At 38.7% G+C, this 72,089-nt stretch overlaps 2 protein-coding genes across 2 annotated transcripts; one reads left to right on the forward strand and one right to left on the reverse strand.

The window, feature by feature from the left end:
- Window positions 1–1,393: 1,393 nt before the first annotated feature.
- On the forward strand, window positions 1,394–2,631 carry LOC119812782 (26S proteasome non-ATPase regulatory subunit 4-like). The gene has a single exon (XM_038327702.1). It carries the CDS (start codon window positions 1,420–1,422, stop codon window positions 2,551–2,553), a length of 1,134 nt encoding a protein of 377 aa, XP_038183630.1. The 5' UTR covers window positions 1,394–1,419; the 3' UTR covers window positions 2,554–2,631.
- Window positions 2,632–10,955: 8,324 nt separating this feature from the next.
- Tex15 (testis expressed 15, meiosis and synapsis associated) lies at window positions 10,956–40,825 on the reverse strand. The gene is made up of 9 exons (XM_038325520.1): window positions 40,690–40,825; window positions 35,566–35,731; window positions 30,272–30,509; window positions 28,447–28,593; window positions 27,808–27,970; window positions 19,183–26,126; window positions 17,191–17,240; window positions 14,256–15,460; window positions 10,956–10,999 (listed from the first exon to the last, which is right to left on the reverse strand). Exons 1-9 carry the CDS (start codon window positions 40,823–40,825, stop codon window positions 10,956–10,958), a joined length of 9,093 nt encoding a protein of 3,030 aa, XP_038181448.1.
- Window positions 40,826–72,089: the final 31,264 nt, after the last annotated feature.

Below are 72,089 nucleotides of genomic sequence, written 5' to 3' on the forward strand. Positions count from 1 at the left end.
ACACAAAATACTAGAAGGGCACCCTCATATGTAAAAGAAACACTTCTAAAGCTTAAATCATATATTAAACCCCACATACCAATAGTGGGAGAATTCAACACTTCCCTCTCACCTGGACAGGTCAGTCAAACAAAAAATGAACAGAGAAATAAGAGAACTAATAGATTTTATGATCAAATGGACTTAACAGACATCTATAGAATATTCCATCCAAACATAAAATATACCTTCTTCTCAGCACCTCATGCAACCTCAAAAATTGACCACATACTCAGTAACAAAATAAACCTCAACAAATACAAAAAAAATTGGAATAACCCAATGTACCTTATCAGATCACCATGTTTTAAAACTAGTAGTCAACAGCAATACTAATCCCAAAAAACCCACAAACACATGAAAATTAAACAATGCTCACCTGAATCATCAATGAGTCAAGGAAGAAATAAAGGGGGGAATTAAAGACTTCCTAAAATTCAATGAAAACGACCATACAACATACCCATACAATGAAAGCAGTGTTAAGAGGCAAGGTCATAGCACTAACGCCTACATAAAGAAGCTGGAAAAATCCCACACTAGCAAATTAACAGAATATTTGAAAAACATTAGAATAAAAAGCAAGCTCACCTAGAAAAACTAGGCAGCAGGAAATAATTAAATTGAGAGCTAAAATCAGCAAAATAGAAACAAAAACAAATACAAAAAAATCAATGAGAAAGAGTTGGTTCTTCAAGAAAAATCAACAAAACAGACAAACCTTTATCCAAACTAACCAAGGCAGAGAGAGAATATCCAAATTAACAAAATCAGAAATGAAAAGGGGGACATAACAACAGACACAGAGAAAACACAGAGGATCATCAGGTCATATTTTGAAAACCTGTACTCCACAAAATTATAAAACTTAAAGGAAATGGACAATTTTTCTGGATAAATATCACTTATCAAAATTAAATCAAGATCAGATAAGCAAATTAAGCAGACCTACAACTGCAGTAGGTCTGATATAGAAACAGTCATCAAAAGTCTCCCAACCAAAAAAAGCCCAGGACCAGATGGTTTCAGCTCAGAATTCTACAAGACTCTCAAAGAAGAACTAATACCAATACTCCTCAAGTTTTTCCACACAATCAAAGCAGAAGGAACATTGCCAAACTCTTTTTATGAGGCTATAATTACCCTGATACCCAAACCACAGAAAGACAATACTAAGAAAGAGAATTACAGACCAATTTCACTCATGAACATTGATGCAAAAATACTAAATAAAATACTGGCAAACCAAATCCAAGAACACATCAGAGCCATCATCCACCATGATCAAGACTGCTTCACTCCACAGATGCAGGGATGGATCAACATACAAAAATCTGTCAACAGAGACCAGGAGCCGGTCCGCAGAGGGAAGGTGGCAAGATGGTGTTGGAGAGCACTATGGTTTGCGTGGACAACAGTGAGTACATGCGGAATGGAGACTTCCTTCCCACCCGGCTGCAGGCCCAACAGGATGCCGTCAACATCGTGTGTCACTCAAAGACTCGAAGCAATCCTGAGAATAACGTGGGCCTCATCACCCTGGCCAATGACTGTGAAGTGCTGACCACACTCACGCCCGACACTGGCCGCATCCTCTCCAAGCTCCACACTGTCCAGCCCAAGGGCAAGATCACCTTCTGCACTGGCATTCGTGTGGCCCATCTGGCCCTGAAGCACCGGCAGGGCAAGAATCACAAGATGCGCATCATCGCCTTCGTGGGGAGCCCCGTGGAGGACCTTGAGAAGGACCTGGTAAAACTAGCCAAACGCCTCAAGAAAGAAAAAGTGAATGTTGACATCATCAATTTTGGGGAAGAGGAGGTGAACACAGAGAAGCTGACGGCCTTTGTAAACACGCTGAATGGCAAGGACGGAACCGGATCACACCTGGTGACAGTGCCCCCTGGGCCCAGCTTGGCTGATGCCCTCATCAGTTCTCCTATTCTAGCTGGTGAAGGCGGTGCCATGCTGGGGCTCGGTGCCAGTGACTTCGAGTTTGGAGTAGACCCCAATGCTGATCCTGAGTTGGCCCTAGCTCTTCGTGTTTCTATGGAAGAGCAGCGGCAACGGCAGGAGGAAGAGGCACGGCGGGCTGCTGCAGCCTCTGCCGCCGAGGCTGGAATTGCAACGTCTGGGACTGAAGACTCCGACGATGCCCTCCTGAAGATGACCATCAACCAGCAGGAGTTTGGCCGTGCTGGGCTTCCTGACCTAAGCAGCATGACTGAGGAGGAGCAGATTGCCTATGCCATGCAGATGTCGCTGCAGGGAGCAGAGTTCGGACAAGCAGAGTCAGCTGACGTCGATGCCAGCTCAGCCATGGACACCTCTGAGCCTGTGAAGGAGGAGGACGACTACGATGTGATGCAAGACCCAGAGTTCCTTCAGAGTGTCCTGGAGAACCTTCCCGGTGTGGATCCCAATAACGAAGCCATTCGGAATGCAATGGGCTCTCTAGCCTCCCAGGCCACCAAGGATGGCAAGAAGGACAAGAAAGAGGAAGAGAAGAAGTGAGACTGGAGGGAGGGCTGGCTGAGTCTGCCCAGGGGACTGTGAAGACGGGGTTGGCTATAGATGTAGATGTGCTGTCTGCAGACTTTACAACCTGAATAAAGCTTGGCAAGTTTTTCCCTTTGCTTCAAAAAAAAAAAAAAATCTGTCAACATAATCCACCATATAAACAAGCTGAAAAATAAAAACCACATGATCATCTAATTAGATGCTGAAAAAGCTTTTAACAAAATACAACATCCCTTCATGATAAAGGTCTTGGAGAGAGTAGGGATACAAGGAACATACCTAAACATAATAAAGGCAATATACCGCAAGCCAACAGCCAACATCAAACTAAATGGAGAGAAACTCAGTGATCTCACTGAAATCAGGAACAAGACAAGGTTGTCCACTCTCTCCATATCTATTCAATATAGCTCTTGAGGTCCTAGCTAGAACAGTAAGACAACAAAAGGAGATCAAGGGGATACAAATTGGAAAAGAAGTCAAACTCTCACTGTTTGTTGATGATATGATAGTTACATAAGCGATCCTAAATATTCTACTAAGGAACCTCTACAACTCATAAACACTTTCAGCAATGTAGCAGGATACAAGATAACTAAAAAAAAAAAAAATCAGTAGCCCTCCTGTACACAGATGATAAAAGGGCAGGGAAGGAAATAAAAAGGCAGAGAATCAACACCCTTCACAATAGCCACAAATAGCATAAAATATCTCAGAGTAACTCTAACAAAACAAGTGGAAGACTTGTATGACAAGAACTTTAAATCTTTGAAGAAAGAAACCGAAGAAGACACCAGAAAGTGGAAAGATCTCCCATGTTCTTGGGTAGGTAGAAGTAACACAGTAAAAATGGCAATCTTACCAAAAGCAATATATAGATTCAATGTGATGCCCATCAAAATTCTTCACAATACTCAACTTCACATGGAAAAGCAAAAACCCAGGATAGCCAAAAAAAAAAAAAAAATCCTGTACAACAAAAGAACTTCTGGAGGCATCACAATCTGTGACTTCAAACTCTACTACAGAGCTATAGTACTGAAAACAGCCTGGTATTGGCATAAGAACAGACAGGAGGACCAATAGAAGACTCGGATATAAATGCACACATCTTCGAATACCTGATTTTTGACAAAGAAGCAAAAAATGTCAAATGGAAAAAAGAAAGCATATTTAACAAGTGGTGCTGGAATAACTGGATATCAACATGTAGAAGAATGAAAATAGACCCATATCACTATGCACAAAACTCAAGTCCAAATGGATCAAAGACCTCAAATAAAGCCAACCACACTGAATCTTATAGAAGAGAAAGTGGGAAATACACTTGAATACACTGACACAGGAGACCACTTCCTAAAGTGGTCTTCCAGCAGCACAGACACTGAGAGAAACAATTAATAAATGGGACCTCCTGAAACTGAGAAGCTTCTGTAAAGCAAAGGACACAGTCAACAAGACAAAATGACAGCCTACAGAATGGGAAAAGATCTTCACTAACCCCCACATCAGACCGAGGTCTGATCTCCAAACTATACAAAGAACTCAAGAAATTGGGTCACCAAAAGAACACATAATCCAATAAACAGAGAACTAAACAGAGAACTCTTAACAGAGGAATCTAAAATGGCTTAAAGACACTCAAGAAAATGATCAACATCCTTAGTTAACAGAGAAATGCAAATCAAAACAACTTTGAGATTCCATCTTACACCTGTAAGAATGGCCAAGATCAAAAACACTGATGACAACTTATGCTGGAGAGGTTGTGGGGAAAAGGGAACACTTCTGCATGGCTGGTGGGAATGCAAGCTGGTACAACCCCTTTGGATGTCAGTGTGGCGATTTCTCAGAAAATTAGGAAACAACCTTCCTCAAGACCCAGTAATACCACTTTTGGGTATATATCCAAAGGATGCTCAATTGTGTCACAAGGGCATGTGCTCAACTATGTTCATAGCAACTTTGTTTGTCATAGCCAGAACCTGGAAACAACCTAAATGCCCCTCAACTGAACAATGGATAAGGAAAATGTGGTAATTTACACAATGGAGTACTACACAGCAGAAAAAATGGCATCTTGAATTTTGCAAGAAAATGGATGGAGATAGAAAACATTATTTTGAGTGAGGCAACTCAGACACAGAAAGACAATTATCACATGTACTCACTCATAGGTGTTTTTTAAACATCAAGCAAAAAAAAAAAAAACCAGCCTATAAGCCACAATCCCAGAGAACTTAGACAACAATGAGGACACTAAGAGAGACTTACACAGATCTAATCTACATGGGAAGTAGAAAAAGAAAAGATCTCCTGAGTAAATTGGGAGCATGGGGACCTTGAGGGAGAGTTGAAGGGCGGAGGGGAAAGAGAGGGAGGGGAGCAGAGAAAAATGTAAAGCTCAATAAAAATCAATAAAAAATGTGTCTGGTGGTATGATGGTTAAGAGGTAAACAACTCCTTTCTGTTAGGATACTGCAAATCTTGTCAAAAGCTAATGACTGGGGAAATCATATACCTTAATGGGGAACTTACTAGTTTGCTAAATTGTTGTATTATCAAACCATCCTTTAAATACTTGTTTATACTGATAAGTTAGTGTTGCTCTTAACTTTAGTCAGAGAAGCTTCTTTTTGCAGTGTCTAGTAGTAATGTTGAGACTCGTAACTCATCAAAATTCTTAGTATAAGTAACTGAGTGCTCAGTTGTAGATAAACGTACATCAGCCTTAACCCTATCCAAGTCTCAGAGAACATCACAAAAGAGGGACTGGAAAGAATGAAGAGCTGGCAGGTTGGGAGAAGAGCTGTAGTATGCTGACTTCTAGACATAATGTGGCTTTCACACACAAACTCACAGCAGCTGTTGTTACTTGTGAAAGACTTTGCACAAGATTGAGCCAGTCAAAATTCCATATGGCATCAGGTGGGGGCCCTAAGGTTCCACCCTCAGCAGAGAAGTTGTTAGCTACAGCAGGAGAGTTACTCTCTTGGAAACATAGCTTACGGTTGGTCGTCCATAATCAGTGGATAGCTGCATACTGGGCCTATGGGTAGAACTAATGGAATTTGGAGTTATTATATACCAAAGGCGGGGAGGGGGGAGGAGAAAGACAAGAAAATGAGAGCAGTATGAGGCAGGGGGCAGTAAAAGGAATTGGAAAGCAGTAGTGGTGGGTGGATGACCCAAATATATTGTGTGACTGGAGAGATGGCCCAGCAGTGAAGAGCACTTGCTACTGTGCAGAGGACTTCTATTTGGTTACGAGAGCCACATGGTAGTGTGCAACCATCTGCAATTCCAGTTCCAAGGAACCTGACACCCTCTTCTAGTCACGTCAAAACACCAGTCATACATGTGGAGCAATACATACTTGAATGCAAAATACCCATATACATAAGTTTAAAATAAAAATCAGTTAACCAAAAATAAAAATACAATCTGGGGAAAGCTGAAAAGCACCGTGGGCTGATAATCTGAAGAATCAAAGAAACACCCAGAGAAGGGAACAGAGCCACCCACTACAGAGGGGCAAGGAGGGACCTTAATAGAGTCCAGACAAGAACCAACAAATCAGTCTTGTTAAGTTTCCTGTCCCACATCTCCACCTAGCTCCCACTTCCTTTCTACCCCATCGTTGTTTAACTTGTAAGGTTATTTTGGCAGGCCAGCTTGCTCTGCTCTTACCCTACATTACAAGTCTTTTCCTCCTCCTCCTTCAAGATTTACTTTTATTATCATTGGTGTTTTGCCTGCATGTATGTCTATGGGAGGGTGTCAGGTCCCCTGGAACAACTGTTAGCTACCATGTAGATGCTGGGAATTGAACCCAGGTCCTCTGGAAGAGCAGTCAGTGCTCTCAACCGCCGAGTCACCTCTCTAGCCCTTGCTTTTTCTTCTTCTAAAGAATGTCATCAGGCAGGAGAGATGGCTCAGAGGTTAAGATCATTGCCTGCTCTTCCAAAGTTCCTGAGTTCAATTCCCAGCAACCACATGGTGGCTCACAACCATCTGTAATGAGGTCTGGTGCCCTCTTCTGGCCTTAAGGCATACACAGACAGAATATTGTATACATAATAAATATTTTAAAAAAGAATATAATCTGTTCTGGTTTACGGACCAGATACAAACATTAGGTAAAATAAAGACTACTATACTATCCATAACTATAGAAATGTATAAAGGAAATAAAGTTGAAAATTAATAAATATATGTACCACCACTGACTGGCTATTCTTTCTCCTTCCTCTCTTCACTTCTTTTTTCTTGGAAACAGCCTCACTATGCAGCTGTGGCTGGCTTTAAACTCAGAGAGCTGTTGGCTTCTACTTCCTGACTGCTACACAGTCATTTTTGAGTATTTTTTTAAGTGAGATATACAAACAAAATATTTAGGATTAATTACCATCTTGAACACATTGTTTTCTACTTGGCTGTTTGGTGGCTACTACAGTAAGTTATGATGAAAATTTTTTTGATGTGGAATTCCCCTCTATATGCTGTGACTACCATTAATAAATAAACTGCTTTTGGCCTACAGCAGAACTATAGGGTAACAGAGCTAGGTGGGTTAAACGGAATGATCAAGAAAGGAAGTCAGAGAGAAGCCATGTAGCCTCCAATGGAGACAGACACCAGATGAAACTTTACCTGGTAAGCCACAGCCTTGTGGTCAGACACAGATTAACAGAAATGGGTTAAGTTAATATGTAAGAGTTAGCCAATAAGAAGCTAGAGATAATGGGCAAAGCAGTGATTTAATTAATAGTTTCTGTGTGGTTATTTCGGGTCTAACTGGCTGGGAACAAACAAGTAACCTCCTCCAATACTTTTTCATTATTGTATATATCTGGATCAAAACCCCACAAAGCACAATAAAATAGTTTCCACTTGTCTTATTTTTGACCTAAAAACTAGTGATAAAGACCACAAAATGAAGCTGATGGCTCAGTGGGTAAAAGCATTTGCTGGCAAGCCTGATGACTGAGTTTAAACACCCAGGACTCATGTGGTGGAAGAGACTAATTTGTTCTCTGATCTTTATTTATGTGCCTTGGCATATGTGAGTGTATACATACACACTTTAAGAACACACAAAAATGACTGTAGCACAAATAATAAAAATCTTGGGACAGATACTGGGGTTCAACCTTAAGAGTAGAAAAGCAAAGCAGTCAGGCCACTAGAGAGCTCATACCTCTAAGAACTCAGACTGAAAGAGAACAAGTTCCTGTCTAATCCCACCTTGTATTTCTCTCTAGTACTGGGATTAAAGGTGTGAGTCACTATTACCTGGATCTGTTTCTGCATTGATCCTGCGTAGCCCAAGGTGGCATTGAACTCAGAGATCCATCTGCCTCTGTCTCCCAAATCCTGGAATTAAAGGTGTGACACTACTGCCTGGCCTCTAGTGGCTTAGTTCTACCATCTGGTCTTCAAGTAAGCTTTATTTATAAAGCATAAACAAAATATCACTATAACTGCTATGGGATAATCCTTCTGTATGCCGTGAATATGTACTACTCTCATTAGATGACAAAAAAGCAGATTGGTCTCCTTAGGCAGGAAAACCAAAGTGAAAATGTTGGGGGAAAGATGGGCAGACAGTGAGTCAGCCAGCCGCTAAAAAAGCAAGATGTTAGCCCGGCTGTTAGCGCACGCCTTTAATCCCAGCACTTGGGAGGCAGAAGCAGGCGGATCTCTTTGAGTTTCAGAACAGCCTGGTCTACAAGAGCTAGTTCCAGGACAGGTTCCAAAGCTACAGAGAAACCCTGCCTTGAAAAAAAAAAAAGAAAAAAAGCAAGATGTTAGAGGACAGGTAAAGCCACAAGTCATGTGGCAATACATAAACAAAAATGATTTAATTTAAATGTAAGCGGTAGTTAGTGATAAGCCTGAGCTATTGGTCTCCTGAGTCACAGTCATGTGCCTTCCAGATAGTATGCTGTTGAAGATCAAACCCAGAGCTCTGTGTATGCCAGGAAAACACTACCAACTGAGCTATATACTGGGTCTTTCTTGTTGGACTTTCTTTGGACCATCAGCCCCTAAATTATGACAGAGATTTCTTATCAATTAGAAAAGCTTGGCCTTAGCTTAGGCTTGTTCCCAACTAGCTCTTCTAAATTAACCCATTCCTATTAATCTATGTTCTTCCACATGGCCTTTTACCTCTCCTCCATTTTGTCTGTCCAACTCCCTCCATGTCTGGCTGGTGAATCCCATATGCCTCGGATTCATCCCAAGTTCCTCTTTCCCTCAACGTCCCTTCTATTTCTTCCCGCCTAGCTATTGATCATTCAGCTCTGCATCTTAGGCAGTCAAGGCAAAACATAGACACATCTTCACACAGTATAAACAAATATTCCAAAACAGAGTTATATCCCTAGTCACATTTTGAGAAACTTAAATCATTAAACTTTCACAAAGACAGTACTAAATAAAAGAATCTACGAAGTGTTTAAAGAAGGAGTATTTGGAATAGTTAGCTTTTGGCTTACCAACAGCTTTGTTTTGGAGACAGGATTTAAAATACCCCAGGCTACTTTCAAAGGGTTAGCAGTGAAGGAAGATCTGGAACTCCTGATCCTCATACCTCCAACTCACAAGTGTTGGAGTGTTGTGATTACAAGGATTACCCTGGTAATAGAGGTATTTGTAATAACAGGACACTTTTTATCAAACTTAATTACACATATATTAGGAAAAGTCTCCACCATTCCTTTTTTTTTTTTTTTTTTGAGACAGGGTTTCTGTGTAACCCACCCTGGTTGCTCTGGAATTTGCTCTGTAGACCTGGCTGACCTCAAACTTATGGAGATACACCTTGGGATGTTCTCTATGCTGGGATTAAAGGCATGTGCCACCCCACCTGGTGAAAAAGTTTTTAAAGATTTATGTACTTGATGTATATGGGTGTTTTGTTTGTATGTACATTTGTACACCAGAAAAGGGCATTGGATCCCAAAGGACTACAATTATAGATGGCTTTGAGTCACCATGTTGGTGCTAGAAATTTAACTCAGATGTTTGGAAGAAGAGCCAGTGCTCTTACATCCCTCCAGTCCAAACAGTTACTTTTTGATTAACAGATAATATAATGACCTTAATTTAAGGTCCAGGAGTTCTGGTTTTGATACTGTTTTAAAATAAAAGAGCTATGAAGATGTACTTTATACTATGGCTATACTTGCTATCCTTTCAGATTCCTTAGTTCTTTCAGGGATGGTTCTGCCCAGACAGCATCCTTTTAGGTCTGCATGTTGACACAGCTTAAGTATTTTAACTTCCACTCTATTGGCTTAATGACAACCTAAAAGCTCATTCTGGGAGTCTCAGAAGGTGTTCTGAATGGAAAACTGAGTAGTCTATATTAAATAAAGCAGAAATAGATGATCTTTGGGGCTTGTCTAAGATAACAGAAAAAGTATTTTTTTAAACAAAAAGAAACATTGGAACTGCTATTTGCACTGGCTCAGAAAGTCTCTTGTACAGCAGGGCAAACAAACGGCTGAGAAAGGTTTACTCTATTGAAGGCTTTTCTTGATGGGAGATCAACACAGAAATGGTTGCTGAGCTTTGGTAAAGGTAATGTATGTGTACGCACTGCTCAATACTATTATATCCTATATCCTGTTTGGTACTAATGATTACTATGAAGAAAAACTTCACTTGTGTAGAATGTGAAAGATGAAAATAACTACAACATCAAAACCGGGCTTCTACAGAATTACTGAATCATAACAGTATGGGTTACGTTAAGTGTAAACATATGAAGTGTGAAAGAATTTAAAAAAGTATTTAAATATTCAAGAAATAATCTTGAGGAGAGGGCTTCTTGAAAAAATTCTCTCAATGCTAACCTCAACTTAAGCAACAGTGAAAACAGGAGCTATTTTTTGTGTTTATAACATTTTGAATAAAAATAATAGATGAAATTAAAGGAGCTCACATAAAGATTATAAGTTATATGAATAAAGCATAAAAAATTATCAAATAACTGATCTGATGATTGACTAATGTAATAAAAAATTTCCTCTTTTTAAGCCCAATAAAATAGTAAAACACAAAGTGTATTGAAAACAGAAACAAAGCCTGGTTTTAAAGATTTTCGCCATTGCTGCTTAATGCTGATAATATTGAATGTTGAAAGTTCCTTTATAACTGCACAGAACTTAATTTTGCTTAGTACAGATATTAAAAATTAATTTCCCATTATCTTATGTGATTCACTATTATAATTATACATTTTATAAAAGTTATCTTACATACCACATTTATATACATTTAAAATTACTAAATACTAAAGTAAGAAAACATACAGGTATAAAAAATAACATGTAGACAAAATACTTGGGAAAACTTAAATTGCATTTATTTCAATATGAAGAGATTTATTCATAATGCCTTGGTGGAAATGGGTTCTGCTGCCATGGAGCTGGAAGATAAAAACAAAACACAAAGATGTATATTAATGATACAGACTAATACTAAGCAGTAGAACAGTAGAAAGAAGCAGTATAGTACTAAGCAATAGTATAGTATACTACTATACTACTGACTTAAGGTAAAGCCAGAGAGGTTGAGATCAAATTGTACATCTGCAACTTATCAGTTATAGGATCTTGAAGTTATTTAAGGTTCTCTGGGTAATAGTTTCCTCATCTGTATCTCAGGTATTTGAGAGAATTAAACATAATAAAGGACACACTGTCTGGCACACACATTTCAAGTATTTTCCTTTAGTTCCATTTTCTGGTGTAATACACGAGCAGCCTAAGCAATAGGTGCTAAAAGGATTTTACATCTTTTAAGTATGAACACACTAACAGGTGTCTTCTGTTAACTTCCCCTAAAAACTAAAAGATGAGCTTGAAATACTACAATGCCTTTACTTTAAAGAGTAATTTCTCAATATTTTAATATTTGTTTTTCTTTTTCATTGGACCAAAGAAGCAGTAAGATTTCTGAGACACAGCTGGGCTTGATCCTGGAGTGACCTTTTCTTACTATCACAAATGGTATAACTATTAGTAACACAAGAATGCCCAAACTGTAACTGCCTTTCTACAATCAAGATTCTCCATTTCAGAAACTGAAGTGTCTAAATAATTTTCTTTTGAGACAGGGTTTCTCTGTATCCCTGGCTGTCCTGAAACTCACTCTGAAGATCAGGCTATCTTTAAATTCAGAGATCTGCCTTCCTCTGCTTCCTGGGATTAGAGGCGTGTGCCACCGCCACTACTACCATCACCTGCTTCAAGTGTCTAAGTTATAAATCTGCCACATCTGTTTGGTGTTTACCTAACAGCATCATCAATGGCACTTTCTCCCTTCCAGGCTTTCTTAGACAAATCATTTTGTCTGTTTGAACTCATCTGGCAGGGCAGGGAGGGAAGGAAAGATAAGGAACCTAAATTACACTACCACCTCAAGGATGCCTTTATCACACTAGAGAACAATGCAGACAGAGAAACCATCATGTAGGAGAGCAACCGCTTCAAAGAGACCTGCCTGTGGAGGCAGCAGCGGTGGGAGCTGAGGCTGGGAAACAGGACTTGAACAACTCTGTATTCCAAGAAAGAATTGGAATGATATTCTGAAGTAACTGAGGTAGAGTGTCTTCTTGTCTTTATCTTACTCTGACCTTGTATCCGTTCAGGCCTTGGCAACACATTTGGGACTTTTCCATCGCCCTGTATGTGGCCAAGATGCATATCCAGAACTAATGTGTTCTGTCAAAACAAATGCTAGAAGGGTCTCCTGACTTACCTCTGACAATGATGTCATTGTGGTTTTTGTCTGTATAAATGCTGTATTCCTGAACTTTAGTACTGGGAGGTCTTTAGGAAATTCTGCTATTGGTTGCCAGCTACAAGGACTCTAATTTGGACTTATATGTGTGGTTGTGTGTGACTTTCTCACCTGGGCTCTAATAATTCCATAGCTTAATGAATCAGTAATAATTCCAATGTAGTGGTGTTGATATGATCAGATTTCTTTTTCTTATTTAAGAGTGTCTCATGTGCACAGCTGACCAGAGCTAATGGGAAATCACTGATTCTGGACTGACAGCAAGAAAACCTGCAATAGGATAAAACCTTTAGGCTCTCTGAATATGTGGGTGACTGTTCTGAGACTTGGCCAGTCTGTGGAGCCACTGGCAATGGAACCAAAATTTATCCCTAATGCATGAACTGGCTTTTTTTGGGCCCATTCCATATGGAGAGATACTTTGCTCAGCCTTGATACAGGGGAGAGGGCCTTGGTCCTGCTTCAACTTGATATGCCAGAGTTTGTTGACTCACCATGGGAGGTCTTACCCTTTCTGAGGAGCAGATCAGGGCTTGGGTAGGAGAAAGGTCAGGGTGGGTAGTGGGAAGAGGGTAGGGAGGGGGAATTGTGGTTGGTATGTAAAATGAAAAAAAAAAAAACTTTTAAATTTAAGAGTGTCTCATGTGGTCAAGGCAGGCTTCAACTTCACTATATAGCCAAGTCTGACCTGGAACTCCTGACTACTCTGCCTCTACTTCCCAAGAATTTAAAATTTCTAAATTATAAATAGAATTATATTGGGCTTACATGTAGCTCAGGAAAGAGCACTTGCCAAGGATGTTTAAGGCCCTGGGTTCCCCATTAGCAGGACAAAAAAAAGTAAAAAGAAAAAACAGACCTATTCCAAACAGTACCTCCAAATAAGCTTTGACACCTATTAATTTTTATGATTAGTAAGGGTTTTAAACAACTGCTAAAAAGAAATTTGCTTGTGTTTTTCTATAATGATATTTTAAAGGACATTCCATCTCTGATGGGAGAGTATTTGGGTGCTTTTGTAAAACAAATTTGTTTTGATTCTGGCTAATTAGAAACATGTAAACAATACTTGCATTTTGAAGCACCAGCATTTCTCTGCTTCCTGCCTGTGTACACGATGACCAGCTTGCCGTATGCTCTTACTGCCAGGCCTTCCTTTTCTAATTGACTACATTCTATGAACTGCAAGACGAACTAAACTCTTCTCCCAACCTGTAGTTAATGTAATTTTGTTTTTACAAACACGTGCTTTAAAGAGAAGACAATCTAAGTTCAAGAGGCAAATGACAAAGTTCTTTTTAACCTAATACCTTCCGATTAATTACTTAATTCACTTATATGAAGGTATTAAAAAACGGAGAGAAAAGGTTGCTTTGAATAACTGATGTTTTTCCTTTTTTCAGCTTTGTTTTTTTACTCTTACCTACATTTATCAAAATGAAGTTTTGCAACATGAAATGCAGATTATGCAGGAAAGACTCACATAACCTATTACTAACGGCAAGTGGATAATTAAAATTTTGGAATATTTCATGTTTCTGCTCTTTATTCACATGTAACATTAGTTTTAAAATATTGTCATGTCATTAAAAACATGTATACTTCTTTAAAGGTTTCAGCATTTTATGATTTACTGCAATTAATTTAGCTGTTTCCTAAGGATGGTTACTGAAGTATGTGTTAGTGAAGTCAACAATTTCTCTTTTCTGGTTTCTGACTAGACTTATAACTTATGACAAAATTCAACTGTGCTCAAAATATGAGCAATTCTACAAGTCCACAAAGAAAATTGTTGTATGTACCATCATTTGTGAATTCCTTTACATAAATGTAAAGCCAAAAGTAAAACTATGAACCAAGCACCGAACCTTCCAACTCACCGTAAGTCCAAGACACATGTGGAAGTACACCAGGGTTAGGAGGATAAGGATGCGCAGCTTGTGGTACCAGCTGATGAGATGCAAACTGTGAATAAACTGGTTGTTGATAATTGTAAAAAACAGGCATGGGAGATGGAAAATAGCCATTTCCTGGGACACAGGCATTTGCTTGCGGTTGCATAGCAAAGTAACTAAAATGTTCGGCATATGAATGATTAAAATGCGTGTTCTGGACAGCACTTGCAACTGCAGTCATCATGGGAGGAGGAGCTGTCTCATATGTTGTCATCTCTTGGTATGTGTGAGTAACGGCAGTGCTGCTGCACTGATAAAAACGCCAGGCACAGTATGGGTATGAAGTTCCAAACGAATACTCAGGAGAATTATACACTGCAGTGCACGTGGACTGTGGAGCTGCACTCCAGGGCGTGTCAACTTTCTGAGTCGGGACTTCTGGGCTCTTCCCACCCTTTCCAGAGAGAGTGTGCCGTGCTGCTTCACTCACGCCAGCGGCCGAGCTCTCACATGAGCCAAACCGTGTGGTACTGGGATTTGGTGCATCTCTTATACACTTTTCTGGTGACTCAGTTTTTATAGGCTGTGTTTCATATACTTGCAGGACAGGAATTTTTTCCTGGATACACACAGGTTCTGGAGAGCTGGTACATGTACAATCTTTAATAGACAGATCTAGTATTTCACTATCTTCATGTTCAAAGACTGTATCACTCATTTCAAGATGGCTATGGATACCCCTCATGGGACTGGAAGTAGGCAATGATGCATTAGGCACAAGAGGGCTATCATTTCCTGCTCCTATATCTGAAGGACAGACCTGTCTGTGATCTGTAGGGTATTCATGCAACTTCTGTGCAGGTGTGCTGTCGGGTGAGAAAGTGGCATCTATATCATTTTGGTCACAAGTTACTAAAAGACGGTCTTCCTTATCATTTGTTTCAGCAGCACTAAAATTCACGTTTCTTTTCGTTATGCCATTTATGTTTTCATGCTGTTCAGTGAGATATTCTGAAACATCAGACGAACTATCTGTCAGTTCTATTTTGCTTTCTGACTTGGGTGTGCAAGTGTCTTGTACGTTCTTAGAAGGTGAAAGCAATCCAGGTGTTGAGCTTTGTCTTTTGACTGTCTCTGGAGATGCAGAGTCTCCTTTCAAACTGTCATCTTTGGGATGAGATTCTGTAGTCCTATTGAGTATAATATAAATTCAAGCAACTTTACAGATACAGTCATAACATTCTAATAGATACACACTTGAATTTTTATTGTATAAGAATCTATAGGATTGACATTTTATCATTTCACAGGGACCATATAGGTAAAATACCTTTCAGTTTTACTCGTTTGGTTTCAATTTAGATATGGTTCACACTTGAAGATGGTATACTCCACATTTCAAAACATCCCCAATATTGTATTAGATGGCTGATTTCAAATTTAAAAGCTTTTCAAAGTAGGAACCTACCACTCTTCAGTTGTTCAGTGCACTTTCTAGTTCATTTATGTTCGACCCACTGATTTCATTATGCCATCTCCTTTGGCGTTAATACACACAACACATCTCTTTTTCTTATTAAAACAAATATTTTTGCTTGTTCATCTTCTGAGAGTAAGAAAAACAGACCTGCAGTATTATTGGCAATTTAATATCCATTGCATTCTTACTAAGTTTAGTCTTAATTAGGCAATTACGGCACTATGAAGAACCAAAGTATGTTGAGAAAGGAAAAGTAGTGCTATTTCTCCAGAATTAAGAGGAATTCATCTTTGGCCTAGAGTCTCTATTCCCTTCTGAGAAAATCAACAGGCTCATGTTTTAAAGGGATTTTAATGACAACTTACATTGCCATCTAAAGCTATATAACGTGAGCAGGTAATGTGTCTCTAACACAGTGCCAGTGATGAGTTTCTGTGTAGACTGATAGCTGTCTAGATGGTCTGTCCCTTCAGAGGATATTCATTTCTATAAAGTTAGTCCTCTGTGTTAATCTTATAGCAGAATTAATTTTTTGTCAAGTTACAGTTTTAATTCTTTAAGTAGCAAATACTTAGCTATTAAACTGAAGATAATTACGCTGGAGTATGTTACTCTCTAGGCCTGTTTTATATGTCATTTTATAACACAGCTACATATGCTGTGAGAACAATTCTAGAAATGTATTATTTTAAAAGAAGAAAATAAAGAAATGGAGCTGTTTGTTTTTCCTTTTCTTATTTTGTTATTCATTATCTTTCTTTCACTAAATTGAAAAAATGGAGATAGTGAGAAATCCTAGATTCTACACAGGTAAATGAGGGATAACAATTAACCCCAGTTGCACTACTTAGCACAAAATGATAAAAGTGGAAGTGATGTAGTGAATTTTCTATAGTTAACTTATTCAGTTTAAAGAAATAGCCTTTGAGACAGTCTTCCTATTTTATTGTTAGAATATCCTTCTATAAAATAGAATGTTTGTATCATAAATGTCTGTAAAATATACACCATTTTAATTAATGTACCACTGGTGTAATATGGCAACTTCTCTTTAATCAATTTGAAATTTAGTTGGTATGTAAAATCCACAACTTAAAAATTAATCATTTACCCTATTATTTTATGTACTTCTAGAAAACAGTTGAAGCAATGCCTGTCAATCTGATTTCTGGATTTAAGAATTTCCAAGCCCCAGCAAACATCAATACTCTGTTCTCAGAACCTACTCACTCTTTCAATCACTACAAACAGCCATTCTACACGGCACTGTCTTCAATACTTTCGCAATGAAGTTCAAGCGCATCAGGCCTCACTGAATCTGAAACAAACTTCTGTCTGTCCCTTATCTTTTAAGCTACATGTATGACTCAGTATTTGTTTTGTATATTTGCTCATCTTTGTCCTTAGATTTTATGAAAAGAAGGTGGATGCAACTCCTACCTTGGATTCTCGGATACTGTCTTTTGTCTGCTTATACTTTTCATGGTAACCTATAAAAAATACAGAAATAAAATCCATGTTTTACATTAGTGATTACAAACTGCATTAAAACGTCAATCTATTTACCCATTTAAAAACTATTTAAAAAAGCTTAGCAGTTCACGTTTACAGCAACTGCTTTCAAAAATAAATCTGCAATATTCTTGCCTACATGCTTTAAAATTTAACACTAATCTTGTAGTCTATATATGACTGTTCTGTTTTGTGAGGCAGGACTTTACTATGTGGCTCATGGTGGTCCCATACTTGTGACCCCTCTTTGCCTACTTTCTGAGTGCTGTGATCAGATGCATTTGCCACCATGACCAATTTACTGTTCCCTTGTTAGGAAACAAGTCACTAAGCCTCACCATTTTTTCTTTAAAAGAAAAAATTCCATTACAATTTATGTGGTGTATAGACACGTGTATGGTGTTTGTAAGTGTGGAGGTCAGAGGACAGCTTGCAGGAGTCAGCTGTCTTATTTAGAGCACCAGGTGCAGGGCAGGTGCTTTTACCTGCTAAGCCATCTCCCCAGCTCATACACAGATTCTCTTTATTTTTAAAGTTTTTATCTTTTATGTATGGTGTTTTGCTTACATTCATGTTTATGTACCACATGTATGCAACTATCCATCAATTCCCTAAGGAGTTATAAGTCAAATACAGGATGAGTGCTCTTAATCTCCAAACCCAAAAGCCTTCAAATTTTGTGGTTTGAGCTATGGCACAACACTCTGTAAATGTTCACATCAGGAACCTTTTATTGCATGCAGAAATTAAAATTACTACAAAATTACCTTTGGTGCTATACATGAAAACACAAGACGAATTTTATATTTAAACACTGGTTCTATTACCAAGATATCTGACTATACATATATACAAATATAATCAAATCTGGAAAATGCCAAAATCTAAAACATTTTTGGGTCAGCTCTATCAACCAGCCTGCCTTTTTCATTCTTATGCTATAAACAGCACCATTTTCTAATCTCGGCTGATTTACTATTTCTAACTATACTCAGAATTTCATTACCTTTTAAATTACCAACAAAGCCAAACAAAACCCTAATTACCAACATATTCACATGATATTTACACGTTAAGGATAAAGTTCACATTTCTTAGGCCTGTATTTAGGATATGGAATATCCTCCCCACACCCTGTGCATGCACATGCGCAGCAAACTCCCCCTTAATCCGACTTTTGTTCTTCTCAGCCACCAATTTGGATTGGCTGGAATCAGTCCCATGGGTGTATTGCTTGCCTAGCATATACAAGGTCTAGGTTCAAACCTCAATATTATAAAAATTAACCAACACCCAGACCCCTTATCTTTAAATAAGCCAACCACAAAGCATATATCCTATGGTTTTTATTTCTATATATTATATAAATATTGATAAAAATGTATTCATATGAGATTTTTCTAACTCCTTGACATCACATATTAAAAAGTATACTGGGGAGTTGTAACACATGCTACAAAAGGCAGAGGCAGGTGGATCTCTGTGAGTTCGAGGCCAGCCTGATCTACAGAGTGAGTTTCAGGACAGCCAGGGCTGTTACCCAGAGAAACCCTGTCTTGACAAAAAACCAATTTTGCCCTATTTTTCTAACAGGTTAAATAGGTAAGTTTTTTTAGCCAGTTTTTAATGTTCAGGACATTGGCTAAAGAAACCACTCAATAAATAACTGGTAATTGGTATATCTCACATTCACAACAATAAACTCGCCCCTTACTAGGTATTGGAATTTATTCCTTCATGAAATACTTTCTAAATGACTAAACTGTTTGAACATTATGTATTTGCAAGTTATCTCAATTACATAATTTTGTAGAGAATATGAGTCATTTAATCTCAACTTTTGTATTCTAAGGCATATTTTTGGTTAGAGTAAGCTTGTTCTCAAGATTATTTTCAAGTTTGATTTTAAAACAGTTGTACCTTTTGCTTTTTATGATTGGAAACAGCACCAGTATTTCCTTTTCCCTGAGAGATTTCATGTTTGTCCGCAGTCATAGGTCGTTTTTTAGAGGAACTTGAAATGTTTCTTACTGTGTACTCTGCAGCAGAGGGTGTCTGCACAGAAACTCTGAGCTCACTGCTGGTCTCTTCAGGTTCTCTAATGGGAGTACCCACCCTTTCTTTTCTGTTTAAAGTGTTTCTTTTGTTACGCAGCATTTGGAAAAAGAGCAGACGTGTGGACAACTTAGTATCCTTGGCACTTATCCTCTTCATATGTTCAATTGTTTTCATAACTTTTATAATATGGACCATTTTTCCAAAATCTTTTTGAGGGACAGACATTATATTTTTGAGTAATATAAAAAGCTGGTTGTAGTTATGTTCTAATTCTGTCACAGTATTTCCATAGTTTACAGACGCAGTATGTGGTACCACGTCAATATATGTAGAAACGGAATACTCTGAAGTATTTAGAAGCCTTTTAATTCCTGAGAGTTCCTTAAGTTCTCTGGAGAATAAACGCAGAGCATAGGAACAATTAACAGCTTCGCTGGAGTCACAGACAACACCTAGCTCTTCCTTAAGGTGAGAAATAGCACTTTCTATCACTTTCCAAAGGCAATCTGTTCGGTTGTTATCAAGTGAAAAGGAAGCCATTTCTTCTTGACAGCCAACAAGCTCAGGAAGAAGAGACCAATCAAACCAGAGCATACCTCGAAACCTCTGATTGTGTAGCTTCTTTGCCATTGAATTTTTAAGAAAATGAATGGTTTCTGAAAGCATGACAGTTTCAATATAAATTTCAATAGCTTCAGGCTTTAAAATGACAGCTCCATGGTTGTGGTTTAACATATCCAAAACATTTTCTTCAGTGATAAAAATATTATCTATGTTATCTTCTTGCAGCATCTGGAAGTATTTTTTTAAAATTTCCAAGTGAACTGTACATCTGAGAGTGAGGTCCTGTAATTTCTCCAGGTCTGCAGATTTAGCTTGATCCAGGATCTCACTAATACAACAGATATCTGGGTATGAAAGCCAAGCGGTGTTCAGCTTACAGTTTGGTACCCTAACTAGAGCTGACTCTTCTTCAAGTTCAACAGTGGGAGTTGATTCATTGTTTAAATCCTTAGATAAGTCATCATAGATCTTCTTCCACTCAGAAAAAGCACATTCATTTATTTCCTCCAATTCTCTGTTCATCTCAGAATGTCTTCTGGGGAAAGAGTAGCTTTTTTCTTTCCACACAAGACTTTTTGCAGCATCAAAATATATATGTTCCAGACCATAAAGACAGATTTTGATACTTATTTCTTCATTGCTCTTGATAAAACTTATCTTTGAGGAGACCATTTCTAAAATGATCCACAAATGATCTTCCTTACCCGGATAAGAATTGACCTTAGTAGAGTCCCTATGTGTACTGATCAGCTTCAGAACACTTTTTCTTAAGGCTTCCAAGTCTCCTAAACTATCACCAAAGTTAACTCCACAGGTAAATGGAACAGAAAGACAAAACTCAGAACAATCAGCATGGTGTTTCATGATGGCTTCACATTCTTTCCTTTGTCGTTTGTATTTTAAGAATGTATAATATGAAGTCTTTTCTTTTTTTGTTTCAATTAACTGACAGTAATACCTTTGTAACTCACAGAATGCATTATATTTTAGTCGTCTTTGAAAAGCAGGATAGAAATTGGACTGCAGTTGATATCCACGCGGCCTGAGAAGTAGCTCACTGTACAAACTCTCATCATACCACAGCAGGCTTCGGAATGTTGGTTCACCCTCAAGGAATCTTTTTTTGTTTTCAATGAACTGAACAGTCTCCATTGCCATCTGCAGTTCCACCCAGGTGTCAATGGCACATAGTTTCAACTGAAGTTTACAATTACTCCACAAGTTCTGCTCCACCAACAGCTTTCTTGAAATCAGGATTTGGTCAAGTGAACACTCTTGCTTTCTTTCAAAAGCTTCAACAAACAAAGGGAGAATATTTTGACAAACTTTAGTCTCTTCTTCTAACACCTGCAAAGATGCTGCTTCATCTGCTCTCTGTAAAATCTGAGACAGTTCTGTTACATGAGATGTGGATTCTTGTAATTCTTCCATGTGTGATAGAGGCTTCATCTGAGAAACAGTGACTTCAGAGTTCTCATGTACAACAAGCCTATCACTGGTTCCTGCAGTGGCTGATTTAGAAGGATAGTTAGAGTCGTTACTAAGCTGTTTAATTTGCCCTACTTTCTGTCTTTTACTAAGCTGACTAGAAATGTTTTTCAAAGCAGTAGTCTCTAGAGTAGAATTTTTAATGCCTACACAAGAATCAGTTAAGTTGTTTTTAATTATTTTATTGTGTAAGTGGAAGGAGTCTTCTTTTGGCATCTTATTTTGATGTTTGTAACCAATAATAACAGCTGATCCTTCAGGAACCATTTTTGGGTAAACTGCTTGCTCAATTTTTCTCATTTTTTCTTCCTCATTGTATTTTGCCATATATGCTTTTGAAGGACCCTTTACATTCTCTTTTAAGTGCAGAGAACTATCATTGAAAGATAGTTTCTTTAAATTTTTCTTACAACTTTGACTTTCTTCAGATACTGATGTTAGATCCAATTTAGAATGCTTAGTAATATTCACCTCATTCTCCTTTACATGGAAGAGTCCATTTCCCCCCACAGAAGACTCTTCCTCATCAGCTGTCACTATAATAGGTGACAATGGAGGAACTGTGTTCCTTCTGTTGGCTGTTTTTCCTGTAGGAATGTTTGGTGTGATCTCTGTAAGAACTGTACACTTTTCTACAGGAAAAATTGTTTCCTCATTTCCAGTACCATCAGATACAAGGTTACCTTGCTCACAGATATCAACATTTAAAAAGGGCTTGTTTGAGTCTAAAACAGAAACAAGTTTATTAGTGTTAGCTTTAAAAGTTGTATCATAACTTTTGTCTTGACTCTGACTTATGTTGTCTTTTGGGAAACTTAAAGACACTGAATTACTTTCACATACCACTGTTTTATCTTCAGAATTATTTTCTTTTGTTATATTCTTAGTATTGCATGTTGTATGGCTTTCACTCTTAGATAACTGGGTGCCAGTTTGATACTCTTTTTCAGTTAGTGTTTCATTTGGGTAAAGTGTATATTCACTTTCTTCAGAAAAATTCTCAGGTTCAGAAGAGCTTGCAGTTCTCACAATGCTATTAGTGTATTCTAATTGACTTATACTCTGCGATGTATAGGGTATGGGTAACTGTGATTCATGAAGTTGTTCTTCCTCACAAAATTCTCTCACATGGAACGTGGTGAGACTATTGGAGACATGGCCAGACATGATTTCACTGGAAAGGCACTCTGCAATTCTCTCTCTGTTTGTTCTGTAAGTTCTGTGCTTTGATACTGAAGCCAATGATTCATCAATATCAAATCTTAATCTTTTTTCTCCCTGTTTGTCATACCTTCTTTTGGATAAAAAATGCCTATCAGAGTATCTTCTTTCTGACATCAAACTATCACCTTGAAGATCACAACTTTCCCAGAAATTATTGCAAATTATTGCATACGCTTTTGGTAATGGGCCCTTTCTCTTTTTTCCCACTTTAGAGATAAGCTGCAAAGATGTACGAACTCTTCTATGAGCTTTTTTTAAGTGAAGAACAGCTTTGTTCAGTTTTCTGGACAGACGTTTGCTTTTACATAAAGATGCTTCATTATTCAGAATATTCAGTACATTCCGAATGTGCTTCTCTGACTGTGAAAATGTTTTAATTCGTCCTTGGGATAGGGAAGAAAACCGTTCAGATGAGTCACGATTTGTTGACTTCCTCCTCTTCTCATGAGTTTCATGCTGCCTTAAATCTTTATGGGATATGTTCTGACCCTGAGAAGTTGCATGGTGGTTTCTTTTGCTACTTCTTGATTCCATGTCCTTTTTATTCCTAGTGTCATTCAAGTCAGGTTTTGATTTTGTGGAACATTTACTCTTATCACTGATTACTGTGACATTAGATGGTTCAGTAGACAAAGAGTCACTGGTTGGTTTTCCAGGTGTGTGATTCACATGTGTATTATGACTCGAGCTGGAAGAATGTGAGATTCCAGATTTGCTTACATGTCCTGATTCTTGCACTGAATTACCAAATTTATTTTCACATAAAAAACCTAAATTCTCTTCAAAAGGTCGGGAATAAATGCCAAATCCAAAAGCTTTCCTCTTTTCATTAGCTTCTGGTTCTGTGGATTCAGTTACAGGTTTATAAAAATTATCTTTCGACTCCAAGGAATCATCAGTGGGACCGATTTTTAGACTAATTAAGTTGGTAATTGTAACTTGTAGATCTGGAAGAAAAACTGAGTTCTGATGCTCTCGTTTGTCTTTTTGTGAAGAGAAAGAAATACAATTACATTCTACAGAATGATGTGGATCAGTACCCTCCCTTCTTGTAAAACTCAAGGCTTCCATCGCCTCATAACTCTTTCCAAATAGGCCTTCCCAATCAATCCGGGACTTCAGGGTCTCAAATTCTTCACAAAGATCATTTCCATTGTTACCTATATTTTGTTGAAACAAAGGAGCATTATTACGTTCTTCAAGTTCTACTTCAAGTTCACCTCCCAATTCAAAAGTTTGATGAACTGAATTCTCATTTACTAAATGGCAAAAGTCTTGTAATTTATCAGTATCAATCTCACAATCAGAAATGCCTTGTTTTACTAAACCCAAACCTGAAATCTCAGGTTCTTTTAGATGATGTTTTTGATGATCCCCATGATTTGTGCTTTCTGTAAGAACAGTGGTACTAACTACCTTTTTTGTAGCATCTGAAGCTACACACACTGATGACTCTTCAGTTTCTGGAAATGTGGACAAGTGTTCCACACTTCTTCCATCATTTGGTGTATATTTTTTTCTGGCAGTCATACTATCTTCACTCTCTGATGATGCAGCTTTTGCTGGTCTTTCTTTCTTTCTCCAAATTGAGTTAAATGTGGTACATTCTTCAGAATTCAGAGTTTCTACTTTGGTGTTACTCATTTCAACTATATTTGCATAAAAATCTTGCTTCCTACTTTCATTTACGTTAGTTGTATTATACTCTGGAGATGAAGCACCATCTTTTTCTTTAGCCTCATTTGGATTTCCATCACTTCTTTGTTCCTGCAAAATAATTTTCAAGTTTAGATCAGACCTTAACTCTGCATCATAAGGCAGGCTGTGGTCCTGCACATTGTCTTTAATATGAGAAGTCTCTTTGCAGTCTTTTTGAATGTTATACAATGACACTGCTTCATTTTCATTTTCCCTCTGGATGGACATATATTCTTCAATTATGTTGCAACCTGAACTGTCAAGAGATATGTCAATGGCATCAGATGAAATCACTCTATCAACAAGTTGTTCTCTGGCCAGGGGAACATCTTTTGCTTCCTGGAAAGCATCAGTCATAATGTTAATCAAGTTCTGATTATTTTGTATTGCTTTCAATTCTATTAGCCCTTGGGCTATGGCAAAATTTGTATGAATATTATCTTTGCACTCCAAAGAATATTGAGGATGCTTTTGTGAAAGGCACCCTGTATTTGGAGTAAGATTACACTCTAATTCCAATGCTGCATGATCTACTTCATTTTTATCCTTTGTGGTAGATATGGGAGATTTGGGCATTTGTAATGTAGGAATATCTGGTATTTTTTCACAATTTTCCCTTAAAGAATTAATATTTTCACCTTCGTTGTACTCCTGGTGCAACGCAATGCAATTAGCAACTGGGATACTTTTAGTTTCATTAGTTAAAGAATTAACAGTTTCTTTCCACCAAGTTTGGTTTACTACATGTCTAGAACTGTCTTCTGGGCTGATAAAGGTTCTCATCATTCCAGTATTTTGCACATATTCATCTATGTTTCCTTTCTTCTGGATTGGGAAGACAGTAGACATCTGGTGACCAAACTTAAATACAACACTTAAATCCGAAGGCCATGATGCCTTAGAGATGTGACTTTGAGAGTCTTTACAACAAGTATTTTTTTCTGACTCAAAGGAGTTCTGTGGCCCATTGCTTTGCTCAGTTAAAACTTGGAAGCTGCTTCTCTTTTGGGCTCTCTGGGCCTCTTCTTCATTGTATGTTTGTTTCCCAACATCTGAAAATGCATTTGGCAAGTAACGAGGAAAGGAGAAACTGCTTTGCTCTTTACATTGTTCTGTAATGGCAACTTTACTGGATGCTGTACAGTCAGAGTCCTTTGAGCCGATACTGTGAGTCTGGCAGTGTGAACTTTCAGAAGAGAATCTGAAGCAAGAGGCATCTGAACAATTAGCAACAGCATGATCAGCAGGAATGCTTTCAGGTGAAGAGATGGAACTGGTTGGCATACATGTCAGTTTTACTTCTGAATCACCATGACCTACACTCTTATCGAGGGGCAAACCATCACTTAAATCTGCAGAATTACTTTGTTTTCTCATGCTTTGTTCTCTTTTCATCAGTCTTGGGTCCTTAATAAGTTTTGAAGTAATAACTGTACTTGAGCTAGTACTGCTCTGAGAGGGAAGAGCAGCAGAAATACTATTTAAAATACTTCGAAGGTATGTCACACTGAATAGGTCACCATTACCACTTGCTGTGTTAGCAGTGGACATGAAAGAAAGACCTGAATTGCATGTGTGTACTTGAGAAGCATCGCTAACTTCTGATCGATTATCTGTGTGTCTGCTGTATTCTCTCAACACAGAATTGTTTCCATAAGAACTAGAAGCATCCATGTTGGAAGGACTCCTCTCTGAATTTGGTACTTTGCACGGACAATTTTCTTGATCAAATGGATCAACAGGCTTCCTGAAGTGCTCAAAGATGACTGTAGCATCTTTTCCTTTTCCAATTCTCTTGGCAATTGTGCAGTTATTCAGAGAACATGCTCTTTCTATGGAAACAAAAAGACAAAAATTATGTGTAATTTTAACTGAGTTTTTTGAATAGCCTAGTGATGATTGTTCTTAGCACAAAAAGAAAGAAAAAAACCCAAACTAATAAGAATAAAATGTTGCAATATAAAATATAATCCCAGTGTAAGCAATTTAACTTAAAAAGCCGTATTTGATAAGAAGTGAATTCTGATGAATAAAAATTAGAAACATTACATTAGAAAGCTGGAGAGACCAGTGAGATAGTTCAGTGGATAAAAAAAGCTTACTATCGGCCGGGCGGTGGTGGCGCACGCCTTTAATCCCAGCACTCGGGAGGCAGAGGCAGGCGGATCTCTGAGTTCGAGGCCAGCCTGGTCTACAAGAGTTAGCTCCAGGACAGGCTCTACAAACTACAGGGAAACCCTGTCTCGAAAACCAAAAAAAAAAAAAAAAAAAAAAAAAGCTTACTATCAAGATTGTTGACTTTTATAAGTTTGGTCCCTGGGACTCATATAATGGAAGGAGAAAACTATGTCCTACAATATTGTCCTATTATCTTCATATATGTGCCTGGCACACAAGTGAGTACATTAACACACACAAAATAAATATATAATAAAAAACAGAAGGCTTGAGATATAGCTCAATTGGTAAATGTGCTACCAGCTAACATGCAGGAAGCTCTGAGTTCAGTTTCCAGCACTGCAGAAAACCAGGTGTGAGGGTCCACACTTGTAATTCTAGCATTTGGGAGACTGAAGCAGGAAGATCCTTAGCTACTGAGTGTGAGACTAACCTCAACTACCCTGCTGTAAAAATATATAAAGAGAAAGTATTAGCCTAGCATTAGGGTGTAGAGAAAGGCAATCCTAAAGGGATTATCTGCACAGCTGGTAAGATAAACTTTCAGTTCAGAGAGAGACCCTGTGTTGGGGCTATTAGGAAGAAAATAATAGACAAAGACATTGGATATCCTGCCCTGACCTAAGCATGCATAATGGAGGAGTATTGGCACATTCATAGAGACTACACACATACACACACACCATGCACCTACACTTAAAGTGAGAATTCAACTGGCCAATCAATCTACCAAGAGACTCTAACCTGTTAGTATCTGAATAAAAGCCCAAATCAGAAGCAATCTACTATAGCAACACTAAACATGGAAAAAATTCTGATAAAACTAAATATTGGCAAAGATGAAAAGATTCTTAGTATCATTAAAAATTAGGAAAAATTAAAATCACAATGAAAAAATACTTTAAAAAATTGTGTATTGCTAAGAATGTGGAGTGATTACATAACCTCACGCACCTGATACTACTTTAGAAACGCACATGACATCATCATAGTTTAAACTATATATTCGTATATTCCAAGCGAAACTAGCACTCTAGCACCGAGACCCTTATGTAAATAGCAATGTGGAGTAAGAGGTTACAAGAGTACCTAAATACAACAGTGTAGTCACACAATGCAATATTTTCCATCCAGCCATAAAAATGGATTGTTAAGCTATCAACACATAAAAATTACATGAACATATATTAAGCAAAAGAGGTAAGAATGTGTGCATATGATCCTAGATATATAAAATGGAATATAGGTAAAACAATTATTTTAGTTAGAGACGCACAATGTATTAGAATACTTAGAATTTAAGAGCAGCAGAGTTGAATAATGAATGTATCTTACCACGCCTCTTAGGAAATCCTGTGGAAGGGAATCTCAGTGATGTCATAAGTTGTCCATTACCTGCCTTTTGACCAATAAATTTTACTGTTACTGTTGCATATGGAAGGCACTGTCTAGGTCTATCTACGGGTCTTGAGAAGAAATCATATTCATAGAAGTACACCTGAAAGACATAAGAAAATCAAACTACTACTGTAAGACCCTGGCCCCAGCTTTGCAGCAGAGTTAACCCATAAGATTAATAGTGAACCTTAAGCAGTCTCAAAAAGGAGTCAGATAAAAATTGTTACTTTTATCTCCAGAGCTCTGCCTCTTGATAGTCAGAATACTGCTTTGTGGTTAAATGCCCTCAAGTATGCATAGGTTGTTCCTCCTATGTCTAAACTGATGGCACCAGTGCACTATCCCACATGAGCAACAACACAGGGGTCTACATCTTAAAGGACCATGGCTTCATTACAAACCGTGTGATTTTGATGAAGGGTTTCAAGTGTGATTTGTGAGAAAAAAGGTTACTTTATTCCATGAATATGGCGTTTACCTCATAAAAGTCACTTAGGGATTAAGTCAATGGCATCTAAACAGTTTCTGGACTAAGAATGTGTCTTTTAACTCAAATGAATCCTAGCCTTAACATACCAATGAATTGTAGGCTTGAAGCTCAATGGTATCTTTAGGAGAAGGCATACTTCTTGATATATGGCAATCAAAGTTAGGAAAAGGATCCAGAGAAACTTTGTTTTTGTCGACAGAAGGCTGAATTTTCTTTACTTTCCCAAAGAGAACCTAAAAGGCAAAAGACAATATTCAAATACTTTTCAATACCCAAATACTTTTAAAGTCTCATGCTTTTAGTAGTGAAATATTAACAAAACTGTTAGTCCATGCCTTGGATGGGTTGTTTTCTGGTTTGTTTTTGTTTTTTGTTTTGTTTTTCCTAGACAGGGTTTCTCTGTAGCTTTGGAGCCTGTCCTAGAACTAGCTCTTGTAGACCAGGCTGGTCTCGAACTCAGAGAGATCAGCCTGCACCTACCTCCAGAGTGCTGGGATTAAAGGTGTGTGTCACCACTGCCCGGAGTGATGTTTTAATATGGTAATTATACCAATTGTTTCCCAAATTAAGATCTGAGACTAGAGTTATTTCTAATAAAAATTTCAGAAATTCTACTTTTAAAAGAGGGTCTACTGTCAAAGTGTATATGGAAGATTATATGAATATCTAAGCTAGAAATAGAGAATGGTGGGAGAGACGAGGTGACATAATGTAGGAAGTAAAAAACATTTTAGAATTGTTTTTCTGCTTTGGGCTTTTGAGATGGTCTCACTGTAAAGCTCTGGAAAGCCCAAAATAGGCTATGTAGACAAAGCTTGCCTCAAACTTATGATAACTTTCCTGTCTCTACCTCTCAAGTGCTGGGATGATAGGCATATGTCATCAGGTCAAAAATATGGTAACTATACGTACCATTTGAACAAAGTGAGGCAGCTAATTCAACAAAAAGGACAACTGAAAAAACATCTTGATAATTACCAACAGTGTGTGTATGTTGTTTCTCTAAGACATAGTTTTGGCACGTTCAGGCAACCCTGAACTCTCAATGTAGCCCAGGGTGTCTCGAATTCAAAATTTTCCTGCTCAAACCTTCTACATGCTTGATGCAAACAAGCTTGGCCCACATAATATTCTAAAATAAATGATTGTATAGGATTTCTGCAAGCCTTTAAAAATACTCTTTACAAGCTGGAGAATTAGCATGGTGGTTAAAAGATTTGCGGCTCTGAAGAGGACTCAGGTTCATTTCCCAGAATCAGATGGTAGCTTCCAATCAGCTATCACTCCTGTTCAAGAGGATACAGGACTTCTTCTGTCCTCTGTGGGCAGGCATACACGTGGTGCACTTATATACATGCAGGTAAAACAGCCATACACATAAAAACAAATAAAACTTAAAAATTCTTGCCCATCTAATCATAATGAATATCTCCTATTTGAGAGACGGCGCGTGAAGATTCTATCACACACTAAGCGGGTGTTTAGCGGTGGCTGCTATGCTTTACTCTAAACAATACTCACGCACAAACAGGTTTGTGTTTTGAGGTCTTGTTCTGCTCTTTACTCACATTTATCATCTTATATAAGCGTGGACCATTTGTTAAAAATAACAGACATTAGTATAATGCTATTAAAGTGACATAGCTCAATAAACGTAGCTAACGCTACAATCATATTTTAATTATTCAGAGGACATAAACTACTATGGTGCTAGAGTAAGATAAAAATAAAAGGAAGGATAATGAGTCAGAAAGAGTATGTATTGGGAAGACAATGATGATGAGTGCCGCCTTTTTGTATCTAAGTTTTACATCGCGCCACAGTCAGGTAGAGAGTGAAGAATGACTATGTCCATGCTGACTTAAAGTAAAATGTTCCTATATTTAGTATTTGTTTTATGCTACTACCTACCTTAAAAACCACAATATTTTCTACAGTAGTGTTTCGACTATGAGCATAATTCAGGGCAACATCAACATGTCTAAACATATAAATTCCAAGAAGAGGATTCCCAAGTGTCTTCAGTGTGGATGCTCTGGTACTTAGCCCATTCTGGTAGATCTCTACCACATCACTCTGAGGAAGTGCTAAGAAGCAGAAATGTTCTTCCAGTTCTCTGCCATGTCTTCCATTCTCACGCATCTCTGATCTAAATACAAGCAAATGATGTACATAGTTAAACTAGTATTTCCAAAAAGATAAACTATCTTAGCTTATCAAAGAAAACAGAAAGCACCAGCATTAATCAGAGGTACTAAGTTACACTATTACGATTAAGTTAGGACTGAAAACCATCTACAGACCAAGGTCAAGATTACACGTCTATGATTTATGGATAGCCTGAATGGATAACAATTCTGGTAACACTTTTAATGTAGCCAGTACAAAATCTTAAGCTTCATTATACATATTTTGTTCTCAAATATCTAACAAAATTTTCTTGTCACAAACTAAAGAATAAGGTTCAAAATGTACTAAGCGACCTTATTCTTTGGCCAAAGTAACAGTGACAGGGTTGGAATAACATAGTATATTTCATTTTACTGGCCTCCACAGTTTATAGCAGTCTAGTATTGCTATAATACTATAGCCAATCCATGTTCTTTTTACTTCAAAAGCATATACTCATTGATTGTATCTCTTATATTTTACCAACTTAGTCAAAATTGTAAACATTCTTTAATTGTATCTTCTATGATGATCTGAGTCTAGTGACCTATTTTTCAAATTTTTGGGAATGACATAAAGCATACCACAAAGGATGGTGTAATATATGTGTGTGTGTGTGTGTGTGTGTGTGTGTGTGCGTGCGCGCACGCACACACATTCTGAATATTCTGTAGATTGGCCATTCTCCCATGTCTCTCTTTCTCAGGCCTTCCCAGTCCCCAGACAAAATACTACTAAAATTTGGCCAGTTCATAACCTTACAATGGCCTTTAAGGGAAGAATCATATACCTTTCTTTTTAGATACAAATCCTGAATGTTTACCTTAGCCAAAGAATGCATTCTGAAAGCTGGAAGGGGATAAAGACAAGGCTTCACACTGGTTAGTCGTAAGACAGAAGAACTTAAAGATTATTAAAACTGACAACCCAGTGAATACTCATCTGTGTAAGTAAAACACTCTTTGCTGATGAGAAGTCTTAGCAGACTGTACAGAAAGATCAACTGTCCCTTAGGTAACGCCCAGCTGAGAACAAGGTGTGACACTGCAGTGCTGGAGCTGAGATGACGGAGTTGTGGGATGCTGCAGCTGGTAACAGAACAGGCTGCTTCACCAGGTTAAGACGTCCTCATAGCATCCGTGTCAAGTGACATACCGAGTGCTGCTGCAGAAGCTGCAGTCACTCCTCTACCAGATCAGCTGAGGGCAGACACACAGCAGACACTCACCAATCTTCTGAGTATTTCTGCTGAATTTATGATCTACAACTCTCACAGCTGGTAGAGTTAACATCTACTTCAAAGGAGAACCTCTCTATTTAGTGGCTAATGCGACAAGGGAAACTAAATTAAGGCCAAGTCCCATTCATTATCTGTCTGAAAATCCTAGGGTTCCTAAGAATGAAGCTGAATTTACTCTGTCACTGCTCTATGAGATAATGAAAGCTGGACAAGAGCACGGCACATAAACTTACAGCATGGAAGTGATAAAGACAGAATGCAGGGCTGTACAGAAATAGTGTTACTGACCACACTGGCCCAAAATATCATTTTAATCAAGCATCTTGTTTGAAACATCACAATATTATTGCTGTTGTTTAGCTTTCCTGAGTCAGGGTTTCTGTGGTTCAAGCTGGCCTGAAACTCCTGATACTCCTGCCTCTACCTTCCAAGTATTGGAATTATAGGCTTATGTCATCATTCTTGACAGCATGATATCATTTTAACATATTTTATTGACTGAAAAATATATAACAATAAAAGTCTCAAGCTTACAACCAGTTAATCAAGTCTTAGAAAGCTTTCTCTGGAGTCTCACAATTGTGATAATATGGGTCTGTTTCAGTTTTGTCAAATGCTTTCAGAATTGCATTTAAAAACATTTTAGGGCCTAAGCAGAATTTAAGATTGTAAAAATGCTACTCCCCATCAGATTTTAGAACTATTACTGGCTTGATAAATTGTGTAAGAGTTTGACTTTTTTTTTTTTTTTTTGGTTTTTTCGAGACAGGGTTTCTCTGCAGCTTTAGAGCCTGTCCTGGAACTAGCTCTTGTAGACCAGGCTGGTCTCAAACTCACAGAGATCCGCCTGCCTCTGCCTCCCGAGTGCTGGGATTAAAGGAGTGCGCCACCACCGCCCGGCTAAGAGTTTGACTTTCAAAAGTTACTCAAACACTAGGATAATGTCACAGTGTCAAATGGCAGACAGCTCTCAATCTTGTAAAGAAAAAAGTTCTGTTTAGGTGGAAATTTGGAGAAGAGTTAACTTAGAAAACAAAGGGCATTCCACCAAGAAGGACCTAAGGTGTTTAGAGTAAGACAAAGGAAAGGGGCATGTGTAGTTCAGCATGCTTGGCACCAGAAAGACTGAGCATGGCAGGCACTGAGCAGTGATTCTAGTCAGGAGAGCTATAGACTTTGCAACTGTGCTGGGAAATCTGGGGATATATGGGCAACTCTGGAATCTTTCTTTTTTTAATTAATTTTTTCATATATATGTATTTTTTAAATATTTATTTATTTATTTATTATATAAACAATATTCTGTCTGTGTGTATGCTGCAGGCCAGAAGAGGGCACCAGACCCCTTTACAGATGGTTGTGAGCCACCATGTGGTTGCTGGGAATTGAACTCAGGACCTTTGGAAGAGCAGGCAATGCTCTTAACCTCTGAGCCACCGCTCCGGCCCTTTCACATATATTTTATTATATTCTTTCCCCGCCCAAATCCTCCCAACCTCCTCAACCTCATGTTCTTTCTCTTCCTCTAAGACAAAAGAGTGTAGCCAATTACCCAATCACACTTGGAGAAAACTCAATTCCCCATTCCCAGCAGGTATCAATTTCAAATAGCTCCTTTGTTAGGGATGGTAGTTTGCACCCACTTCCCCTTCTCTGTCTGTGCTGGGACTATTTTCCTTGTTTATAATCCATGAACATACGATGTGTATCACAGACCCAAGAATCCCCAGTACACAAAACTTTTTTTTTTTTTTTTGGTCAGTTTTACCTCCTGGAAGTACTTTATGGCTTTTCTTTGGTATATCAGAATTAGCAGCACCATCACTGGTACCTTTGGGGAAGATCACTGTGATGCTTCAGTTGATCTGATATTGGAGAAAGCTACAAATTGACCATGGGTGGTTAATGTATGACCATGGATATACTGGGCAAAAGAACTGTTCACATCCAGACAGGATGGAACAGTACAGTGTGAAATCTCACTGTGATACAGCAATATCAAAGTTAGAATTATGAATAACAATTTAGGAATTTTGTGTTAAGTAGTTTTGGACCATGGTGGCTGTGGAAACAAAACCACAATTGGGAGGCATAACTGTACATTAAATACAGTCAGACACCTAGGATGCAACAGTTTAAGAAAATAAACTCGCTGACTCCTAAGAGATAAAGCAGTATTTTGTTTTCTGTTGTTTTAACAAAGTGCCACAATCTGGGCTAAGAAGCATAAATCTATCTCAAAGCAGTTATGTAGCTCTTTAGTCCTAAATAGAACATCTGTACTACATCTCCCCAAGGGCTCTGGGAGCATCACAAAACACTGTAAGAGCCAGAGGTTCTGGAGGGATGCTGCAACAGTGTCTTTTGGACATGACAGGACCACTATACTTAGGAACTCACAGCAGCTCTGGTTGCCCACACAGAATCAAGCCATCCAAAATTCCAGCATGGATGAGGGAGGGCTCACAAGCTCTTTCCTCTAGTTAAGGAGCTACTGGAAGTTGATGGCTGGGAGAGCGGGGATGGTGAGTTTCCTTTAGGGGCTTGGCCTTTGGGTAATTAATTACCATTGCTCCTAGTGGACTGTCTTATGCACATACCGGCAGCATTAACACATCTTGGGGGATTACAAAAAGGAAAAAAAGAGGATGAGGTTGGGAGCAGAACACAGTGGTTGGGTCTGGGAGGAGTTGAAATAGTGGAAAGGGAAATAGAACAAAAAGTATTGTATATATGCATGAAATTGTCATAAATAAAAATGTATTTAAAAAGTAATAGGGCCAGTAAGGTGGCTCACTGGGTGAAGACATTGTTGCCAAGCTTAATGACCTGAGTTTGAACCTTGGGACCCATACAGTGGAAAGAACTGACTTGTATGCAAAATAAGTACAACACAGTAAAAATTAAAAAGAAAAAAAGGTGCAGTGATACAGGTAGTTACCTGAAGTCTACCTCTCCCCTCTAACTTGCACACATAGGTACGTGTACTTCACACACAGAAACAAACTTAGAAGAGGGCATGTGAAATGTGAGCAGGTTAGTACATGAAACAATCACTTGAAAATTTAGTACTGTTAGAGATTATGAGGATGAGATACTCTATTATTTTCTGTAGTAAATCTCTATGTGACAAATGCAAGTATTCGTATGCATATGTGTACATGCCTGAAGTAACACCAGGCTATTTCCTGGTTCTCTCCACCTTACTGTTAGATCAGTAACAGAAGTCCTCGACCTTCCTAACACTGTCACCTTTAATACAGTTCAAGTTGTGGTGACCCCAGCCATAAGGTTATTTTCATTACTACTTCAAAACTGTAATTTTGTAACTGTTATGAATTGCAATGTAAATGTGTTTTTCAATGATCTTAGGTGACCCCTATGAAAGGGTAGTTCAACCCCCAGAGGGGGTTCTCAACTCCCAAGTTGAGAACTACTCACTGCTTTAGAGGTATTCCCACTCACTGAACCTGGAGTTCCTCATCTAGCCAGGTTGGTTGTCAGTATGCTCCAGGGTTCCACCTGTATCCCCGCCCCCATCCTGAGCTGGTGTTACAAACGTGCTCTCTGCTGGGCCTGAATTTCACAGGTGCTGGGGATCAAATTCTGGTCTTCATGCTTGCAGAGTAGGCATTTTACCTTTAGCCATAACCCTAGTCTTTCCTTACTGAGTCTTATTAAATAATCTACCTTTATTTTCTTAGTAATACTTAACTTTCAAGTGACAAAAATAAATTAGCATGACTCCATGATTAGAAACAACACAATCTCAAACATGCTTCAGCTCCACACTTACCTCTTAGCAGAAAACTGTTTTTCCAGATATTCATTGCGAACCAGCTTTGTATCTCCAAACTGCCACGTGAGCTGTAGGTCACAGCTTGTGTCAAGCCTGCACTGCTTCAGAGTGCCATGTATGAAGCCATACTCTCTAGTGTTGGTGTAACAAGAGGACAAGTAAACTAAAGATAAAGAAGGGGGAAGAGTTATTTGTGCTTAAAATGACAATGCACATCTGTACAATGATAACAGCACAGCTGAGTTTGGAAATTTCATTAACAGATGAAGGCAACAATTCACAGTGAAAGTTGTATCACAGTAATGTGGACCTCCAACACTCGATGCATGTGAAAACACTAGCCTTGCTTTTCTCCACACCTGCTGGAGTTATCAATGGTTATCACATGCAGACAAAAGATAGCCCTAGAATTTAGGTTACTAATTTTTAACTTAACACAGTGACTCAACAATGTGGGTCATTAACAATTACACACCTGGTAGCAGCTTCTGTTAGCACTTCTTGGTATTTCCCATGTAAAGATAATGCGTATGTTAAGAATATGGCTGTACTGCTAAACTCTTTCAAAACAGCAGCAGCATTCTGGGTCCCCACCAGAAGTCAATGTGGTGCTATGCTCCACACCCTCCCCAGCATTTGGTGTGATCAAGTGCTCTAAATTTTGGCCATTTTAATAGGTATGTAGTAGTATCTCATGGTTTTAACTTTCATATCCTCAATGATGTTCGATGTAATTTTTTTTTTTTGAGACAGTGTTTCTCTCTGTAGTTTTGGAGCCTGTTCTGGAACTTACTCTGTAGACCAGGTTAGCCTCAAACGCACAGAAATACCCGTCTCTGTCTTCCAAGTGCTGGGATTAAAGGCGTGCACCACCACAAACAACACTGCCTGGTAAAATCATCTTGTTATACACTATTTTCCATCTATCATCTTTGCTGATGTTTCCTTAAGGTGTGACTCAGTTTTTAGTATGTTTTCTCACTGTGCATTTAAGGGTTCTTTCCATATATAAATTGTTAACAGTCTTTTATATATGTTTTGTAAATAAGTTCTCAAAGTCTGTGGCTTTTTATTTTTTGCATAACATTCAAACTTTATGATAAAGGTAAATTTTTTAAAGTTAATATACTTGTTCATGTACAAAACCTCCCTTCCCCATTTCTGAATCATTACTGAGGTGTATGACAGAAATATAAGTTGAGGTACTTTTTCATGTTTTTACAAACTGCAAATAAGGGTTTGACTTTCAAAATTTGAAATCAACATAATTCTATAGTACTATACCTTAAGTTTTATCTAAAAAGTCATTATTATTAAGATAACAATATTTACATTTAAAAAAATCCTTTACTTCACTACAACTTCCTGAGAGTTATAAGGTTTTGATATCAGTAGTGGCAGTTTTGTAATCATAAGGAAAAATGGTGACCGATTTCATGTGCCCATCAGTTATCTGAAGACCTGGTTAGAATCCTTAGCAAATGTTAGGTGGCAACTGCAGTTAATATGTTATGAGGGCAATATAGCAGATTTCTCTTCAAATCAGCTTTTGTACAAAAAGAAAGGGACAAAAAACCCCTCTAAGTATGGTTCTAGAAAAGTAACTCTCTACAACTGAACGCTATGGAGTGTAACAGGGCTTTTAATGAGTGTCCCTCTGGTTCTTTTTGAGTTCCTCAGGGGGCTTCTGAATGGAATCCAAAGCCTGTTCCATCTCACTGATTACAAACAGAGTAAAACACTGCTGCACTTGTCAGCAGATAAACCGCACCACCTGCTGAGAGAGGGTCTGCAGCTGGAGGTGTTCTCTGACCAGCTGGTCTCCGGGATCAGTCAGTACTCCATGCTCTTGTGGACTTCCTTAATTACGTCTACAAGGTTCAGCATTATGCTTCAGGCAAAAGCCCCCCAAATTTTCGTATTTCCACGTCTATTAGCAAAGAGGCACCAAGTTCTAAATAATCAGGTAGCTTGCTCATTTCAAAACCAGACTGGGTGTCACATACATCGTACCGTGAGGCCAGCACCAAGACTACCTGTAAGACTGAGCAGGTTGAGGGCGGTGGTGGCGCACGCCTTTAATTCCAGCACTCGCGAGGCAGAGGCAGGCGAATCCCTGTGAGTTCGAGGCCAGCCTGGTCTACAAGAGCTAGCTCCAGGACAAACTCCAAAGCTACAGAGAAACCATCTCGGGGTGGGAGGGACCAAAAAAGACTGAGCAGGTCCCTGTGCTTCACCCCACTGGCAGTACTTTTCAGAGCACACACTTCCAATTTGAGTAAGTCCATCTAAATCAACACTTTTGTAGATCGAGACTTTCTCTTAAGTTAACTGTCTTAGTTAGGGTTTCTATTGACACGGCAAAACACCACGACCAAAAAAGTTGAGGAGGAAAGGGTTTATTTGGCTTATACTTCCACATTGCTGTCTATTACTGAAGGAAATCAGGAGCTGATGCAGAGGAGGGGTGCTTGCATCCCCTGGGTTGCTCAGCCTGTTTTCTTACAGCACATAGATCAGGAGCCCAGGGATGGCACCACTTACCATAGGTTGGGCCCTCCCCTGCTGATTACTAATTGAGAAAATGCCTTTAAGCTGGATCTCATGGAGGCACTTCCTCAGTTGAGGCTCCTTCCTCTCTGGTGACTCTAGCTTGTATTGACACACAAAACCAGTCAGTATACTGAGGTGTCTGTTGTGTCTGAGACATGGTCACACCGTCACCCTGGCTGTCCTGAAGTCACTAGACCAGCTGTTTCCCAGCTGTTATTAGGTGCCTTTGTCTAATATGGTACCCCCTGAAATCTTTCTCATTCCACATTAACATGTTCATGGATATTGCCAATTTTCCAGCTTTGTTTATAAAGTCATTTCTGGGAGAGACTGTTTCACAGTAGACTTCCTGATATTCTGGGATTTACAACATTTCTGCACCTTCTTCTGAGGGAGATGTTTCCTCAGTCACAGGTGCTAGAGCTGTGCTGTAGATGTATCTGTTGGAACTTAGCTCTCATACAGTATCCAGATATTTTCTGTGATGCTTTCCATTTGTTAGAAAGGTTTTTATTTTGGGATGAAGAGTGGTAGGTAGCTCTAATTATCCAAGAAATGTGGCTTGTACCTAAAGAGGGTTTATGGGTCTGGGACTAGACTCCTGATTCTACTTTTTGTTGTTGTTTTTTGAGACAAGGTCTCACTATATAGACCAGAGTGGCCTTGAACTCAGAGATCTGCCTGCTTCTGTAGCTGGAGTGCTGATATTAAAGGCAGGTACCATTATACTTGGCTTGAATCTATCCTTTTTAAGAGATTACTGATAATTGGTATAATTTAGTCCTTAAATGTATAGGAATATTCAACAGTGAACCCATTTTGGGCCAGGTGCTTTCAATGTAGATGAATAACTATTAATTTGATTTCTAATTTAATAGAGTTATTCAGATGATGTATTTCTTCTTATTTTTTTGTGTATATGATGTTCCCGAGAATAAGCATGCCTGTCTGTGGAGGTTAGAAGACAACTTTGAGTAGCTGGTTCTCTCCCTTCCACTGTAGATTCTGAGGACCAAATAAAGTTGCAAGGGTTGTGTGGCAAGTGCTTTTACCTACTGAGCCATCTCAGTGGTCCTGCCTTTTCTCTGTGTGAGCCTTGGTTTACTATGTATTTCAAGGATTGTACATTATTAAGCATATAAAATATCGGGGCACAGAGTTAGCCACATGTCCAGATGATCACATCCATAGATCTACAGTGATATTTCCTCTTTGTAGCCCTCCTAACAAACGTAAGTTGTTGATCTTTATCTTTTTCTGCCATATGCATAGAATGCTGTATATTTCCTTCTAAGCACTACTTTTACTATGTTCCCCAAATCTTGTGCTTTTATTTCCACTTAGTTCAAAGTGCTTTAAAATTTCACTTTGAGCTATGTTACTTAAGAAGTGTTTGCTTAATCATCAAGTATTTTGGGACTTTCCAGCTATCTTTTGTGATTTCAACAATTTCATTCTGATCAAAGAGCAGGCTTTGTATGAGGTATATTTTAAGGCACAGATGAGATCTTTTTTGTTGTTGTTGTTGTTGTGTTTTACGTGAGCGTAAGAAGAATGTGTACCATTATGAGGCTCTAGAGTATATCCAGCCTTGTATTTTAGCAAGTCTTTATTAAAACCATGCTGCTTGGGGAAACTGCTGGTAGTCAAAGTGAACAGCTAATTCCACAAGGCCAGACTGACATCCTTGTTCTCTACAGGGCATACACCAATACTCTGGAGGATGTGCCCTGATGTTACTGCAGTCAGGAAAATTAATGTGGCCTGCTTACTCAGCCTCCACTGGTTTGTGCTGGGGATGAATACCTGGATGTGGTAGAGGACTCTAGTAAGAAGGGACAACTCATTGCCACAAAGCTGGGGTTTGGGGAGTATGGAATCTTACTGATGTTGTAAGCAAAGGATGGCAAAGATGGGAAGTCCAGGCTCCCAACTTGGTCACTCCTGGTAAAGAAAAGAGAATGCTAACCTGTTGCAGTCTACATGGCTTCTTCTGACACCATATATGGTGGCAAGGTGCACCTGTTTGTCTCTTTCCTTTACTTAATATTTACTGACAAAGGTGTAGTGGTCATGCCCTTCACCCAAATTTCTGGTGTTTCAAAGTAGTAGTATGTATTTAATAGCTCCCATCTCTCTAAGCTGCCCCACTTTTAGTCCCATGGCAAAGAAAATGTAATTTTTATTTGTTTTATTTTTTACAGAAGCCTGTGTCAAGTGATATTTCTAGATGGTAGGTACAAGTCTGGCTGGAGCAAAAACATATCATTAACTCTGGAGTCCAGAAAACGTATCATTAACTCTAGCCTCAGGTTCCTTAGTAGGTCTTTCTTCTTTGCACCTGTCTTATTCTTGCTTTAGATGCAAAATTCAGGGTTCTTAGTGTAATTACTGGGAAGACTAGGCGCTGTGTCTACTCCATTTTTTATCAGCTCAGAGGCATATGTGTATCTGAGGGAACCAAAGATATGACTTAACCTAGTTTAATACAGAGTAAGAATGAACAAAAATGAATCTGAGAAACATTTTTTTAAAAAAATAAAAACTCTCATTGTATAGTAATCTTACCTTTCTCAGTTGTCCTCCTGATCTTTGGAATAGTGAATTTCTTCCCAGAACTGGCTTCTCCATCAGTGGGCCATGAAGATTCACTGTCTGGGTTCATTCTCCATGTCTTATACTTATCATTTTCTTTCATTTCCATTTTGTTGGTGACCTAAAATCAACCCCACGTTAAGATCTCTATGGAAGTATGGCAGTACAATGTGGCAGTATCTGAAAGCCCTTAAAGAAAACTGAGTGACAATATATCCTTAGTCATACTGTCAACAGGTTTCAATTACAATTTGCCAGGTTACCCCAAATAGGAAATGAATAAATTCAAATTTATTATTTTATGTTATACCTTTAAATTTTTTCAATAGATTATGCTCTTGTAATTTACTGGATTACAATGGGTAGCCAAATGCCTCTCCATTCCCCAAAAGCTTGAAAACTTCACCAATAACAATTTTTATAAACATGGTGAAATTTTTGCTAAAAATTTTATTCTGTAAAAGTTCATTTTTCTATATGCTATGCTACGACAATTTTCTTTAAATCAAAATTTCTAGCTTTGACTACCATTCCAACACTTAGCTCGTAGCTAACAAGTCACTGTTCAACTGGTTATTGCTCCACAAGATAGTCTACAAAGTTTAAGACAGGTTCTACATTATATTAGTATTAATGAAGATTCCTCCTTCCCTTTTATCCCTCTAAGTCCACCACATTCATCAAACAGATTGTTTTTCTTTTTAAATATATGTTTTTTTAAAAAAAATTTTATTATATTATGTGTATGGGTATTTTGCCTGCATGCATGTATGTGTATGCAGGGCCCACTTGGGTCAGAAGAAGGCATTTGATGCTCTGTAACTAGAGCTAAGAGACAGTTGTGAGCTGCCATATGGGAGTTGGCAATTTAACTTGGGACCTCTGGAAGAGCAGCAATTGCCAAGACATCTCTCCAGGTCCTCCTCAAACACTTATTTTTTATCTCTCAAAAGAGAACTCAAAGTAGCTATTAAATAAGTTATGGTGCTTCCATATAAAGAATTTGTGTGAGCAGCCATTTTTATACCATTTCATAATATGGTTCATGAGTTGCCTGACAACCACTTAGTTCAAACATTAAATCACAATACGAGTTATGAGATAATAAAATTCCGTAGACAAATCACAAAGGATAAGAGTGTACAAAAGGTTTACAGAGATCTTAGCCTCTACTTTGTGCTCTCTATAGGAGATCTTTTATGTCCCAACCACAGAGTAGGAAATCAGTAAGAAAATGAACCTTCCCTTCATCTACCCACAGTGGCAAACACTAGTGAGCTAATTCCTCCTGACACAAGTACCTTAGAGGCAGGCAGATCTCTGTGAATTTGAGGCTAGCCTAGTCTACAATTCTAGGACAGCCAGGACTACATATTATGACCCTGTCTTAAACAAGAATATCTTGACAATATCCAGATGCAGAAAAAAAAAGGCCATCTCCACCTGGCAGCTTAGTGGAGAAAAGGAATAATAATTTAGAAAAACATCTATAAAAACCTCTCAATCAGTCATGGTTTATTATGAACAGCAAATTAGGTATAGAACAGTTGGCTGGCTGAATGTATCTGAAGGGCCAAAAGTGCTCAATATTGCCATTATACTTAAATTCAGGGAAACCGAATGATTTTAGTTGTACGTTATCTTACAAAACATTCCTCTAGTAGAATTTACTAGTACGGTTTCTGAAATTACTTTTGTTTCTGGGTGCTTAGGACAGCATTACAAAGTTAATTTTAAAGCTGACAAAAGATGTCATTCAAGAAACAACGGGGTTCAATATTCTCCACTGGCTAAGCTGTAAGTTACCTTTTCAATTAACAACTTTCTTATATAGAGATTATTTCTTAAACTTCAATCCAAATGAGTCAGCCACATTAAGAAAAGTCACTTTTATCCGAGGCTCATAGCCATTACATTTATATTAATCTTTGCATGCATGTATAAAATGTATAATATTGTATATTATAGGATATACACAGTAATCCTTTAACTATTACATAGATCAACTTTGAGCCAATACATTTAAGCATTAGATAAATAAATTCTTGGGAAAATATAAGTTATTAAAATTAAGTCTAAAATAAAAATTGACAATCTATTAAAAACTAAGTAGTAAAAATAAATTTTGAAAGATACTATTAATAAATCATTATAATCTAAACTTATCTCCAAAAATCAAGGGTGATTTAACAAGAAAAATCTCTGCTCTTTTATTACATAAAGTGGTTATTTCATCAAATGCAGAAAAAAGAAATTAAAAATTAATATATATTTTATAAAGCTTAACAGACAGGAATAGAAACATCCATAACCTGATTTCATATATAGTCTCCTGAAAACCTATAGGAAATTGAAAATATAAGGATAAAACAAGGATACCTGCTTTTACACTTATTAACAGTGTACTGGAGTTGCTCCTAAGAGCAGAAGAAATAAAATGGGTGAAGAACTTTTAAAAAATAACTGGGAAAAGTGAGACTGGATACCCCCTGGGCTTAGGAATTTCAGGAGTGACAGAGACTGACTCAGTTCCTGAGAGAAGCTCTGACCCAAATGACAAGCAGATTAAATAGAATGTTAGTCAGGAAGGCAAAACGTAATAATGCATTAGAATTCTGGTTCTATCCAAAGAATGTCACACAGAGCAAAACACCTAACTTCTCTACTACAACATCTATGTTACATGGTTACAACAGGACCTGGCACACAGGATCTGCACAAAAGTAACTGAAATGTAAACCTGATTCCTTTCTGTGGACCACCCCAAGTCTATTCAGACTCATGGACAAAACAAAGTTGACGAGGGTCATGTCTTCCGTAGTCTATCTCTCACCAGGCTCACTTTACTCCGATCTCCACCTATTTCACTCCACCTAAAGACACCTGCAAGGTCCTCGATGACTCCCACATCAATCTCTTATGTTCCTAAGTTATGTCTAACTTATTGTGATTCTGGCTCCCTATTTTTGATAATCTAATATGCTTTTGAAATATAGTCATCCCCAGGTATCTATAACTTCATAATTCTGATTTTATAGTTACTTTTAAAGAATTGATTTCTTTGCAAATCAAAACAACTCTTGATATTCCATCTTTCAGTAAGAATGGCCAAGATAAAAAACAATGATGATAACTTATGGTGGAGAGGTTGTGGCGTAAAAAAGAAAAACAAAACAAAACAAAACACTCATCCATTGCTGGTGGGAGTGCAAACTGGTACAGCCACTTTGGATATCAGTATGGCAATTTCTCAGAAAATTAGAAAACAACCTTCCTCAAGACCCAGCAATACCGCTTTTGGGTATATACCCAAAGGATGCTCAATCATGCCACAGGACATGTGCTCAACTTATGTTCATAGAACCTGGAAACAATCTACCCCTCAACATAAAACAATATGTGGTACATTTACACAATGGAGTACACACAACAGAAAAAAATAAGGACATCTTGAAATCTGCGGGCAAATCGATCTAGAAAACATCAAATTGAGTGAGGTAACCCAGAACCAGAAAGACAAATATCATATGTACTCACTCATAAGTGGCCAGTCTACAACCAGTCTACAACTCACAATCCCAGAGAACCTAAGAGAGACATACATGTATCTAATTTACATGGGACGTTGAAAAGAACAAGATCTCCTGAGTAAATTGGGAGCATGGGGACCATGGGAGAGGGTAGAAGGGGAGGGGACCAGAGAAAAATGTATAGCTCAATAAAAATCAATAAAAAAATAATTGATTTCTTAGCTTTTTTGTAACTAATCTTTCTCAAACTGGTCTTCACAACTTTTTTTTTTTTTACTGAAAAGAAATCAGAAATTTTAATTAGTTAAAAATATTTCATCAAATGTAACCTCTTAAACTTAAGCTCCTCAAATATCATGAGGCTGAGGGATGAAGCCAGTGGCAGAGAAACTGGCTAGCATGGATAACGCCTTGGACTTGGTCTCCAGCATTGTGAGACAGTCACATCATTCTATACAACATCTTGTGGTTTTAATCTGGCTTTCGTATCTTTGAGGCTGGTTTAGTTTTAGTTTTCTGTGAATCATCCTTTTCTCCCATTACTATTTTTTTAAACATAGAAATGAGTCTTTTAATGACTATAAGCCTCTTCATCATATAGGATACAATATTTATCTTTTGTTTAATCATAGTTTCCACCTATAGAAAGCCACTTTGTCACATGTATAATATTAATGCCTTTTATTTATAGTTGTGGCACCTTCCTCTCAAAAAAAAAAAAACCCTGCGTATTCTCATTTCTCAAACTTTTATTACAAATTCGTCAGATGTAAGTCATGACAGTTAATCTTTTTGTCAATGTGACTGATTTCGGAATCACTTATAAGACATCTCAGGGTGGTTTGTGAGGGTGTTTCCAAAGTGGTTCAAACTGAGGCATGAAGACCCATCCTGAATATGGGCAGTACCCTCCCATGATCTGGAGTCTCAGCCTAAATAAAAAGAAAAAAGGAGATAGCCAGTTGAAAACTAGCATTCATCTATCTCTGCTTCCTGACTGGGGATGCAAAATGAACGGCTGCTTCATCCTTCTGCCACCATACCTTTCCCACCATTATGGATCATAACTCTCTTCAAACTGTGAGCTGAAACAATCCTTGTTCCTTATGTCCTTCCACTAGGTATTTCGTTACACCATCAACAAAAGCAATACAACCAATAAGTACTAGTTGCTCCACATACTTACCATTGACAGAAGTACAGACTTTATTTTTTTGCCCACCTAGGAAGTACAAATTTTGTGTTATTGCTTGTGTTTCTGTTTTGTTGTCAACTTGACACAAGCTAGAAGAATGCATCTCAGTTGAGGGATTGGTTGTATCTCACGGGCCTTTGAGTCTGTGGGACATTTTCTTGGAAAATCCCAGTCTACTGTGGGCAGTACTATGCTTGGGCAGGTGGTCTTGGGGCACTTAAAAATGCAAACTGCTATGAGAGCAAGCCCGCGGTCTTCCTTGGTCTGTGTCTCAAGTTCCCATCTTTGGGTTCCTACCTTGAATGCCTGCCTTGGCTTCCCTTAGTGATGAACTAAAAACTGTAAGATGAAATAAACCAATTTCTCCTCAAGTTGATTTTGGTTATGGGGTTTATCACAGCAATGGAAATCTAATTAATACATCTGTAGTTTGCATTTAGCACAATGTTTTATGAGACTGACCATATTAATAGATTTTCTGGTCATTTGTAGTTCCACATCTGTGAAAAGTTCACTCAGTCTTTAAATTACCTTCTTTCAACATATGCATCAAGAAGTCTTTCTATGAGATAGTCAATTATACATGTTTCAAATAATTTCCTATGTTTTTAAAACCAGCCCTTATATTTTTAAACAGAAATGTTTTATAGTCAAAACTTTATTTTCTTTTATCTTTGATGTTTTGTGTTGTTCATCAACTTGGAGAAATGTTTTCCCCCAAGTTCATGACGATAAACCCAAACTTTTCCTCGAAAATTGTTAGCTTCTAATTCATTAAAACATGTTTAAAATTTCTATTTTATCTAAGAATTAGTGGCTAATTTTCTCCAATATGGCTATTAACTGTGCTAGCATTTAATGGCATTTTTGTTCCTATATATAATGTCATCTTTGGCATAAATCAATGTCACTATATGGATGAATTCTGGGCTCCCTTCTATTTCATTGGTACGGTTCAGAATCCTTGTTCCAACACCACACTGTAATAAATCTTGACAGATGTTTCAACAAAACAAAATCAAAGAAAAAAATAATTTAAAAAATTCTTGCACATTAAAAATGTCCTATCTGGGGCTGGAGAGATGGCTCAGTAGTTAAGAGCATTGCCTGCTCTTCCAAAGGTCCTGAGTTCAATTCCCGGCAACCACATGGTGGCTCACAACCATCTGTAATGAGGTGTGGTGCCTTCTTTTGGCCTGCAGACATACACACAGACAGAATATTGTATGCATAATAAATATATAAATAAATATTTTTTTAAAAATGTCCTATCTAATTAGAAATTTTGCTTACTTTTTTTCTTCTTTAGGTAAGGTTTAAGTATATCCCACACTGTTTTCAAACTTATGATTCTCCTGTCTCATCACTGTCTTGGGTGCCAACACTGCAGACATGTACCACCATGACCATATGCTTAGGTTTTATGTGGAATTTCATTGACTCTAATGATCAATTTTGAGAGATATGGTGCTAGTGTATCAGTCTCACCATTTGTGAAGATAGAATATTTCTTCCCCTATTCTTGTCAGTCAGTGTCTTTCAATAAAGTTTTATATTTTAAGGTAGTCATTCTGAGATATTTTATGACTTTTATATTACAATATGTGGTATATTTAAAATTTACATTTTGGAGGTGACAGGATGGATGAAGTCAGGTAAAGTCAGTTACTATTAGGCCTGATGACCTGAGTTTGATCCCCAAGAGGGTGGATCCATATAATGAAAGGAGAGAACCAATGCCTTAAACTTGTCCTCTGATCTCTATAGTCCTTCACATGTATACACACACACACACACGCCAGCAAAATAACAGGATTTAACACACACTGCTCACTGATATCTCTCTACACCAGTGGTCTCAAGTCCCCAATAAAAAGACACAGACTAACAGAATGAATGTGAAAACAGAATCTATCTTCTGCTGCATCCAAAAAAACACACCTTAACATCAGGATAGACATACCTTAAAGTAACAGGACTGAAAAAGTTATTCCAAGAAAATGGACCTAACAAGCAGGCAGGTGTAGCCATTTTAATATCTGACAAAACAGATTACAAACCAAAACCAAGAAGAAAAAATGAAGGACAACATGTGTTCATCAAATGAAAAATTACCAAAAGAACATGGTAATTCTTAACACCTACGCATCAAACACAAGGACACCCAAGTTCACAAAAGCAATACTACTACTGCTTAAATCGCATACTGACCCCCATACATCGAGAGTGGGAGACTTCAGATACAAGAAAATTGAACTAACCTCCTGCATCCTATCAGACCAACATGGATTAAAGCTGAATATCAACAACAGAAAGCTTACAAACTCATAGAAACTGAACAATTCATTGATGAATGAAAAATGGGTCAAGACAGAAATTAAGGACTTTCTAGAATTGAATGAAAACAAATATACAACATATTCAAACTTATGGGACATAATGAAGTTGGTTCCAAGAGGCAAGTTCATAGCATTAAGTGTCCACATTAAAACAAAACAAAACAAAAGCAAAACAAAAAACAAAAAAAACCAAACAAACAAACTCCGGATATCTCATATTGGCAACTTAACATGAAACTTAACTTGAAAATTCTAGAACAAAAAGAAAAAAATCATACCCAAAAAAGAATAGATGGCAGGAAATAATCAAACGAAGGGCTGAAAGCAACAAAATATGAACAAGCAAACAAACAAAAATACAAAGAATCAACAAAACAGTTATTGCTCTAAGAAAAATCAACAGGGACATAACAACAGACATTGGGGAAATCCAGAGAATCACAAGAACACGTATTAAAAACTTGTACTTCACCAAGCTGGAAAATTTAATAAGAAATCAACTTTCTTGATATATACCACTTCCCAAAGTTAAAGAGATAAGATAAGCAATTTAAATACATCTATATCCTCTAATGAAATAGACACAGTTATTGAAAGTCTGCTAACCAAAAAAAAAAAAAAAAAAAAAAAAGCCCAGGGTTAGAATTCTAGCACAGAATTCTACCAGACTTTCAAAGACCTAATGTTAATACTCCTTAAATTATTCCACAAAATTGAAACAGAAAGGAAATTGCTCAATTTGTCTTATGAGGCCACAGTTATCATTATATCTAAACCACATAAAGAACAAAGAGAATTACAGACTAATTCCCCTTATGTATACAGATGCAAAAATTCTCAATAAAATACTTGCAAACTGAATCTAAGAACACATAAAAAGACACATTAATAAGACCTTGTTTCTAATGATTTCCAATCTAGTCATTAGTTTGTGGTTGTTTTCTCTAGTAGTTTTTAAAATATTACATTTGAAATTCATATATTTATTATGATGTTCTAGGCAAAGTATTTGATAGGATGTCTTGCAAGACTTAGCATCTTTCCAAAGTTATGACAGGCTGGTGAGATGGCTCAACAGATGGCTATCTACTCCTGAGACGACAACCTAAGTTCAATACCCAGGTCCTACACGGTGGATGGAGAGCACTGATTCTTGTATGTTTGTACTCTGGAATCCACATATGTGCGGTACTCTGGAATTTACATGCTAACTGCTTATGTACAATTTCACACAAACACAACATACATGCACTTATACACACAAAATAAACAACTCTAATTAAAAGAAAATGTTATGACAGTCTTAGCACTTTGTACCTTGATTGTTGTGGTACTTAGGTACTTACCATTCGAATATCTACCCTTTCCCTTAATGTTTCTAAGCCCCCAATTCCTATCTAAATTCTAGTTCACTGCTTCTTCAGTGGATTTTAATCTGCCAGACTGAGTTTAAAAAACAAATTTAAACTACAGGGCTGGAAAAATGGTCAAGTAGTTAAAAGCACATACTACTCTTATAGAAGAGCAGGGTTCAGGTCTCAGCACCCACACAAGGTAGCTCAAAACTGTAACTCCCAGCTTCAGGAGACCTTATATTCTCTGGCCTCGGAGGACACATGCATGCAAAGCAGATGAACTCACAGGGTTTCGCCGGGTGATGGTGGCGCATGCCTTTAATCCCAGCACTTGGGAGGCAGAGGCAGGTGGATTTCTGTGAGTTCGAGGCCAGCCTGGTCTACAGGAGCTAGTTCTAGGACAGGCTTGAAAGCCACAGAGAAACCCTGTCTGGAAAAACAAACAAACAAACAAAAACAAAACAAAAAACCTCACTTGGTTACATAGCCACACAAAAATAAAAATAATAAATGTTTGAGAATTTTAAATTACATTTATTTATCCCCCCCATTTGTCCCCATGTGTGTACAAGGTCCATGTGCATGAGTAGTGATCACAGCATAAGTTTCATGATCTTCTCCTCTCCACCATGTAGGTCCTAAGGCTAGAACCCAAGTCATTATACTTAATGGCAATTGTCTTTATCTTTGAGTAAGTCAGATCACCCACAAACTGATGAGCTTAGAATTTTTTCATTACTGTTTTCATTTATATGAGATACACTTGACTCTTTAAAGAAAATTGTTTTGAGACCAGGTCTTATGTAGCCATTCTGGCCTCCAACTCTATTTGTAGCCATGGATGACCTTAAACCCAATTTCCCTGCCTCCTAATGCTGCTTTTTCTTTAAATGTAAAATAAATATATCTTTAAACTATTTGTGTGTTTATGTGTGTGTGTGTGTGTATGCTATGTATGTACTATGCTGTGTGGGCACATTTGTGCCACAGCATGGAAGTAGGGGTCAGAGGACAACTTCCAGGCATCAGTTCTTTTCTTCCACATTGAGTTCCAGAGATCAAATTGAGGTCATTAGGTTTGCATAGGAAGCAGTTTTACTGGCTAAACTATCTCACTGACCCTAAATGTACTTTCACCTGGTAATGCTACCATCTTGATTTTAGTAAATATAAACCTGTTCTTTTTTGTCTGAGTTATTTGTTCATAATGCTTTGTTTTCTGCATTATATGTATATAACTATAAATACATATAATATATACACATATAGCTATTTGATAATTTATTTCCCTAATTTCATATTCTTTGGAGCCTGGCAGACATCTAGACCAATCAACTACATCAAGAGGTCCAAAATCAACCTTCAATGCATAGGAAATAAGATGTCCTACAAGGATACCAAACTCATCTCTGAGGGCGGTCTTTGAAATAAACAAAGCCAGGAAAATTAGCTATCTGCACATGGAGAATGAAGTTGGACTTTAAAGTGTGTTCAGGATTAACCCGAAATGGGTTCAAGATCTCAAGATCAGAGGTAAATTATAAAGGTGATGTCAGACTGCAGAGATGGGACCTTTACAAGGAATTAGGTATTGACGGGTACGCCTTCCTGAAAGAAATCAAAATGATCCCATAGACCTCCTTTACACCTTTCACAGCGAGGACACAGTGTGAGCGAAAATGTGTCCCTCAGCAAGGCACCGTTTCTTCAAGAAGCTTAAGATTTCTCTAACTGTGTTCTTTTAGAATTGCCCTATCTGTGGTATTTTGTTAAAGCAGCCAAGATGCATTAAAACAGAGACTTTTAGATGATCGCCTATGGGCAGGGTTCATTGACCCTTAGTCAGCAAGGTTACAGGGAAAGGTTATGGTTTCTATGACAAAGAAAAGAAGGCTCAGACTAAAATATGTGTGTAAAGTATAATGCTCCAGGCAAATATATAACTGAATAAGTGATTATCAAATGTCTGTTCAACTAGTGATGGGAGGCCTTTTTCAATCTTTCAATGACCAGAAGCATGAAACCAAGCTTTCCTAAAAGGTCCATAGGACATGCCTACACTGCTATCAGCAAGATCTACCTGTTAATAATACTCTTACTTAACTCTGATCTATATGGCCAATTCAAGAAGGATTCTATGCCCTCTAACGATGTAAATGTTATTATAAAAGTTAAGGTTATTCTAGGGTTTATATGTCCATACTTGTGAACACACACACACACACACACACACACACACACACACACACACACACAGTTCAGTAACTTTGCACCAACTTATGAGAGTCTATTCTTCAGTCTCTTTCAAGTCTTATAACTTGAGGTTTGGCCATATGTGACTTGGAACTTGGCAAGAGATGATATCATTAATTGAAATGTAGAACAATTATGATCATAATGCTTAGATTCTGCTTTAAATTTTACTTAGAATCTATCAGCCTATTTTTCATTTCTTTCCTACTAGCTCACTTTGCTACTCACGCTTCTCAGAATCTTTTAGAAAAGTACCATGTGAAGATCATGTTCCTGGAGAAACAAACTTCCTGCTGAGTTCTACTTCTCTGGGAGGCATTGCTGTTATCCAGAGACAAAGGCTTACACAAGAACACAAAATTCCAGTAGTTGACTTAACTCGCTATTCTAAGTCTAGAAAGAGAAGTCAATATAGGGCTGGAGAGAGAGCTCATTGGATAATGGAGCTTACTGTGCAAGTCTGGCAATTGAATTTGGTCCCTGGAACCCACATAAAGGTAAAGGAAAACCGACTCTGCCAAGTTGTTCTCTGACCTCTACACGTGCTGTGGCACATATGCCCATATGCACAACATGCACAAATAATACAAAAAAATAAAAAACCTAAAGCCAACATAACACTTGAGAGACTCGTATTGCTTTGTTAACCCTTGCTTTATTTATGTTTAAAAGATTAAGCTGTAGCTACATTCTACAGGTTATACAAGGTTGGACCTATCAATAAACAGGGATCATGAGGGGCCTATGGAGCACTACTATACTTCCAAGCTCAACTGTCAGCTACTGATAGATTCTGGGGGAGGGGAGGTCACTGTCTAAAATTCTTTGAAAGAATTTAAAATCTAGTAGAACGCGTTCTGTACAAGCAGACAGGAGTTTGTCCTGACTCTGTTGTTGGCGAATGCTCATCTTCTCATCTGTGCTTCTAAGTTGTGTAGTTGGAAACTGTTGACAGTTCGCTGCTCTGACATCAACCTCATCACACTTCCAACTACTTTCAGGCTCTATGGGTCCACAAGCCAAACATTATGTTCAAGTGGAGGTCCTCCTAAGTTAACCAACTCCAACTCTCTCCCACCTTTCCAACAGCTAAATGTATTTAACTTGAGTATTCCTCTCTGTGCTTTATAGTACTTTTTTTCTATTTACCAACAGTTGGTTCAATTTTCATCCTGATAGTGAATTTCACATGTAGAATTAATCAAATATTTAAAAATCATTTAATCAGTATGTGGGTGAACAAAATTCTGCAACATTATTTTTTATTAAAAATATAAAACCAGTGTCAGAGAGATGACTCAGCAGGTAAAGGTACTTGCTTAGAACCTGAGTTTAAAACTGGGCAGAGGAGAACTGACCCCTGCAAGGTGCCCTCTGACCTTCCCCCATGCACTGTGGTATGTACACAGAAAATAAATAAATCTAAGAAGAAATCTGACGGCAAAATATTTTCTTCTCCTATTCATATAGTGTATCCAAGGGCAAACTCTAACTCTACACCCCAAAAACATCCTAAGCAGAACCAGCATACCAACTTGTCTTTATGAATGCTATTTCTTATATTAATGATAATTATAATTAGCTAGTTACAAATAGGCCAATTTTCTCTACATAACTTTCTTTATCCAATTTTTCTATTACCCATGCAAAATAAAGGTCCTTATGAAATTAAGTATATTCTGTGGTCTGACTGTATCACCCCCAAATTTGTATGCTGAGCCTAACCAATGATGTAATAGAATTAAGTAAGACGACTAGGTCTGCGGGCAGAGGCTTCATCAAATGAGATTGTTATCTGTTTCAAAAGATTTGTTTTGATTGTGTGTGTGTGTGTGTGTGTGTGTGTGTGTGTGTGTGAGTGCCTTGCGGCATCAAATCCCCTTGGAACTGGAGTTACAGGCAATTGTGAGCTGCCTGATATGGGTATAGGGAACCAGCTTGGGTCATCTCTCTGGACAAACAGTAACCACTGAGTGATCTTCTCTAGCTCCAGATTAATGCTACTTTAAAAGACACCCAAGAGAGCTAGGTAAGTCTATTCTACCCTGTGAGGATGGGGTGAGATGTCATTTATGAGAAAGCTGTCAGACAAGGAAATCTGTTGTTGCTTTAACTCTGGATTTTACAGCTCAGCTCTCAGAACTGTTGGATATATATAATACACATTTAAAGGCAGGAGTCTCTTCATTCAACCAAGGCTGGCCTTGAACTCCAGAGCCTTCTGATTCAGCCTCTTTAGTAATGTAGTTATACATATACATCACCATGCACAGCTGAGAAGTGTATTTCTGTTTACACATTGCCCTGTTTAAGGGATATTATAGCAGCTTAAATGGACTAAGACAGAACTCAATAAATATTTACCATCTACTTTGAAAGTATTCTAATATACTTTCCTAACTTATACCTTTCATGTGTCTTCTATTGAAAATCTATTTATAAACAAGAACCAATCAATTAAAGAAGTTTTATCATTCATCCCAGAACTTAAGTAACAGTAACAAAGTCATTATTTGAAATACTTACCACTCTGCAAGGGTATTTAGTATCATACAGTTATGATCAGGACTCATTCCACACATGAAGAACCATAAAGGAGCAGCTATTTAAAAGAGAAAAAGATAGGATGTTGGAAAATATGGCAAAAAGCTCCCCAGAATTATTTCTTTATTGTCATGTCATTGCTTTTTTCTTCTTCTGATGTCTGTCTTCCTTACTCATTTTTGTGTCTGCATCTTTCTCTCTCAAATCCCTCCATTCCTTTTCTTCTTTCATTACATTTTCTTACCTTTTCTTTCTTTTTCCTTCATATAGTCTCATCTGCTAATCAGAGTTCACCATTTATGCAACTTCTAACAAAATTACATTATGACATCGACATGCTTGTGTTTTTTACATACAGGAAAACTACCAAACATCAAGTACTATTACTTTAGTACAAATTCACAGCAAACAGTTACTATACGTGCTATGCATGGTGTATCTACTTTGTATATTAGTACCTCACTTTACCTTCTATGTTAGAAGACAAAACAAGGACCAAGTCAACAAGACAAAATGGCAGCCTACAGAATGGAAAAAGCTCTTCACCAACCCCACATCAGACAGAGGTCTGATCTCCAAAATATACAAAGAACTCAAGAAATTGGTCATCAAAAGGACAAATAATCCAATTAAAAAAATGGAATACAGACCTAAACAGAGAACTCTCAACAGAGGAATCTAAAATGGCTGAAAAACACTTAAAAGAAATGTCAACATCAGAGACATGCAAATCAAAACAACTCTGAGATTCCATCTTACACCTGAAAGAATGGCCAAGATCAAAAACACTGATGACAACGTAAGCTGGAGAGGTTCTGATGTAAAGAACACTCCTGCATTGCTGGTGGGAGTGCAAGATGGTACAGCCCCTTTGGATATCAGTATGTGGTTTCTCAGAAAATTAGGAAACAATCTACCTCAAGACCCAGTAATACCACTTTTGGGCATATATCCAAAAAACAATCGTGCCACAAGGACACATGCTCAACTATGTTCATAGCAGCATTGTTTGTCATAGCCAGAACCTGGAAACAACCTAAATGCCCCTTGACCAAAGAATGGATAAAGAAAATGTGGTACATTTACACAATGGAGTACTACACAGCAGAAAAAAATAATGACATCTTGAAATTTGCAGGCAAATGTATCTAGAAAACATTATAAAGTGAGGTAACTCAGTCCCAGAAAGACAAATCAGTATCATATGTACTCCCTCATAAGTAGATTTTGACATAAAGCAAAGAAAACAAGCCTACAATTCACAATCCCAGAGAACCTAGAAATCAATGAGGATCCTAAGAGAGACATTCATGGATCTAATCTACATGGGAAGTAGAAAAAGACAAGATCTCCTGAGTAAATTGGGAGCATGGGGTCCATGGGAAAGGGTAAAAGGGGAGGGGAGCAGAGAAAAATATATAGCTCAATAAAAACAAAACAACACCATAGACCAAGAAAGTTTAAGGAACTTGTTTAAGGTTACTCTGGCAAGTTCATTTTCAGGTCCAGCTTGCTACCTTAGTTTGGATTCTAAAGCACTACACTATCCCAATCTAGTCCTTAAATATTATGCAAGGGAAGATAAACCTTAATTTGGATTGACTGTACCATGAAAACAAACATTAAACATCTGTGATTAGTTTCTATCCTAAAGATATATTACAATTAGCTTTATGCTATTGTGAAATGAGACAATTTTGACTTACACTTAATGTCAGAATAACAAACACTGCCAACTATGATAAAATGTACAGTATACTAATTTATTAGAGTATTATACATTCTTCAAGGAAATCCATTTTTATTAATGAAATATCAAACAATCTTTGAGACTTTACTAAAAATCCTGGAGTTCTCTTCTCTCCAAGTTAAACCACTCAAGAAAATCGAAGGATATTTAATGCAAATGTTGTAGATAAATTTTTGAAAAAAATGCTATTTCTTTTTTAGACTCTAATTTACTACTTTGCCAAAGCTCTACTCAAGAATTTTTAATAAAAGTGCTCAAAAGACCTTAATGAAAAGTAAAGATGAAAACAGAAGAAACAATTGGGCAGTTGTAGTCATGTACTATGGTAGGAAGAAAAAGAACTGGCGTATGAAAGCAAAATGCCAGGGCAGACATGCATGGTATCTCATGTCTGTTCCCAGTTCTGGGGAGGCAGAAGCAGGACGATCAGTAATTCAAAGCCATGCTTAGCTACACACCAAGCTTGAGGACAACCTAGGCTACATAAGACCCTGTCTCAAAAAAGAAAAAAAGAAAAATTAGTACCAAAATGCTACATAATTTGGGAATCAGAAGTACTGAAGAATTTGGTAATAGTCCAAGCCTCACTGTCGTTCACAGAGGATATTAATAATAGTATAAAATACTTAGTATTAATTGTATGTGATACATAACTCTAATTTGATGGCTCTTCCTTTCCAGTTTGGGTCTGGAAGAGGTACTCCACAAAGAAAAGCGTCTCCCCATCTGCAGTGGGACAGTGACACAGAACACTCTATCACAACACTTGCAAACACATCAAAGTGGGTTTCACAAAACATGCCTTTACCCTTCAGAGAGCTGAAAATTTGCCACTGAGGAAAAAAGATCTCCAGGTATGTGCAATGGTAACACAAAGTAGGATCTAGCCCATGCTACAACACATGCTGTTGTCCAGAAAAATGTAATGAGGATGAAGATTCACAAACAACCTTTACACTTTGGGTAATTGTACACTAGGAACCACTTTCAAAACTGTATGGTAAACATGGGTAAGAACTAGCCACTAAAGGTCATATGAAGTTGTAAAACTGGAATGGCGGAAGAATGACAAACAAAACTCCAGGACAGGAAAAAGCAGCTACCTACCAGGACACTGCTACAAAAAAGCAACAAAAACCTACAGGTTTTAACAGACAGTTCCGGTTTGGTTATCTATTCACAGACTTGTGGTCTATGTTCCGTTCTGGAAGAGCAGACAACAATGACCATGTACTGAATGTGGTGGTGGAACAGCTACAATCTCAACACTCCTTAGAGGCTGACATAACAGGATCGTGAGTTCCAGGAGAGCCTGAGCTATTTCAAAATAAACAAAACCTACCACTGTATAAAATGGCCTAAGCTCATCAACACTTTTTTCCTGTACCGTATGTGTATTTCCTATTCCTTTTCAAAGTTGTACAAAAGAACAGAAAACATCAACATATAAACACACAACATTTATTTAAGAATAAAATTATACTAGAAAAATTAAGTATAAGGTAAGAGGGGTAAGGGAAGTAGAGGAAGCAGTTAGTAAGTAAGCGTAAGGTCAAGTGTGGATTCTACTTAGATCCAACTACTTAGGTCAATGAGGTTCAAATCAGTTTTTAAAGACATCTCATGTTGAATGAAAGAAAACCCATTATCAGATTCCTTTGAAATATACAAAGGCACAAAATTAGAGAAAAATGCTATTTGGAGGCTAGAAATATAGCTTAGTGGCAGAGTGTTTAACCAGCATGTGTGAAGCCCCAAGTTCAATTCCCAGAACTACCAAAACAGGGGGATCTTGCATGATACATAACAGCACTTCATAGTCACTGGTTATGGAAGCCCTGGGACCTAACCAGCACAGTAATGGAACCTCTTCCATCAGGCAATCATCTGTGGAAGGTTTAGACTACCAACGGCAGCAGTGTTCAGTAATCCCCGGGTGACAGCATCACCTAAGAACTTGTTTGCAGTCTAAATTACAGATCTCCGGATCTTACATTATAGGATGGATCCAGCAAACTTCTGAAAACTTCGAAGTTTCAGATCTGCTAGTCTGAGAAAATCCTGAAGAAAGCATCAAGTCACTTAATAAGACCCCTTCCCTTCAGTAAAATCTTTTAGAGTGTCAGGATCAAGAAACAAACTTCAATTTTAGGTGTAATGCTACTAGAGGGAGAAACGAAATAAACAACAGAGATGAGGACAGGGAACAGGCATTCCCTACACTTCACTACTGCCAAGCAGCTACTCTGCTCCTACTTGGAAGAAAGGAGGGGTAAGCAGAAAAGAATGGCGAGGAACAGTAGCTTTCTCGGTGTAGCTACATATCATTTCTTTCTTTCTTTCTTTTTTTTTTTTTGGTTTTTCGAGACAGGGTTTTTCTGTGGTTTTGGAGCCTGTCCTGGAACTAGTTCTTGTAGACCAGGCTGGTCTCGAACTCACAGAAATCCGCCTGCCTCTGCCTCCCGAGTGCTGGGATTAAAGGCGTGAGCCACCACCACCCGGCTTACATATCATTTCTTAAAGATTTATTTATTCGTTTATTATGTATGCAGTGTTCTGCATCCATGTACACCAGAAGAGGGCACCAGATCTCATTATTGATGGCTGTGAGCCACCATGTGGTTGCTGGGAATTGAACTCAGGACCTGCGTCATCTCTCCAGCCCCGCAGCTACACAACTTAACAGCTGCTGTTTAAGTCATAAATGTTTTCACGTATGTACAGAACACATAGGCAATAAGCTCTTTATAGTGAAGAAGCACACTAGTAGCGCAATAAATCCATGTTTCATCCTTAGTCTTTCCACAATTTTGTAGTGATGAAAAAGTTTCAATTTTGTTTTAATGTTGCACACTGTAAGGATGGATTTCCCTTAAAACTTCTAGGGCAGGCTCTCCTTCAGGTCTAAGTACCTTAATTATACAAGTCAAATGAGAATAAAGTTAAATGTAATTTAACATGCTTAACATCTGTCCCAAGAGTCTAGGTGATGGGAAAATGTACTTTCAGTCCAGCTGCTTTTCATCAGGGGAATAACTAACGTTAAGGGGTCCCCAAGGATTATGACTCCCTTCATTTCTTTCCCTTTGGAGTTTACAACCTTTGGTAAAAACAGATCAAGTTCCACAGACCCAGAAGTCACCCAGGCTTCAGAGAAAGGCAAGAAAGCACCTAAGTTCATCAATCAATCCTCTACTGCTAGTTCTTCCAACCTTACTGAATGGACAAATTCCACCCAGCACAGCTGACACAACCAGTCTACCAAGGAGTAGAGCAGCAAAGGATAACGGGCACCTATTCCACGACAAAGATTACCTGCCTTTTATGTATTAGCATTTTATTTTTGAGCCCAAGTATTAATTACAACTGTATCCCTCTAATTTGGTTAAGAACACAGAGAATGAAGACCTCAAAATAGAAACAGAGCTAGCTACCTGGTCAAGGCCCTAGAAATTAGAAAGACTGAAAAAGTATAAAGTGTGAGGTTTGCTGGGCTGTGAAGGGCGAAAAGATGATCAACTAATCGACAGAGCCCAAAGTAAGTGCACTCTCTTCTCAGCAGATGAAAATTATAGGAGAAAGGAACTGGGAATTGTTGTAAGGCACAGGGATAAGATTAGTGGCTAATTCATCACAGTTATGACACTTTTTAGAAGACATTAGGGAAATACAAAGAAATAATCAGATGATTAAAGATAATGACAGAATTTTCAAGGGAATAACAAAACTGGAAGAAAAGAACAGTAACAAGAGTAGTTTACTTAATCTTTGTGGAGAACATAAGGTACTTTCCTCAATACCAAAATTATCTCTGAAATATGTCACATCTAAGAATCCAAAAATTCATTTTAATCATTGTAGAAAAATCATCAGGTGACAAATTTCTAACTAGAGCTGACCAACACTGACGTGACCTTTCCTCTACCACCTGCTTTCTAGTTAAATGTATTCCTTAGATTTGCCTTTAATGTTCATCTTTAATCATCTATTTCTCTGTATTTCCCTAATGTCTTCTAAGAAGTGTCATACTGTGATGAATTAGCTACTAATCTTATCCCCAATAACTCCCAGTTCCTTCCTTGCATAATTCTCATCTGCTGAGCAGGGTGGACTCAGTTTGGGCTCTATTAAGTAGTTTATCATCTTTCCACCTTGCACAGCCTGGCAACACAAAACTTTCACATCTTATACTCTTCTTGGCCTTGACCAAGTAGTTAGCATGTCCTGTGTACAGAGTCGCTCTTGCCAGTCAAGATGTTTCTCTATTCTAAATGTTAAGCTATCTTTCTGTGTTAGGTAAAAAAAAAAAAAAAAAAAAAAAAAAAATGAAATAGTGGTTTCATTTTCTAAACAGCTTGATATTGGTAGTCTAGCCACTGATTCCTCACTATTCAGTCTGCTGAGAACCTGAGAAGTTACCAATGCCATCATGATGAGGGCACCCTCCCACACCCTGTTTCTCTCAAAATGACCTTCCTTTGTAGTCCAAGCTTTCCTTGAACTGGCAATCTTATTGCCTTGGCCTTTTGAAGTTTTGAAACAGCAGATGTGTACCCTCAGGCATGACCAAGATAACCCACATCCACACCTATGCCAAAAAAAGGAGTATTTTAACTTCGTAATGGCATCAATGTTTAGAAAGAAATCACTAATACACAATTAGAATTCCTTAATCTTTACCAAATTTTATGTCCTTCTCATGAATGAGGCAGAATGGTCACTTAAAATATTTCGAATGAGTTTCCATTTGAAAAGGTATCAGTCTACCATTTACCAATTTTCTTTCACATCATTTACCTACATCTAACATTCATTTGCCTTAAGAGTCACAGTCAGTTAAAACAGAGGCACAGAAAGACCGTAGAGATTTAACTGACTGGGATGGACATGAAAGACACTCAAGAGATAGACTGATCTGTGGAGTTTCATCTAAAGTTGGTCCTTTGGATGTTAACTGCAGTTCTAGTCCTCGACCAACTGTGATTTTGCGCCATACACTGCTCAGGATGTAAAAGTTAAAAAACACCATTATAAGTTCACTGGGTTTAGACTTCTCTCACTACTACTTCCCTTTTACTCTAGGTACACAAGCAACTGTTTTATTCTTAATTTAATGAGAGTTCTGCCTATCCTTCACTTGGTTGATTAATGGCACAAAATTACAGTAACCTCTTTATAAGTACCAAGAAATATTTGCTTCTACCTTTTAGTTCTTCGTTCATTGTTCTTGCTAAAATCTTACATTAAAATGTTTAGTGAACTTGAGATGTCTTTTTCATCAAGGTTTTTTCTGACAGCCTCAGGAGAGACAGAACACTGTCCCAGCCAACACAGTCACTCCAAGGTAGAGTTAAGTGTGCACTAGTGGGAGCAGCCACAGGTTGTCAATCACAGCCTATTATGATTTTTGCTCTAGATACACTGAAATGACTCCTAAAAACAACTTCTTTCACTTCTATTGTTTTTGTTGCGAGAGGTAGGGTCTCACACTCTTTAGAGCAGTGGCTCTCAACCTTCTTAATGCTGCGACCATTTAATACAGTTCCTCATGATGTGGTGTATCCCAACAGTAACATTATTTTGTTGCTACTTCATACATGTAATCTCGCTACTGCTATGAATCTAATATAAATATTTTTGGAAGTAGAGTTTTGCCAAAGGACTTGCAACTCACACGTTAAGAACCACTGATTTAGAGGACCTGGATAAAATCATACATTTTACCTTAAAAATCAACACAATCCACGCATTATTTTAGGGGCTCAGGAAACAACACACCTCTGTATGGCAATACCCTGACTTTCTAAGTACTCTGAACTTGAGACTGAAGGCTTCAAAAGAGAAGTTTCTTCCTGACCTCTTGTGATCTCATCTCCCATTCTCTCTTTTAGGAAGCAGCTCATAAGGGACTAGCCTCTCTTCCCCAGACTAAGTCATAGAAACCAGAAATCCTGTCTCCCAAAGCAAGCCATGAAGTAAGACAGCCACTCCCTTTTTTAAAGACCCTCATCCCAGATGGGTCTTGCTTCATACATGGGAGGACGAATTGCTACAGAACAGACCCTCAACAGAAACAGGCTCTGCTGGGCTTTCTGCCCACCTGTTACCAACACACATAACCTGTCACTGTGTTCACACAGCTCTCAATTTTTTGATGAACCTACTGGTACCAGCTTTCCATGGCTCTCTGTAATAGAAAACTTTGATTCTCTCTTAGAAAACATAACAAAACGGGTCATTACAGGACCACAATCCTTACAGTGGGTGAGGAAAAGCACCACCACTCCACCCCCTGCAAAAAAGGAACCACCAACTTCCACCTTACCAAGACTGGAGGAAGACAGTCTCACTTTAGTCTTGATGCTCAGTTTATAAAACCACTAGTGCTAACAAGCTTATAAAAGAAATGAAATTCTAAGTTCACTGGCTAAAAGTATTTCCCTCTGAGGCACATGAGAGAGTGAATACAGCTCTGATTTGTATCCTGACAAGACATGCTCCTAAGTTTTTTCCAGTTTGAAGTACAGTATGTTCCACCTATCAGAAAAACCTAGAGAATAAAAGTATTTTCGTCTATCTTGGGTCTAACAGGCATTGGACAAAGTTCTCCAAAATGGGAACTAAGTTCGATAAGATCTGACTGCATCAAGTCAGTCACACTGGTGTGAGAGCTCTCCTCCAGCTCAAGTCAGTCACACTGGTGAGAGCCCTCCTCCAGCAAAGCCTCAGCTGTAGTAGCAGACCCCTCCAGGAGGCTTAGCACTCACTTCAAAGGGCAGCAATCACAAAGGCTTTGCATGTTGTAGATTACACATTCCCAGGATATAGAATTGCTAATAGACTAGAAAGACTTGTTTATTACAACTCACTTATATGCATATGGTTTTAAACTGTTTGAATTGTGCTTAGTTTGTGTCCTAACTCCACCCTACCTAATAGCTATCTGTAACACTAATTTCTGACAATCTAACAAAGTATAAACTAAACTAACTTCAAAAAGCTAAGTATAATGAAGCAAAAGCAAAGCCAAGTACTCTTGGGAAAGCATTTTTAAACACATCAAATCCATTAATAAAATACCCAAGTTAAAAAAATACGAGTTGAACAAGAAGTCCATTTTTGGTCAAAATAAGGAGGCCATTCTTCATCTTTAATATACAACAGTACTTTATAGATTTTTCAGGAAAACTAACCACAATCTCAGAACATTCAGGGACTGGAGAAATGATTTCATACACCTAACAGGGCACATTCTGGTGCTTCAAATGACTAAGTCATCGGCCAGAAAGACAAACATCCTGAAGTAAAGGTGAAAGTCAAATTAGAACACAGCAAAAGGATACTAAATTAGTACGTTTGCAAAAAGCAAAACAAAACAAAAATACCAACCCCTCCCCCCAATTTTCTAACATCAATCTTCCAGTATTGTGAAATTGTGGCTACCCCAATTTAAAGAAATTACGGTCCAGGTGCCAGGAAAATAAAACATAACTTTATAGTTGAAAATGCCCAAGTAGACTAGTTAGTACAACGAGGAAAAAAGTTCAAAAGACCCAGGGATCACTTGAGTAAAGTTGTAAGATGTTTTAATATTTTGAGCTGTAAAAAATACAGTAATTTAAAGTACAAACTCCTAGGGTTAAACATTTCAAAAAAAAAAAAAAAGAAAATGAGTTACTTGTAGTTTTATGTAGACCTGGCTGTTCTAGAACTTGCTCTGTAGACCAGGCTGGCCTCCAACTCAGAGAGACCTGCCTGCCTCTGCCTCCCGAGTGCTGAGATTTACTGAGACTAATGACGTGTGCCACCACACCTGGCTTAATTTTAAATGAAAACTGGAGGCTTTTTCGGTCGTTGTAATGTTACTTTTTTTCATTTTGTTTTTTTTCCCCTCTCACCAGCCACCCAACATCATGTAAAACATGAAAGCTTTTAAACACAGCCAATAAATACATTTTCGAAAAGTGAACTGAGGAGCACAATCCTTAAAGCGTGTACTGCTTTTATCCCCTCTACACAACTAGCAAAAAAGGAAATTCAAAATTATAAACAGGCAATGGATAATTCTCTGGCATTCTATTTTCTACCCTGAGGTGTATTCATCCCTCTTCGCCCAACAGCACACACAGTCTGTACACTGCAAAAGCAGCTGACACTTTGACAACCGGAGGGCACTGTGACATCTTCAAATCGCTGGAGTCGCCAACAACCTCAACCTTTCTTTACCTTCACTGCCTAAAACACCTTCGCTCCCCTCTCCGGCCAAAACTTGACCACATGGGAAACTGAGAGCATCTGGGTCCAGATGGGAAGTGACTGGGATTTAAGATACCCGAGTAGGCTCTTCTCCCATCCACACACGACCCTCAGGTGACAGACAATATGGTAGCATCCAAAGAACGGACCCAAGCGTCAAGGACCCCCAAAGCGAGCTCACTCACCAAAGCTCCGCCCGGCCCTTGCCTGGTCACGGCACCCGGCGAGCAGGGTCTGCAGCAGGAGACAGGCCCCGACGGCCCCGTGTCCCTCCTTACCTGGGTACGACGGCGTCCGCCGGCTCGTGCAGCGCGACCGCGGGCAGCCGGAGCTCAGCCGGGGACACCCCTCGCCCGCCTCGTGAGCGCGTGGGCGGCGCCGCCGTGAGACCCGCCCAGCCCCCCGGGACCCGGGGACACCGCCAGGGAAAAGCCAGCCAGGGGCGCCCGCTCCGCTTCGCTCTGGCCGGCTCCGCTTGCCCACGTGCGCACGCGCAGGTGCGCCGCCGCCGCCGCCGAGGCGCGCCCGTCGGAACTCGGGGCCCGGAGCCCGCGGTGCCAGCGTGGGAACGAGAGAGGCGGCGGGGTGCTAGCACGAAAGCACCGCTTCACACCTCGCTTTGGCGCCGGCCGCCGCGGGCTCGGCGCTCGACGCTGTGGAGGGAGTCGCGGGTTCGAGGCCAGCCGGGTCCACACCGGGAGCTCCGGCTCCTCAAATTAAAAACCAAAAAAACCAAAAAACCCCACGTCCACAATTTACCCTGAAAACCTGCTAACTGCACTCCAACTCCCGCCCTCGTCCACCAGTCCCCCACAAACCTGGCGTTCCTTTGCCCCCTCGGCTCCTCAGAACTCAGTTCTCAGCGAGAACAGAACTCCGCTCAAGCTTCTCTGCCGTCTCTCGCGCGAGCGCCTCGGACCACGACTCTTATACCTCCCGGCATGCACGTGGAGGAGGTGGAGCCAAGGGCTGGAGGAGGTGGAGCCAGGGGTGGGGCTATGTCTGCGCCTGCGCAGTGGGGGGAAACCTAAAGACATCCCGGGGTTTGAGCAGGGTTTGGTGGAAAGCTGAGGTCAAGACCGTTCTTAGCGTGTCCGTCCTGTGCACATAGTAGGCTTGCAGGGAGCATTCGTTGGCCCACCGAGTGAAGGAATGCTATCACTGGCTTCTAGTATCTTTTCAACAAGAGGGACAGGGTTGAAAGGGAAATGGGGCTGCAGGGCTGTTTTTTTTTTTTTTAACCAACGTGTCCTTCCGCTGTATTGGTGGTGGCGCAGTCCTTTAATCCCAGCACTAGGGAGGCAGAGGCAGAGGCAGGCGGATCTCTGCGAGTTCAAGGTCAGCCTGGTCTACAAGAGCTAGGTCCAGGACAGGCTCCAAAGCTACCGAGAAACCCTGCCTCGAAAAAAAAAACGAAAAAAAAAAAAAAAGCTCCAAAAGGCTCCAAAGCTACCGAGAAACCCTGTCTCAACCTCCCCCGTCCCAAAAGATTTATTTTTGTATGTGTGCCTGTGCATATGTCACGTGTGCATATGTCAGGTGCTTACAAAGATCAGAAGAGGACTGCAGATTCCTTGAAGATGAAGCTACGGGCAGTTGCTTTCAACCTGACATGAGTGCTGGGATCCGAACTTGGAGCCTCCAGGGAGCAGGATTGCTTACATAAAGCCTAAGCCTGCAGCAGCGGGGTTCCGAAACAATGGTATTCTTAGAAGACGCCTTGCTTTCAGGAAATGAAATGCTCCCTTACATACTGACCTGATGGGAGGCTCTTGTGGATCACAGAATCCAGGTCCTTCCATCTGGTCACTTAGCTTTAACTTCACAGTACAGGTCTGAGAGTTACTATGCCCAGGCAGAAAACCTGAGACTCCATGTATACTCCATGCTCCCCTTTGGCCTCCACATACACACACAGGAGCAACACACACAGGCACATATGCATACGCTACACACACATACAACACATACACACAAGTATTTTCCAAAATAAGTTTTGAGATAAATCAATAAATGCAAGTGCTAAGTATATGTTGGTAGCTGCAGAGCACCTTCCTGTACCAAAGACAATGGGATGTAGGGCTGAAGGCGCTATGTTGTCATCAGCTCGACTTCTCTATAGACTCTATGTACATAGACTACATCGACTCAAATGAAAATACTGTCTATTAATTTCTAGTCCTGTACTTAAAGAAATTAATCGAATTTTCATTACATTTGTCAATATCATCTGGAATTTTGGTTTCTATATTTTATTTAAATTATTTCTCCCTTAAAAATAATTACTATCATCTTCTGTTTTTAATTATGGTCAGAACTGCTACTCAAAATTAATTCTCTGTGTTTACATCTTTTTAAATGTTCAATTACTGCCTCGGTGTCTTTGTTATTAATTTTGCTTGGACAAAGACTTAGGCTTGTTTTTAGCTATTTCTTATAACTTAAATTAACCCATGTCTATTAATCTATGTGCTACCCGAGGCTCCTTTACCTCAGGTGTGTACTTCCCACCCTTTTCGCTCTGCATCTCCTGAGATTCCTCCTGCTTCTTCTTCCCAGCATTCTCTTAGTCTGGTTCTCCCGCCTAACCTTACCCTGCCTAGCTAAAGGCCAGCCAGCTTCTTTGTTAAACCAGTCACAGTGACATATATTCACACAGTGTAAAGGAGGAGTCCACACTCCTGCCTTCAGCCACTCTTTATTATTCCGGGGCAGACAGACATTTGTTATTTGTTCAAGAAAACAGCTGTAGAAGGGAGGATTTTTGTCTTTCTTTATCACTCACCTCCTTTTGTTCTTTTTCTCAGCAGTCTGTGGGGTCTTTCAGGTTGTTTCTTCACTATCCATTTTGAAATTTCTATTGCAGAAGGTGTTTTTAAAAATGTCTCAAGTCTCCACAACACTGCTAATCTCTAGGTACTTTTATCTGGACTCACCAGTTGTTGACAGTTTGCCATGTCAAACTATCAATTAAACTAGCAATTTATATATATATATATATATAATATATATAATATAAAATGAATCACCTGATATGGGTTCTGGGAACAGTGTGCTGGTCCTCCAGAAGAGCAGCAAGCGTTCTTTGTTTGTTTGCTTGTTTTTGTTTGATTGACTTTTGAGACAGTAAGCGCTCTTAATTGCTAAGCCATCTTTTCGTCCCCCAGTCTTAACATTTTTAATGAAAACCCTATAGATATCATCATATTTATTGGCAAGTCACTGAATACTTTCTCAGTTAGATCCGCAAGAGGGCGAGGATGTGTCTGGACCCTTGCTACTGCTTTCCTCGACAGTACAAGAAACGTTCTGTGCTGTTAAATGGCATCTGCAATGGGCTGGGCAGAGAGCCAGGAGGAGTACAAGTCTGAGATAAGCCTAGAATGCATAGCAAAACCTTTTCTCAAAAGGCTTAAAACAAGCAAAAAGAACAAGTAACAAGATGGTATTTTCTCTGGCTGGAAGCTCATCAAACCCTGTCCATATATTCTTTCCATGTTATTAGGATGACAATTTTTTTCTTACTCTATACTTTTGTTCTTTGTGTGTTTGTCTTCATGTGTAATGCATGTAGTATGTGTGTGTGTACACAGGTGCATGCAGTGCTTATGGATGTGGTGTACGTATGTGTGCACATTTGCATGCAGTACTCATGCATGTATATGCATGTGGTGTGTATATGTGTGTGTGTGTAGTGTTCATGCATTTATATGCATTTGGAGGTCAGACGTTGGTTTTTTCATTAACTACACACTGTTTTTGTTGAGTCAAGTTTTTTTTTTTTTAATCAACTTTGAATCCCAAGATCGGAACTTACTGTTTAGCAAAATTTAGCAAAATTAGGCCAGAGAAAACCAGAGATTTATTTGCTTCTCCATAAACCCCCAGGGTCATAGACGTGGGCCACCTTGCCTGGATCTTCCATCTTGCTGGGGAGCCAAATTCAGCCCCTCATGCTTGCAAAGCAAGCACTTTACTGACTGAGTTAGCTCCAAGCCCTGTATCTTTAATCTTAATGGGAGAAATTTTGTTCTATTATAAAGTTCTATTTTTACTTTAATTATGGTACCTTAAAAATAATTTCCAATATTAACTCTGATTCCTTCCCTTAGGTATGGGTAGCTCTCAGATGTTAACAATATAAGAAGGAATATTGTAGCATTAGCAGTCACTGCAAGAATTTAGTTGAGGTCAGAGTGAACTCTATAGTGAACACTAAAAGGTCATATTTATATTTGATATGATCCTTCCAGAATCTGGAAATTGAGATCCAAAGGGTTTTTTTTTTTTTATTTTGCCAGAAGCCACGCAGCTATCACAAAAGTAAATATTTATATTTATGTTACACCATATTTCTGTCTTCCCATAAAGGTCCCCAATCTTTTTTGTGTGTGTGTCTGCTTTGCCCTCTATTTCAAACGAGAGTATATTCAATTTGCAATGATATATAAAGATGAGTGTCAGTTTTTAGGTATGCCTCATAGTTTGTTTTCCTAATTGGGCTGTAACTCAGGACATCTTTACAAGAAATACTGCCCCGTTGACTCTGTTCCTACTTCTTAGCCTGTCTCCCTATGTTTCTTCCTTATGGTTTAAATAAAACTGACTTATATACTTAGAAAAGCATTAAAATGGTTTTTTACTGCAAAAGTTTCTGGCCCTTTATGGATTTTTGTCGTTGTTCTCGTTTGTTTCAGGGTCTCACTGTAGCCCGGGCTTTGCTCTGACTCCCCACCCTCCTGCCTTTGTTTCCTGAGTGTGGAAATCAGGTGCACAGCATCCTGACCTTTAGGCGTTCATGCTTTGCAGGGGGACAACAGTTCTTGGCACATGTTATCAGACAAATGCCCCTTACATTCTGCTACCTTGTCTGAGCATCACAGCTGTCCTCCCAAAGTGGCGTTGCTCACATCTTTTTTTTTTTTCTTGATTGAAGAGTCTGAGGCAAAGGTGAAATAATTTCCTAAATGTACATGAATAATATGTGGAAGAAGGAGAACTCAAACCTACAGGAATCAGATTTAAGACCTACATCTTCTCCACTCTTTCTCCTCAGCAGAAGTTTGACAAAGGGTAAATAATTTTCTCTAAAAGCCCCCAAACTAGTTTGTTGGGAGTTTTAAGATACTAGTCATGTTATAAACTTCACAAACCGAAGTCTTCACAGTTTTGAACCAGTTAACTGTAATTTCAAGATAGTTATTGGTGCATAGAAAGTACTGTTCATTAAACATCGTTGAATTAAATCTGGATAAATAATAACTTCAGTGGAGTGGCTGTCTGTTAGTTGGCAAGAAAGCTGCCAGTTTGAATGAATCTTCTAGAATCTTCTCCATATGCCAAGTGATGGAGAAGGGACAAATAAATGAAAGTCAAACAGGCTTCTAATTCCCTAGGGAAATTCAACCGTAGTGTCAACTTTGCTATGACTTGAAAACCACTGCATCTCCTCAGACCCTCTTGTTGTGAAAATCCTGACACTGGGGAAAATGTACAAACTAATTTCAGAAACAACAAGCTTCCTAGAGCAAAGAGTGGAGAAATCTTGATCTGTTTAAAATCATCATGGTTAAAATCCCTCTGCCGAGCTGTGGTCCCTAAAATCATCATGGTTAAAATCCCTCTGCCGAGCTGCGGTCCCTGTCAGGATCTGTTGGCAGGACCTTGCTCTGAATGACCCACAAGGGTGACACACCAGGAAGAGGGGCAGAGTGGTGATGGTGCTCAGCATCAGTCCTTAGCTGCTGGAAGCTCTGCAGCCCCCACCATGGGTACCCTGATTTACTGTAGCGCCAGGAGCACAAGCTTAGAAAACACCCTTCTGGAACTGGAGGTTTCTCTCTTGTTTGCCAGTTCCCAAATAGCCACTCTGAGGAGGCTTAGTATTAATTACAAACTGTTTGGGCTGTAAGCTCAGGCTTATTATTAACTAGCTCTCACAATTTAAATTAACCCGTTTCTATTATTCTATATTTTACTCTGAGGCTCGTGACATCTTACTTATCCAGCAGCTGTTTGTGTTTCTCTGACTCTGCCTTTTCTTTCCCTGTATCTCTGTTTGGATTTTCCTCCTGGATCTACTCTGCCCGGCTATTGACCAAATCAGCTTCTTTATTAATCAATGGTAATAAAACATATTCACAGCATACATAGGGCTATCCCATATCACTTCTCACTTGATAACTTTCTATAACCTGCTCAAAACATAAGTGGGGGTGAAGAGCTGGTGCAGGAGCTGCCGTTCCAGTAGTAAGAGGGTTGAACAAGATGGGCAGTGGCAATAGCAGGGGCGCCAGTTGCAGAAGAGAGCATGACCCTGGTAGAATGGAACTCCCTCTTATTTCTGCACAGAAACTTCGCAACAGGTCTGACTTCCTGCCGCTCACCAAGCCTGCCTGTAGTCCTGAGCTCTTCAGGGTTACGGAGGTAAATGTCAGGTCAGGCCATCCGACTTAGCTGCCAATCAACCAACCAACAACGGATAGGTTTCTGTTTTACTTTATGTAGCACACACTGTTTCCTGCACATTTAAGTTCGGTAGCTTACCTTATATTTCATCTGCCAATCTCACCTCAAAGGTGAAGTGACCGAATTTCTTGATCATTTTGTCAGGCAAGGTCTCTGACAGGCCTCATAGGCGCCAAAGTGAACCTAAGAAGTATTTTTTTCCTGTAATCTTATAGTATCTGTATTTTACCTTATCTCTTTATATTCTTATGTATTAGTGTCTGTGTGTGTGCATGTACATGCCTATACATGTATGTATAGAGGCGTGTATATATCTATACATGTCTATGCAGAGGCCAGAGGACAACCTCCGTTATTGTTTCTCGGGCATTGCCCACCTTGATTTTTGTTTTGGAGACAGTGTCTGCCACTCGTCTGGAACTTGTCAGATAAGCTGGGCTGGCTGGCCAGTGAGCAACAGGGACCTGCCGTCTTTGCCAAGAACGCTCTGTCATGTCTGACTCCCCACACACACATGGGTTCTAGGAATGGAGCTCAAGTCCTCGCTCTCCACTATGTACTTCTCTCTGTACGTCCATGCTCCCAGTAGTATAGCCTTGGAAACAGGAACTCTCTCCCCGGGCCAGAGCTAGCGAGGTTCAGCAAAGGCAAGCTAAGTGGCTACCCCTCCTGATATACTTTGTCACACGACCTTTGTGTGGAGACATTCCAGCACAGGAGTCCTGGTCCACAGAACTGGATTTTCTTTCTTTCTTTCTTTCTTTCTTTCTTTCTTTCTTTCTTTCTTTCTTTCTTTCTTTTCTTTCTTTCTTTCTTTCTTTCTTTCTTTCTTTTTTATGTTTTTGCTTTATTAATAATACCATTCAAAATTTCCACCTCTCCTCCTCCACTTTCCCTCCCCCTCCCCCACCTTCCTGTCCCCTCCCCTTCCAGTCCTAAGAGAGGGCAGGATACCCTGCCCTGTGGGAAGTCCAAGGCCCTTTCCCCTCCATCCAGGCCTAAGAAGGTGTGCATCCAAACAGATTAGGATCCCAAAAAGCCAGTACATGCAGTAGGATCAAATCCCAGTGGCATTATCATTGGCTTCTCAGTCAGCCCCCATGGTCAGTCACATTCAGAGAGTCCGGTTTGATCACATGCTCGTTCAGTCCCAGTCCAGCTGGCCTTGGTGAGCTCCCATTAGATCAGTTATACCGTCTCAGAAGTCAGGTGTAATTCTGATAAATCTGCCTTTATATGTTCCTTGGCCTTTGTCCTTTGCCGCTCTTAATATTTTTTTCTTTATTCTGTGTGTTTAGTGTTTTGATTATTATGCGGCAAGAGAACTTTTTTTTATCCAGTCTCTTTGGTGTTCTGTAAGCTTTTTGTATCTTCATATGCATATCTTTCTTTAGGTTGGGAAAGTTTTTTCTATAATTATGTTGAATATATTTTCTGTGCTTTTGAGTTGGACTTCTCCTTCTTCTATCCCTATTATTCTTAGGTTTGGTCTCTTCATTGTGTCCTATATTTCCTGGATATTTGTGTTAAGCTTTTGTTAGATTTAATGTTTTCTTTGACAGATGAGTCTGTTTCCTCTACTGTATTTTCAGTGACTGAGATTCTCTCTTCCATCTCTTGTATTCTGCTGTTTATACTTGTATTTGTGGTTCCTGATTGTTTTCTCATAATTTCCATTTCTAT

The sequence above is a fragment of the Arvicola amphibius genome, chromosome 4 (assembly GCF_903992535.2).
Source record: "Arvicola amphibius chromosome 4, mArvAmp1.2, whole genome shotgun sequence".
In the NCBI taxonomy this organism is placed as follows: domain Eukaryota; kingdom Metazoa; phylum Chordata; class Mammalia; order Rodentia; family Cricetidae; genus Arvicola; species Arvicola amphibius.

Excerpts from the sequence above, each read along its gene's own strand:
- Tex15 (XM_038325520.1), bottom strand. The coding sequence starts at position 40,825 with ATGGAAATGAAAGAAAATGATAAGTATAAGACATGGAGAATGAACCCA. Across the intron at positions 35,732-40,689 it reads CAGGAGGACAACTGAGAAAG|TTTACTTGTCCTCTTGTTAC; the intron begins GTAAGATTACTA and ends CTTTATCTTTAG. Across the intron at positions 27,971-28,446 it reads TTCAAGCCTACAATTCATTG|GTGTACTTCTATGAATATGA; the intron begins GTATGTTAAGGC and ends TATGTCTTTCAG.
- LOC119812782 (XM_038327702.1), top strand. The coding sequence starts at position 1,420 with ATGGTGTTGGAGAGCACTATGGTTTGCGTGGACAACAGTGAGTACATG.